The sequence below is a fragment of the Adiantum capillus-veneris genome, chromosome 11 (genome assembly GCF_014529385.1).
Source record: "Adiantum capillus-veneris isolate H3 chromosome 11, ASM1452938v2, whole genome shotgun sequence".
Lineage (NCBI taxonomy): Eukaryota > Viridiplantae > Streptophyta > Polypodiopsida > Polypodiales > Pteridaceae > Adiantum > Adiantum capillus-veneris.
The window spans coordinates 159,161,446-159,233,534 of record NC_140941.1 but is presented as its reverse complement, the minus strand read 5'-3'; the positions used below and the strand labels follow the sequence as shown (position 1 = coordinate 159,233,534).

Below are 72,089 nucleotides of genomic sequence, written 5' to 3'. Positions count from 1 at the left end.
GCAGAGAAGGAATGTTTGGGGATCCTTGGCATATAGATGCTATCAAGACGATGAGCGCACCAATTTGGTGGAAAGAGTATGGTGGAGAAAAAGTGAAACTTCAACATGTGGTTGTGAGAGTATTGTTTGTTGCCGCCTTAAATGGTAGCTATGAAAGAAATTGGTCTTCGTTTGCTTTCGTGCATACTAAAAAACAAAACCGATTAAGTCCTAAACAAACTGCGGACTTGGTGTATGTATTTTGTAACACGCAACTTATGCACAAGCTAGCAAAGTTAGCCACACAAAGAAAGCTCCGGACGCTTTCAAACCCCGGGGAGGTCACCTAATAAAAATGTAACCTATCACGTGAGTTCAACAGAAGGGTATTTAAAGTTCTTGAAACTTACAGAAATATATATACAAAAGGGCATTATATTTCCAAATTGGCAAAAAACTTACAGATTTTAAAAGAAAAGGGTATATTATATTCCTAACAAAATTCACAGATAAGGGGTTTTACAAACATGTCTTGAACGCACGTGATATGGTAGTTTTACACATAGTGAACCCCCCGAGTTTCAAACACACAAAGCAATTGCAAATGAGCTCAACTTCAATGATGAAATGGAATGGAATCTGGAAGACATTGATCCGGAATGTCCAGATGTGGAAGAAATTGATGACATAGTGCATATGATTGAGGGGATAGATGAGCTATAAAGTTTGTAGTATATACACAATTAATTTTGTAATGCAAAATCTGTGTGGAGTTTAGATTCTCTCTCTCTCTCTCTCTCTCATTGTCTCTCTTTCTCTCCATCTTCTTTTTATCATTGTTGGAGAGAGGAAGGGAGAGAGAATAAGACTTACACAATTGCAACAACATCCAACATGTTCATTTGTTCCAACAAATAGAGATTTACAAATCAAAAAGAATTTTTAGTTACAAATATTGAGATGTAAGATACAAAAATAGCTCATTACTACTTGGGAGATTTAATTTAGATCATGGACTGACTCCCCTAGAAGATCAAATACGCAAAATTTTGAATTGTCGAATAAATCACTTGGACTAACATTTCCTATCTCTTCTTCGATTACAGGCCCATATCTTGCCTCATACCATGCCAACTTTCTTTCCAGTTGTGCTATACGAGAGCGCAACATGCTTGGGGTCTCTCCTTGACTTGCAAGCTTACTGCAAAATGAATTTTTGGGAATTTCCACAAATCTCAGGCATATTTTGGCTCTAGGTTTTGGTGTGGTGTATCACTTACTTTGCCTCATCACTAATTGACACTATTGCATAACCCTAGCCATGGGTACCGGTTCCTCTCTTATGACACAAATCTATGGGAAACCCTTCTAGTCTACTAGATACCCATGTGGCATAAACCCATGTGATTATCCATGTGACTCCATGTGATACTTTACACCTAGTGAAAATGACTAACATGATGATGTTATCATTGATTACCTATCCCATGACATAAGTGCCCAATGAGCCTATAAATTCAACATTGTATCACTCATTCTAAAACTTAACTATCAAGAGCGTTTCAAGCCTACACTGCACTATTCTCTCTACTCCATTGTACATACACATACACCATGAATGCTTCACTTTTTTATCCACCCTAATCTTCACATATGGTATCAGAGCCTTTCCTTAGACTAGTTTGCATTTCCTAGTCTAGCCATAAAATCCTAGGCATCAATAATTTTTAGTCTATTGCTAGATCAAGTGATCCCCTCTCTCATTACTTGATTAGAATAATCAATGTTGTGCATTTTCATTTAGAGTATGTGATAGTTCTTCTTTCTCTCCCTAGCCTTTAAAACCCCCAAAGGAAATTTCTTTAATGGCTCCAAGCCATTTTTAGTGAAAAAATGAAGCATCAAAGTCAACATTGCCAAATCTAGTAGTCTCAAACTGCGACTCCATTGAACGTGGACAATGTTGTACAAAGCTAGCCCTAACCTACTCATGGACATGGCTGAAGGGGGAGTAACATAAACTTCAAAACATAACTTGCCCACTACTGCTCACACTTAGCCTCATCACCTCCAAGTCACCACCCTCAACCTACCGTAGCTGCTACGCCCATGTCAACACCCTGTAGTATGGTATCTTTGTGGTCACCTTGCCTTGCGCTCTCCCCCATCTAGGCCAACTTGGATGCTACAAATTTTATCCCAATCATGCTACTCTGCCTTTCCGGCCTTGGCACAACCCTAGCTACACACGGCTATCGCTACATCTATACCCGTCGATGACCTCAACTTGCGAGCTACATACCTAGATAGTCACATCATTGCTTGTTACCATTCACGCCCTGCAACCATATCAAGTTATTTGTTTGTTTAGCTATCTAGCATCGACCCTGCAAGCAAAATCAAAACCAAAAGAAAATTTTGAGTTCATTTGGCCCTTAACAAGTCTCCCCTTCCCACAACACAACATCCTCAAGTCTTGCATCGTAAGTCCTTTACTAAGGATCTTTTCCCATGCTATAGAGCAGAAAGCTATTTTGGTCTCACCTTAAAGTCGTTTGCATAAGAGGAAATCCCTATGCTACTAAAGACTTTGATTTTCAAGGTTTCATTGAACACTCAAAGTAAAGATTAGCTACATATAAAGAAGCAATGAGCAAAAGGAAGAAATGAAGCAATGACACATGAACAAGAAGATGACATTGACTACTACAAATGAAGGACATACTCCCAATGAATGGACAAATGGTGTACTACTCTAAAATAGAACCTAGGTGACGATGTAAATGGCCACCTTTGTGGATCATGAGCTAATGAATCCACTGAGAATCGCAATGATGTATCCAATTGAGAATCGTGAGGTGTTAAATTGAGTGAGAACTAGCCATGATCTATTGATGGACCATAGGAAGCCCAGATAGATCATCAAAGAGTACCATGACTAGTCTTAAGAGGGAGATTGTAGGGTAACCCTAGCCATAGGTACCAATTCCTCTCTTATGACACAAATCTATGAGAAAACCCCCTAGTCTACTAGATGCCCATGTGCTATAAACCCATGTGATTATCCATTTGACTCCATGTGAAACACCTAAGATGAATGACATCCATGATGATGTTATCTCTGATTACCTATCCCATGACATAAGCCCCCAATGAGCCTAAAAATTCAGCCTTGTAATCACTCATTCTAAGCTTAACTATCATAGCATTTCAAGTCTACATTGTGCTATTCTCTCTACTCCATTTACACACACACACACACACACACACACACACACACACACACACACACACCATGAATGCTCCACTTATCTATCCACTCTAATCTCCACAGACGCCTGCCTTGGGAGGTGGGATCATTGCCCCCCATTAGGCACTGCGAGGTGAGAGCAATATGGGCTGTCGGATCACATTTTTTGTGAACTAAGTGTTTGTGAACTCAGTGTGAACTTAATGTAAACAAGGTGTAAACTGAGTGTGCACCAGTGTGAACTTGGGACGGTATGTGTACTACACCAAAATTAGTGTGAACTCGATGTGAATTAGCTATGAACTTATCCACGACGATTCAGTCTATAAACTTAAATCACGCACATTCCTTTCATCAAGTACGTGATAGCTTAGTAGTTAGAGTCAAACTCAAGGGGGAGAGAGTGCTTGGGTCGGAGCCTTGAATTTGGAACCTTGGAAAATCTTTTACATTCCCTAGACAATCCAACAATCATGATCAACTCACGCTGGTGAGCCGTTGGTCCTACATCCCAAACAGTGTTCGGAAAAAAATCATTTTTCCAAACATACAAAATTCCTTTCCTTGAATTTTCCAAGAGGAAATTTTAGAAAATAAGGTTTATTTTTTCGGATTTTACACTATTTTTCTATTTTGGGATGGAATTTCTCCTTTTCCCCTTGCCCTCAACCTGGCATTTTTGAAATTGAAAACGACACGATATTAGGGTAAAGGAGCCAAAAGGTGGATGGGGTCCAACAATGAGACATTTTTTAGAGACTACCAAAGGTGTGTTAAAAACAATTTTATTCCCAAAACGTGAACAACTTTACAACGTGGAAAAATGAAAACATTTGAAAAAGTCTTTTCTCCTAATTGGCGCATAACCCAAGCACCTTACGAGTTGCTTTGGCTGCTATCTAGCTCACGACCATCATTGCACTGGGCCAGCTTTTCCCTCCAAGACGTCCACAATCTGGAGAATAATGCCCACGACCTGTAAATAACTCCCACTATCAGTAATCATGAAAACACGGACAAAGAGACACGTGAACAAATACAGAACGCATTTTCACCTTCCTACATACCCACTTCCCTTCATTGTCAGATTCAAGTTAACAACATCCCTCACAACAATCTTGCATCCAAACACACACAAACAGTTCAATAATGCTACACTCAGCTTGGTAAAAACTTCATTCTTCACAACCTGCACATTCACATTCATCCACAACCACAAAGAAACTGCTAAATAAAGCTTACACCCAAAGACTTTCCGCCACAGAGATGCAACTTGTGACAGCTCATGGCTAGCCTTGCTCCCTGTGAATGTAAAGCTTGCTTGATATAAAGACATCCTCAGCTGGAAGGTCTTCTATGTACATCTCTACTATTGCACAAGCATGGCGGCAGAGTTTGTTGCTGTGGTAAAGTGCATGTAATTTCCATTTTCATGTGCAAAATCCCACGCAAAAAGCCTCCTTTCATTTCTCCAAAGATCCAAACTCCATCCATACAACCTCAAAAGCAAGAATATACTCCAGAGAATAGCCCTTCGAAACCAACACCCAAAAGAAAGTTCTCAGTGAGGGAGTACTCAAAACTTCTTGAAGATATTGCACATTAGTGGCTGATTGTCTAATCCAGAGATAAACGAATCTTTTTTCTCACAATCAAAATGTTTACAATAGTTTATTTGTCAAACCCAATGCAAACAGTTTTTTCCACATTTCAACATTGTTATAATCTTCTATTTATATAATCCACACATTTCAGTGCACAGCTATGCCAACCAGGTTTAATTTCATGACTACATCTTACATCCAGGTATAAAATGGCCAAGAAAATTCAAGATAAAAAAGCGAGCAAGAAAAGAGCAAAGAGCAGCAGGGTAACTGGCTTCACAGTTTCTAGCAAAAGAGCAAATCCATCATTATCAAATCAGCCTAGAAACACCTGCAAAAAGAAGTAAGATTCACACCCTTGAAGCAATGCATAAATGTAGCTTCTTCATTGATGGAGCTAGCAAACAACAATGAAGAGAGATTGTTATCATCAAAACCAAAACCTTCTTCAAAGTGCAAAAGAGTAGTAAGAAGAAATCCTCCACTTGCCATGCAAGCTAAACCCACTTTCCCGCAGTCAAAACCTTAAAAGAATCCCAACACACCAATTATAAATGCATTAGTCCTTGAAGGTGAAGAAGTCTCACCACCAACACCAAGAAAGAGCAAGAAAAGCATAGAACGATCATGGACAAAAGAAGACATGGTGAAGGCGCTTCAAGATCAAGAAAATGGCCTCTCGTTGCATAAATGCTCCCTACAATTTGGCATCAATAGAGCAACAATTTTCAATTGTGAGGAAGGAAGAACCAAAAAGAAGAAGAAGGGGCCCCCAACACAGCTCGAACCCAAAGAGGAAGAAGCTTTACTGAATTGGATTTTCCTAACATGCGATGTGGGTCATGGTGTTTCTGTTTTAGATGTCAAACTCAAGGTCACCGAACTTTTTCAAATGAGGCATACATTATTTTCCAACGAAATCCCGGGAAAAAGTTGGTGGGATTGTTTTCGCAAGCGACATCCAAATCTTGTGTTCAAAGTTTCGGAGGGCTTGCACTAGTCAAGAGCAACAAGGTTCATACCAGAAATTGTCAAATCACTTCATGACAACCTACAAAAGATGTATATGCAGCATAATTATCCATCCTCTAATATTTGGAATGCAGACAAAACGGGCTTTCAAGGTTCCCGAGACAAGGGAATGAAAGTGCTTGCAAAGAAGGGATCTAAGGTTGTCTATGGCATTACATGTGATTCCCGTGAGTGGATGACAATGTTATGTTGTGTTAATGCAATTGGTGAAGCCATTCTATCCTACTACATCTTCAAGGGTGTTAACCCTCACGGCTCACGGACACCCTATCACCTACGACGGACGTTGTATTATTTACTTGTAGAGTCAGGTACCGGGCTTGTCGGTCCAATAAGAAAAGGGTAAGAGTGATCGTCGATGAGAGACGCGCTCTAACTAGAACATTCAAGGGATTAGTTGGCTAAGCATGGGCGCCCAAGTGTGAATGGGGAGAGCTCATATAAAAGTCAACTAAACCTAAAATTCACTCATTCTCTCATTTGTGCAATTGAAGAGTGCTCTTGCTCCATCTCCGTCTTCTTCTTCTTCATCTCCTTGTGTGTGTGTGTGTGTGTGTGTGTGTGTGTGCGTGAGAGAGAGAGAGTGTGTGTGTGCGATCGAGCATTGCCGCGGCACGACGACGGTGAGGCGGTTGAGCGTGGCATAGCGGCGTCTCCCTCTTCTTCGCGGCGAGGAATCCTCCACGAAAGCAAGCGTAGAGCGGTGAGTGACACACCATCGCCTTCTTTGAGCTTACTAGTTTAGGCTTGTTGTGTGCTTGGAGCCATTTGTGGCTCGCACACAGTGTATCGGCAAGTTCCTTGCATTGACACGTGCGACATACGCGCACATTTTTTGCGCCGTTGCCGGGGAATGCCAGACACTAAGCTTGAATGGAACTCTGTGATTCTTTTGTGGTGCAATTTCAATTGTAGGAAAGGTAAGGAAGGAGGGTGTGTGTGTTGAGAAGAAGGATTTTGTGTTACTACTGTGTATTTTTTTTGTTAATGGAGTTTTCAAACGTACTGTGTTTTTTTCTCTGTGTAAGGTGTTAGTATTAAGGTTGTTAGTTCTGTGTAATGTAATGTACAGTAAGTAAGAGTAGTAGATCTGTGAGAGCTAATAGAGTGTGTTAGTGTGTAACAGCAGGTGTATTAATTGGAAGTAGGTAGATAGAGTGTGTGTGTGTACTCTCGCGCAGGCCACGGCGACCTTATCCTTTTTTTAAAAAAAATTAAAAAAAAATTAAAGGTAGGACCGGGATCGGAAATATCTCCCAGACCCAAGCCCAAGCTCACGCTCAACCTTAGGCCTCAGTCGCCTTTTTAAAATTACGACTTTTAGCTTCACACGTAGCTAAAAATCGATTTTTTGAGGACCAACGGAGCTTTAGGTGACCTAACGTTGTGCTGTAAAGCACACCACGACCCTCTGAGTGATACGCTCGTTTTAAGCTATCATACACTTTAATCAAAAAAATCGATCATTCAAAAAACATTAAAAAATATTAAAAAAACGAGTGAAACGGACGCCTATAAAAGTAAGCGGTTAACCTTCGAGGTTATTCGCCAACGCTTGTAGGGTGCCAAAGGCACATGCATCTACGCTCTGGTTGTGTGCTAGTGACGGAGCAACTAGAGAGAATTTTGACTTACGCGAGTTCTCAATATCCACCTACCTTAGGTTCCAGGCCCTCGGCGGGGACCCAAGGTAGTACAAACCAAGACCCGAACATAGCCGCTAGTGACTCTTCCTCTGACTACAACGTCATGGAGGGTTTCCCAATGCCTAATCCCGATAGCTCAAGCCAAGACATGCATGCCATGGGCCCACGGTTTGGGCCGAGCGTGCTTAGCCGCTTGAAGGAAACTTTTAGTAGAGCCACTCGCTCCGAACATGGAGCTAATGAGTTAAATGAGGGGGGTGGAGAAGTAAATTCTCCATTCATGACCAATGTAGACCCTATGCCCTTAGAGAATGTGCATGTGAATACTTCATTCACTGCACCTCCTGACTCTTCAGAGCTATTCCCCTCCGAGGTCATATTATCCGATGGTAGAAGCCTTGCCGAAGTGCAAAAGGTTGAGCGATATATCCTTGCAGCGAGGGAAAAGGAAATTGAGAGCTTACCCAAGGCGGAGCAACGAAGAGAGTTAAAAGCAAAAGCCCCTATGTCAATATCCTTGCTAAGAGAGAAATCGAGTGCTCCTGACTTAGCAACTGCTAAGGACCAACCCCTAGAAAGCAACATTGCATCTAGCTCAAGGACACCCCTAGCACCTCAATCCTAGATGGAGTGTTCTTAAATGAGAACTGGGAGTACGAACTACAAATGAAAACTTTGACCGACCTATACACAGGTCACACCTATCACGTGGGTTGGTTAGATGTCCTACAATCCACAATGGGTGCTACTAATGTGGAGGATCAACAACAAAGAGTTTGTGAGGTCATCCATAGGGTGATTGAGTTAGAGAGACAGAACAAGGGGATCAACATGCCTTCAATGGGTCTCATGAGATTCTTGGATACAGGAAAGACTAAACAACCGACCTTATCGCAAATGGAGACTCCCTCGGTAAGTCCGATGGATCCTCCATATGTTGTTTCTCCAGGGGTCTCGGTGCAATCTGAGTCCACAAGTGATAGCTTCACCTTTCCAAGTCTAGCTCATCTTTCCCTTGATGACACCACAGCTACCATGCCTACCCCAATGATGGGCATGCCGAGAAACACGCCATGGACCTCATTTGTTAGTAAAGCACCGCTACATGGTAGCTCAATGCCTGCAACAATACCTACAAGTGTGTACCAATTGTATACACCTATGGGTCATCGCACTCATGTAGTCCCTACCCCTCCCATTGTTTCTTTCAACTACCTATGCTCCACAACCACAACACCCAAGCTCTTATTTTCATGGGACTATACCGACTAGCATTAGCATGTCACATCCGACGTCTACTATGCCTAGGGCCACCCATATGAACTATGGACCACCACATGGCACAACACCGTACCAAACGTGGAACCCAAGGGCTTCCTATGCGCCAAGCCCAATGCCAATACCTACTCCACATGTTGTCTTTGGAGCACCTTCACCCACGGTGCCTGCTCACTTAGGTGACTTGGCAACATTTGCTCAAGCTATTGGTCGATCTATTGCTGAGAATATGCGTAACATGCCTGATAGAGAGCCTAGAAGTAAGGCAGTAAAAATAGCCAAGCTCACACAAAAATTTAGTGGAGACGGGGATGTGAGAAAGCATATCGAAGTGTTTGAACAACTATGCGATTCTCTAGGAGAACATAATGACCTACATAAGAGTAATGCTTTAAGCCTAACCTTAAGTGGGAAGGAAGGGGATTGGTATAGAACCCTAAGGGTGGAAGAAAAAACGATTTACCCTACTCTTAGGAGACTGTTCTTGAAAGAATACATACGAGAGGGAGTGCTTTGGGGTGTAGCCTCTCAGCTCCAGAAAGCCCAACGAGAGGAAGGAGAGTCGGTGAGAGACTTTATTAGTCGCTTGAAGCATTTGAATTCTCGTTGTAATCCAAATGAGCGCTTCAATAATAATCAACTGCTTGATAGATTCATTAGGGGATTATATCTACAATGGCCTAGTCATTAGAGGTATCACCACTTGGGAAGCTGTCACCACCAATGCGATCCAATTGGAGGATAATTTAATGATTCAAGGAGAAAGAGTGTCTGTTGAGCCTAAATCTATTAGCTCTCAAGAATCAGGGCATCAACCAATGACCTTAAAGCCTATTGCTAAGGAGCCAAAGATATATGAGATGACTTTAGCAGATCTCACCAAGGCTATTCAAGAGAGTCTTAAGACAATCGTGCTCCGCAAAACAATCATATGTATCCAAGAAGGGAGCAACAATGGTGCTCAGTATGCTATGGACCGCATAGTACCAGTGAATGCCCTACTTTTAGAGTAAAATTCAATGGGAATTGCAATGCCTGTGGAAGGTATGGTCATCAAGCTAAGGACTACATAGTATTTAAGCGCGCGATGGCCAATAGACCAACCTTAGCATGGACAGACACACCTCGAGTGCCTGCATTGATGTCGGCCCCACCTCTTGAACAAACAGCACAACACATGGTCCCTAGGGCCCAAAATATTGTTCAAACAACACCTTTACCACCTCTAGTGCTAGGATTGCAACCACCACATCCGAGAATCACTTCAGTGAATCAAGTGGGTTGTGAGTCATCTATTGCTTGTTTGGAAGGCTGTGAGGAAGATATAGATCCTAATATTGCCTATGGGATGGATGTGCTTGAAGAAAGTCCACAATACTACATGGAGGACTATTGGGGACAAGTTAGACCTGTATATCAAGTAGCTGCTCTTGCGGCAAGAGGCCAAAATATCAATTACACTGCTAAGAGACCACCTCTTCAATGCTATGAGTGTGGAGGTCCACATCGTGTAGCCGAGTGTCCTATTAGGCTACAAAAGAACGCCACACTAATGCAAACCAATCAAGCGAGCACGTCTACAATGCCGATACTCATGTGTAATCGATGTGGCATAGATCATTTGATTGCCCAATGTCCAAATAATCCAAATGCACCGAAGATCACGCCATTAAACTCGATTGAAGTTACCGAGGAGCCATCACAAAGTACACCTGTGGTACCAGTAAATGTACTCACACGATCGATGCTCCAAAAACAAAATTTTATTCTTGAGGAAAGAGACACAGCATCAATTGCCCAATCTCATAAAAAGAAGAAAACACGAAGGAAGAGATCGCAAAAAGCAGAAGTCAGACCCCAGTTCAAAGACCAACATAGGGACTGGTGACGACCCTGTATATATGAACGACGCTGAAGAGGATTCTGATTCAGGTGAAACCATGGAGACCAAAATGACCAGTAAGATAGAAACCAACAAAGAAGATCTTCATGAGCCACAATGGCCAGGATCCAAGAAGAAGATAGGAACTTATCCAAAACCCTACAGAGGAGATTGAGCGAGTCAAGCAATTAAGGATTTTGGTAGAAGATACCCAACGGGATCTAGAACCAACACCTAGGCAGATCCAGATTACAAACACCGCGTTCCGTACGCAACAACAACCTCACCAAGTCCATAGACCCTTAGCCATACCTAGTTTCATCCAAGAAGAAAGTGACTTAAAGTCATGGGAAAGTGGGCGTACTCACTTCTTGATGGAAAGAATGTTTACAGAGGGACTACTTGATCCTATCGAAAAATGGAGATCCCATCTTCCCCACGTCAAGGGACTCAAGGCCAAAAGGTGCCGTTAAACATTGCCAAATTGATGGATTTCATGTCTTCAGAAGTTAGAACCACCATCGTGTCCAAACTATATAAAGACCCTAAGCTAGTATCAGCTCTTCGAGCCTTCCTCAATGGTGAACTAAAGTTTGGGCTACCACAATTTGCACAAATGGATGGAGCTGGGGAGATGCCAATAGAGGAGGAACACTTAGATCCACAACCCAACCTAGATGACAATCTTGTTATAGAAATACCTGTTAACAACTTGGGACAATACTTTGAGTGTGATGAATGGAGAACTAAAGTTTGGGCTGCACAATTTGCACAAATGGATGGAGCTGGGGAGATGCCAATAGAGGAGGAACACTTAGATCCACAACCCAACCTAGATGACAACCTTGTTATAGAAATACTTGTTAACAACTTGGGACAATACTTTGAGGGTGATGAATCCAATGCAACCATACCAATCACTAGTAAGGGATTAAGTGTGAAGGGAATCCTTGATGGTGGCGTTGGGGTTAGCATTATGACTAAAAATTGCTAGGAAACTATGGGAAGACCTCACCTTGCGACCACAACCATAGTAGTGAAGATGGCCATTGGGTCTATTGTTAAACCTATTGGGATGCTAGAAGATCTCAAGATCAAGGTCTTTGGACATAAAATAAGGATTACCTTCATTGTTATGGATTTCTCCAAACACACTATGGCCTCATAGATGATCTTAAGAAGTCCTTTCATGAGGGAAGCAAAAATGGTGCATGACTGGTCTAAAAACCATCTCTACTTGCAGTTCCAAGATTCTGTCATTCGAGTGGATCTTGTTACTGGTCGAGCACATCCTCTAGAAAATAGGTTTATAATTGATCATAGATCTGACACCACAATTCACTCGGCCCTATGCAGTATTGTTACACGTGTAAAGCGGACACCGATGTTGGGGAAGATTCTCCTTATATGGATGTACTACCTGGGATGACTGAGTCGGACAATGTGGATTGGGTCCACCTAGCAACAACCATAGACACTTGGGGAAACAGGGGGACAACCTGGGTAACACCTGAGGGCGATGAAATGCCACCACTCGTACCTTTAAATATGCTAGAAGCAATGTATATAGCTTCTGACAAGACTCATCCTCATATAACAAAGAAAACATACAAGTGGGTCCCTAAATCTTCTTTAGCAACCATGGCTGATGATAAAAAATAGAAGCCTTCTAAGAAACGTCCCACTCGCCCCGAGAAATGTAAGGAAACATGGCGTTGGATTCCTAAACGACTATTGGAAGCCCAAGGCTACTATCAGGGAAATGATCAAATATGGGTACCAAAACGTAGATTGTGTTCTTACCTGTCACCTGACCTATGTGAGTCAAACCCTGTGATGACAAAGCCGATGAAAGATCATGGGAAAGGAAAAATCACAGAACGCTATACACCGGATCCGGAGCTAGTATGGATTCCCAAGCGAGACAGGCTTGTTTTGCTCAACTCAACCATAGAAAAAACGAATAAAGCTTCTAGCTCCTCATGTATGCATCCATAGAGGTAAAAGCTTCTCCACAACGTGAACCTCCATGATGCTACAAAGGAATCCACACCTCCCAGTGTTCAAGAATCACCTGATGAACCACTTCAAGTTCGATCCTGGGAGAGTACCTTACCACCCTTGCAACTCGACGAGGCACCTAAGGTAATAGAAAACTAATGGCAAAAATCCTCACCTAGTACCAACTGGAACAATTGGTTTCAAAGGGTGACAAGCACATTTCAAACGGTATGATCTACCCAAGGAAGGGGGGAATGTTTGCTGACAGTCATCATTCACTTAGTCTCCTCTCAACCTTCCTCCCTAACCTCTCAATCACCAATCTTAGGGAATGTATATATAAAGCCTTATATTCACAAAAAACAAAAATAATAAAGAGCAAGAGCAATTAGCAAACGAGTATGCACAATAAAAGTCAAAACATTGACCCAGACCTACACGTTCACATCCGGTACACTGAAACAAAGACCTATGTCATTAAACACCTTTGATCCTCATCACTCGAGTGATGGAGGGTAGGTAAGATTAGTACGATAGGAGTGTTTTTGTTTTAGAGTTTAGTGATTACAAAGTCCTTTTTCCCACTGATATGCCTCCTAGAGGTATTCTTTGTGTTTCCTAGTGTGTACAGGAACGTGTTGCTGTGGTTAGGATTTGGACCTTCATGGGATCTTTCTCTCATTCACACTTCAAATCAAGCGCAACCATCAACACAAACAGGTGTTTCTTGTCCATTAACATTGCCCCTTATCTTTTTGCATCCATGTTTGTCTGCTTTAATTGTGATTGGTAGCATAATATTCAGTGCATTTGCTTAGTATCAAACATTAAATTCAATGTAATTTTTTGTCATAATCACTTGTCTAGGTTTAAAAATCAAGCAGTCCGACTAAGCTAGTTTGACCAAGCTAAGCGTTAGAGATCTTCTCTTAATACCATGGGGAATGCCTTCCTAATAATTAATGGTTACTTAGGTTCTTAATCCGATTTATGCAGCATTGTGTGAAATGTACTAGGGTTTTCTAGTGGGCTTAGTCCCTATTGACCTTTAGCTTAAGTATTATAAAGGGAGTTTACTAGTGTGATGAGCCTGGGGAGGGTAACAATGTTATATGACCCCCCAAAATCACAAAATTAAAATGCTGAAAAACGAACAAACAAAAAATCAAAGTGCCACAATGTAAAATCTTAACTTGGAAGAGAAATATCAGCTTGATTTGGTACTTCACTCACATGTATCGCCTATGGTACTAGAGCCCTAGAGGTTCCTAGTGTGGGCGCTTTTCCTTGAAAAGCAAAAAACCCAAGGCATACAAAATAAGCACACACATCAAAATTGAATCATTGTGAAAAGACTTTGGGGGGTCAAAGAAAAGGTAATCAGTCAGGCGATGATTTCATGAGAAATTTCTTTTATCATGGCTTAGCTATAAGGTCTTCTAGTTATAGCCTCTAGTCAGCCCTCGAACATGAAATACTTGGCTCTCGCGATTAAACAACTTAATTGACCAGAGAAAATTAAGAAGCTTACCCATGGTATTAATAGTCGATCTCTAGTGCCTTTAGACCGTTAAATTAGCGACCCCAGACTTGTTTAATTTTTTACCTTTACATCTGTTTATGCATTTGATTATATTGCAATTTAATCTTTATTGCTGACAAATGGTTTAAAATTCTGTTACCAATCACATTGTCTGCCTACAACTGCATATGCTCTTTAATTCTATATGAGAATACAATTACTGTGCCAATGTTGTTTGATTTTGCAGTGACTGAAGAAGGCTAAGGACATTCATATCAAATGCTCTTCCACCTCGACGAACGAGCTTCAACTCAATAGCTTCCGAGGACAGAATCTACATCAGGAAGGGGGGCACGTTAACCCTCACGGACACCCTATCACCTACGACGGACGTTGTATTGTTTACTTGTAGAGTCAGGTATCGGGCTTGTCGGTCCAATAAGAAAAGGGTAAGAGTGATCGTCGATGAGAGGCGCACTCTAACTAGAACATTCAAGGGATTAGTTGGCTAAGCATGGGCACCCAAGTGTGAATGGGGCGAGCTCATATAAAAGTCAACTAAACCTAAAATTCACTCATTCTCTCATTTGTGCAATTGAAGAGTGCTCTTGCTCCATCTCCATCTCCATCTTCTTCTTCTTCATCTCCTTGTGTGTGTGTGTGTGTGTGTGTATGCGTGAGAGAGAGAGAGAGAGAGAGAGAGAGAGAGAGAGAGAGAGAGTGCGATCGAGCATTGCGGCAGCACAACGGCGGCGAGGCGGTTGAGCGCGGCGTAGCGGCGTCTCCCTCTTCTTCGTGGCGAGGAATCCTCCACGAAAGCAAGCGTAGAGCGGTGAGTGACACACCATCGCCTTCTTTGAGCTTACTAGTTTAGGCTTGTTGTGTGCTTGGAGCCATTTGTGGCTCACACACAGTGTATCGGCAAGTTCCTTGCATTGACACGTGCGACATACGCGCACAAAGGGCAGTTGTATCACAAGCAATTATATTCAACAACGTGAGCCAGGAGCGCCAATGGCCATGCAAAAGAAAGCATGGATGACGAGTGAATTGTTTAAAGCATGGCTTGCGCATTTTGATAACGATATTACAAGGAATACGGGCAAGGATAATAGACACCTTCTTATTCTTGATGGACATGGAAGCCATGTGTCTCTCTACGTTGTGGCCAAAGCACATGATGCAAGGATTGACATTATCACTCTACCTGCCCACACTTCCCACAAGATTCAACCATTGGATGTGTTAGTATTCAAGTCATTAAGGTTCAATGCAGAAAAGAACGAGACATATGACAACGACAAGATGTCTCAAGACAAGCAACCAAAATTGAGCTAGCTTCAATTGTGACAAGGTCTATACAAAGTTCTTTTACGGAGTCAAACATAAAGGCTAGCTTTTGGGCAACGGGCATATGGCCACTAGATTCATCCGCCGTCAAATTTGACAAAATGCCATGCAATCGCATTAACCTCACAAAGGATCCAACTGTGGTCATTGAAGAGGACCAATCTCAGGTGCCCATCATACCCATGCAAGACGACTTTGAAGATGAGGCAATTTTCACATTGAACTATGTGGCAACTCAAGGAGATGCAGACAACATGTTTGCATTTCAAGGATAGATGGAGCATGCACAAGGTGAAGGAATCTTTGCAGCCCAAGGACAAACGGAGAATGCAATGAGCTTTACACAACTATTGGTAGAGGAGGAAGTTTCCACTGTTGAAAGGAGCAAATTTAGAGGGGCATGCAATTCAACCTATTGATGCAAGTACTCGATTAAAGAAGGCAGATATTCCAACGTCATTGGGGAGAAAGACTTTTGCTCCATCCAAAAGAAAGAGGATGCTACATCAAAATCAGTTAGCGGATATAACTCACAATCAACTTTCTGATGAAAATCAGAATCAGTTTGCAAATATAAACTACAATCAGTTTTCAGATGAAAATCAAAATCAATTTGCAGATGAAAACACCAACTCACAACCAACCAACTTCACATGTGGTACAGATGAGACATCACATCATTGATCTTTTGCAGGTTCCACCAATAGAGGTGTGCATTCAACAATCAATCATGAAGCATTTGTCGACTATACCAATAGTTTGATTCTCACTTCAAGTCAATACATGGAGAGTATGAAAGCCAAAAATGCAAAGAAAGAACAGATAACAAAAGCAAAGGAAGAGGAGAGATTGGAGAAGGAGAAGAAAAGAACACAAGTAATGGCCGAAAAGGATGCAGCACGACAACGAAAGATAGATGCACAAGAAGCAAAGCTTGCAAAGAAGAATTGGGGATTACAACAACAGATTTTTGAAGAAAAGTTATGTTCGGTATTATGGGAGGGAGGTTCTCTACAAGGTTTTCTCTTACATCCACTACACATAGACCAACCGTATCATGCATATGCTCGGATGCGTCGAATGGAGAAGCTACGTCTTGTGCAAAAAACACAGCTACAAATATGAGCCTAAGAATATTCTCACCCCCTTTTTGTAAGGTATATACACATACCAACTCTTGTTTTAGCTAAATACTCGGTCGTGTAGTCTTTCCTTAGGAGCACATAACCAACCACTTTTTGTAAGCCCACAACTTTAATATCTTTTTGATTCCCATTATCATTTGGATATCAGTTTATTTTTGCCTTTTGCGAACTTAATCATTTCTGAGCTACACAATACAAAGAAGAGGAGACAACTTTTTACAATCTTTCGATTTCAGTAACTTTCAATTCATTTTGTACTGGATTTACAATTTCAATTTGTGTATTTTTGTTTATCAGATGTTTTAATCAATTTTCAGAATTACCTATGTCTTGCATAATACACAAGACATCAAGCTGTCATGAGACTTGGTTTGAGACCTAATATTTTACACACCCCCTAAATCAACAAAGACATGATTACTGAGTCAGGCAAAAACCTCACCTAGTAGCTTTAGTTTTGATGGTACTCTTTAACATTAGGCATAGCAGTAACTCACCTACAAGCAACCAAAGAAGAACAGAACGTGAGATGAAAAAAAAAAACCAACATTCATCGTACAGAAAGAGCTCACATCAAAGCTACAAGTTCTCACATATGGCTGCCTCCAGCATCTTTGGTGAATTGAGCAACAATAGAAAAATCCAAGCAGAGCCTTGATAAGTTGTGCACCGGTAGCTTGTCTGTTTCCTCCTTTCTTATAGCAACTACCTTCATGGCGATGCATATACTGCCTCTCTTTGAGTAGTGGGGCCATGGTCTTGAATCTGATAACATACAAAAATCTTTCAAGCCAGAAGAAACCATTACAAATTTAAAATATTCAAGTCAAAATATAAACAAGTATGTGCATCAAGAGCTACCTGAACAATGGGATGAGTCGGACCATTTCCTATTGCAATGCCATCCAGTTTTAACCAAGCCCCTTGCTCCTTCTACTCTTGAAGAATGTAGGTCACAATGGAAGGGACACATTCCCCTAAGTAGCTCTCCGTGGTCACATAAAAGGGGCACTTGTGGAGGGCAGGGAAGAGGTCATAGAAACCTTCAGAGCTGTATAGACATCTTTCACAATGCCATCTTTGTTGGTCGGCAAGTCCTCAAGGAGAGGGGCAATGCTAATCCCTGAACCAACAGGGTACTTGAGAGACAAAAATTTGATTCTCGAGGCAAGTTTGTGATGCAAGCACAGTGATCTTCCCCGACACACCATGGGCCAAGGGGCAAGATTGCGATGCAAGCATTGCTCTTCCCTGACACGCCAATTGGTGGTGCTCTGATGATTGGGTGCACAACAGATCTTTGATGACATAGGCCGCAATAGTAAACTTTGAGCAGAGCAAGGAGAAGCATCAGGGCAAACGATGCCTTGTAGGTGTGATGACTGCTATGGCCGCAATAGCAAACTCTGAGGAGCGCAAGGAGAAGCAGAAGGCCAAATGATTCCCTACATGTGTCCACACTTTGAATGTTATGGCCCAACGGGATTCTCACTTCAATAGGTTATGGCGGACTCAATTAAATGGCGGCCATGTTGCCTTTGCAACTCATGGGGGACTTAGATAAAATGGGGGCCATGGTGCCCTTGCAACTCATGGAGGCTCCGAAAGAGGGGGTAAACTGTGGCGGGTGCCAACCTGCTCGACAGATTAGCGCAACCAGTAGGTGTAGCGACCAGGAGGTGTAAGAAGCTCGCATACAAAGCGTAGCCATAGCTGAGTACGAGTATTTAACAGGGATGTGATAAGGTAGAGTTAGGTAATGAAGCGACAGATGTCTAACGTTGGATGGACACATAAAAGACGCCAGTGAGATCATGAGTGGTGACAACTCAGTATAGCATTGGGTAGTTTAATACCAAGAATGGACTACCACTGCACACCTTAGGGGGGAGCTATCGGGTCTCTTCTCACTCCCATTTTTTTCACAAAGAAATTATTGATTGCAAAAATTACCCCATCTATCCTCACAACAACCTTATCATCTCACCCCTCCATGTGCAATGACACATGGCAGTGCTAGCCAATACCTTGAATTTAAAAAAAACTGGTTTTGACCCTTAAACCTCCCTCTGTGCTTAGGTGGCCAACTATTGGCCCCTTTACCCTAAGGTGAGACACATTTTTCCCGAACACTGCTCCCAAAGGAACTTGTAACATGGCTTTGCCAAGTCAAAAACTTTGGCCTTTGGAAAAAGATGTAGAAACCATGCGACCACGTTGCAACTCTAGGATAGGCAGCTCACAACTTCACAAGACTTTCAGCGCCGCAGGAAGCTGGAGCGGATGGCGAGCTATCATGTTTTGCATCCTGGCGTGCCTCACTCTGCCTTCTCCTCTACTCTTTCATGCGCTTCGCTCCAACCGGTGCGGTGTGGAAGAGGGATGCTTGCTTTCAGTTATCGAGCTCAACAGCAGCAGCCTTCTGAGACGCCGTCGGTAACTCTCTCTCTCTCTCTCTCTCTCTCTCTCTCTGCGTATTTTAGTAAAGCAGCGAGGGATGGGACTTAGGTTGGCTGTGGGACTAGTATTTCTCGGGATAAAGCTCAGAAGCCACTGCGTTCAAAAGAATGGAAGCTAGTCTGTACGCCCCATTTTCTATTGACTGATGTATATGTATAGGCACAATCATGTTAGTGCTTGAGCTCTTAGGAATGCCCTTACACATGGCCTTTTAAACATGCGTGCCAAAATTAATGGCTTTCTAGACGGATGAACAAGACACTATGGCTAATCGGATCCATCGCCCAGCATGTGCATTGGTGACACACAATAGGTTAGAGGCCATAGATGCTTTCATGGATGGAAAAGCAATGCCAACTTGGTTGGATACAAGGTGTGGGTGAGGATCAAGATCATTGCATTTTGGCTACGTGATGTTTCATACCGAGTCTTTATGTAATTAATTTGGTTTGAATGAGCCTATTACTAAAACATGCAATGGCTAAGCCTACATCCTACATTCTGCTTCTCTTATGTCTTCTATTCAGATTTTGACCACAGAGGATACTAGTTCACTGTATCCTCTCTGTTGTTAAGAGAGCAAGCAAGGGCACATAGATACTACTTCGTTCAAAGTACTTGTATCTGTGTGCTCATGCGACGCATAGAGATGGGGAGAGAACATCACAATAGAAGAAGAAGAAGAAGAAGAAAAAGAAGAAGAAGAAAAAGAAGAAGAAGAGAAGGGATGTCTAATTCCCGGAGAAATAATTCCAAGAGACCTCATAGACCTTTCTAAATAAACAAAAGGAAAGTTTGTTTTTTTTTTGTAAAATTATCCACGTGAGAATGGAATTTAGAAATTTTCAATAAAAAAATACCAACCTATCCCTAAACTTTGTGGAAATTACCAAAATACCCCTCAAATCTAATTTTTTCTTGAAATACCTTTGTGTTAATTTTGGATAAATTACTTAAAATTTTTATCTTTTTGACAATCTATCTTCAAGTGTTTTTGGACAAAATTTTTTACCACTGACCTCACAATTAGAGACATATGTGTCTAAAAATAATAGACGAGTTCATGTTGAGAGCCCACAATACCATCTAAATCCTAGTTCTATCATCTTCAATGCAGAGAGAACTAACCTTTCTTTGAAGAGTTGCAAACAAATGTGTCTCCATTGCTCATTGGTTTTTGATATTTGTTTCTTTTGAGGCCGCCGGCGTTGCCCCCTTTTTGTATTGCACTGCCATATGAGTGATTGAGTCTTGACATGTCACCTGGTGACTCTTAAAGTTGTTATTTAGCACTCTAGCTTCTACATGTCTTTTTGTAGCGCCTTGGTTGACCTTGTAAACCATCTTTAACATCTATGATCTATCATCTTTTTGCTCCAAGCATTTGTGTGGAGTCTGAACTCTATTCTTCAACTTTGAGTTAATGTTCTTTCTATGAAGAATCAAGATGCTTTTGTAAAGGATGATCCCAATTCATGTATTGTGTATTGCGCAATCGCGTGTAAGCCTTAAGACTGAAGCATCATTGCAGAGCATGCCTTAACTTGGACTAATGGGTGTGTATGGCTCTCTACTAACCAACCTAATTTAAGCATATTTTAAACTTACTGCTCCGGCTCTCGTTCCCGTTCTGCCTTTTTTGGGGGAGGGGGGGCGTTTCCAGAAACGTTCCAAAGGCCCCTGTTCTGGGTAACTTTGGTTTTTATAATACCCCCCGAACGCACGTTAAATAGGGGGATACTGAACAGTGAACCCCTCGAGGGGCTCGAGCGCATGTGGCCATGAGGGCTTGGACATGCGTTTAGAAGACTCCAAGATTATGATATGATTGGAGCAAAACAATGGTTCTAGGTTGATATCATTGTTGGAGCTAATGACCTAACCCGTTGTTATTTATCATCTGTCGATTGTTAGTTGTCGAGTTGACCATACCTTGTACTGGTTATTTCTTTTTTTGATAATATACTTCTCATTCGGGTCTATATTGGCTTCATCTCTCTGCTTCTGCTTTTTTCTCTCTACCACCTCTCACAGCCATAGGCCCCGTGCCTTCGTGGTCCACCTTGCGAACACATATCCCCCAACATCGGGTGTTCTCCCTTCAGAGAGGGATGTGGAGTGAGCTTGGAAGTTAGTTTTCGGGACTACTTCCATACAGTTCTTGTGGTTCCATGTGGATTGATAGTCTATTTGGTGGCTTTCTAGAGCACCTTGTTCTTCTCTTGCAGAGCTTGGGAGTAGGGTCGCTTGATCTTGCCGTGTTAGCTGCAGTCTTAGTATTGATGTATGTTCCTTTGTGCTGGATATTTGTTCCCGATTCTCTTTGAGAGTGGGGTGATACTCCTTCCGGACAATTGCAGATGAGACGCAATTTCACTTTGAGTTTTGATGAAGTTCCTTGAGATATAGTTTGCAGCTCATCATTGTATATGGTGGTTGGTGCAGTCCTTTGGTTCTTTGTCATTGGATATATAATTCCTCAGCCTCGTTTCCTTGGACTTCCCGTAGTAGGTTGGAGTTTCTGACATGTAGTATAAGATCGGACGTGTAGATTTCCGACTCTTTGCTCGAGGGTGGAGCACTTCAGAGTTGGGAAATGATCCGAATACCAGTATTTTATGCCTTATCCTCAGTATTGATGCATTCTCTTGGAGCGGTCACAACAGTACCTTCTACAGATGCTGGTTGTGCGACTTGTGAGTCGGTTGGCTTGAGGAGCTTCTTGTTAGAGCTAGATTTACTTTCAGGGGACAACATTGTACTTCCTGGACGTCTTTTGGGGGTAGTTAGTGGTTGGATGATATGATGGCCACATATTATTCGACCTGGAAGTAGAGTAGCAGATACCTTCGTCCACGAAACCCTCTCTTTACAGTTGCGGATTGCTGACTCCAGCTTCCTGGTTCGATTTTCTTTCCAAGGTTAGGCATCTCTCTTGGTTTGTCCGGTCGGTCCCAATTTCTCGCAGGGACAGGTATTAGGGAGTGAGGGATGCTTTGTGGCTGTGCCCGGCCAGTGTCAGGTAAGTTTCTCATGCTGGGTTGAGTCTAGCCATGTTTAGCTCGGGTTTTTGCTTGGTTCCATGACCACGTAGCCTTCTGCACCCCCTAGGCATTTTTCCCCTTCTTTCCCAGGACCCTACGGGCCACTTTCTCTATTTTCTCCATTTTGGGATATTCACGAGGTCGTGGAGATATAGGGCTGGGTTGGGCAGGGCTGAGGTAGGCCATATATATGCAGGGGCGGGGGGGGGGGGGGGGGGGGGGGGCGCCTATGAAAGGCATGCAGTTCAGCCCCAGTGGGCAGCCCTTTCAGGCAGCACAGCGGGTGGGCAGGAGGGGGGTCAGCCCAGCGTTTTTGGGTAGCCTCCCATACCTGCGTTATTGGACAGCAGGCAGCCATCCATTTTTGGCGGGCGTTTTTGGCCTATGAATAGGGCAGCAGATGCAACACTTGGCGATCACCTCTATGGTGCAGTGCTTTCTCACGGCGGCCTCCTGCAGGCCTTCTGATCATGCAGTGGCAGGGATTCTCATCCGAGATCCAGATCATCATCTAGATCTTGCTAGAGGAGGTGCACCAGATTTATGCTCTTGGAGCATGTAGGAGGTGATACCCATGTCGAGACCGAGTCAGTGGTCTCGTGTGCAGGAGTAGTTGGCAATGCCAGTAGCAATCATAGTTGTGTGTACCTCGGTTGTATCCAATTGGCATGTTAGCTCTATGCTTGACCACCCTTGGTCACTTGCATAAGTAGATTGTTATCAGCATGGAGAGCCTTTCCCAGTTCTCTCTCTCTCTCTCTCTCTCTCTCTCATTCTCAGAAGTCCCATCTCTTTCTGTAAGGTGCAGCGGAAGTGAATGTTAGAAGTCCCATCTCTTTCTGTAAGGTGCAGCGGAAGTGAATGTTGAACTTTGCTCAAGATGAGTGCTCCGAAATGTGCTCAAGGTTCCTTTTACTTACGGAAGGGAGAGCCTTCCGTTTCTTTAATGAGAGAGTGCAAGTGATTACAAACAAATTGGATAAACAATGTGAATGAAGGTGCTGAGACTGAGAGATAGAGAGAGAAGAATACGACACCAGACAAGTTGTCAGACCCTCCTCCAAGGGCCCTTCTCTTGATGGCGAGAGAAGTCTATGCTATTGATTGCACAAATCTCTACAATGCTTTGGATTTGCCGACGATGTCGACAACGATGAGGACGACGAGGAGACGGGCTGAAATATGAAAACACGAATGGCTGAAATCTGCAGATCTTTATCTGCTGAATTTTGACTCTATGTCGATGACGACGATGCAACGACGACACGTTTAAAACGCAGATGCTAAAATCTGCGTTTTCCGGGCTGAATCTGTAAACTACATTGGATCTGACCGTGTGGCAAGGATTTGCTGCGGGAAGGTGAGATCTGCGAGGTTTGGGGCTCTATTGCGGTGTGTCTATGCTGAAAACTGAAAATGCTGGTGCATATGTTGAAGTTGTTGCGCGGAGAATCTGCAAAACGCTAGGGTTGCTGCATGATCCAAAAATGCCAGGGCTGAATCTGTCTGGCTGCTCGCCAGATTGTCTTGCAAATGCAAAACGCTAGGCCGGTTGCTGGAACCTACTAGGGTAAAGGGGCCAACTTAAGGCCACCTAAGAAGAAACACACACTGCGGAAAGCACGCTAAACAGAATCAAGTGCTTAGACGCTCAAAATGAAGATCGAGATCGTCTCAACCAACAACAAAAATCTAGAATCAAGTTGCATTTATACAGGCGAAGAACGTCCGCACAACATTTTTTATGTGTATAAAAAATGGGTGTAAATAGAAAACCAGAATGGAGGGGCATTTAGAGCCATTGTGCCAACAAGGCTTGAACCCAAGATCTAATGGCCACGATTGCAAGTTGGCTACATTGTCCACCCCAACTCTCACCCATTTGTGTCTCACAATGGGTCCGAAAGTGCACAAAAAAAGTGGCCCCGACAGTCCTCCTTAAGGGGGGTGGTTTTTTATTGGCCCCTTTACCCTACTGCCGGGCTGATCTGCTATCCAAAAACGCTAGGGCTTTGCTGTTGATGAAAACGTTGGCTAATCTTGGCAAAAACTCTAGGCTGGTCTTGGGGGGGGGGGGAATCTTGCTGAGAAGGTGCCCGATGAACAAAGTATTCTTGCTGCCTCTTCTGCCAGAAAGTGCTAGCGTTGGGTTTTCTTATATACTTGCTTGTCAAATTGCCCTACCCAGTTTCCCAACAAAAGTCACTTAAAAATAATAAGTGAAAAATGGCTAAAATAGAGAAAATAGGTTTTTAGCACTGTAAAATGCTCCTGATGGAATCTGACTGGAATTTGATGGTCATGCTGTGTGCAACCAGAGGATATGCATCTACTCTAAGTACCTGGACATTCACGGTCTGCTAACAGACTCACAAAAGTGCCAGAACACTTCCTAAGCTAGGCTAACTGAACCGAACTGAACCCTAGTCATGAAGTAGCTTGTCCACGTACGTCGTACACGCAGGGTTAGATGTGCACGTGACACTTTCCACCTCAGTGATCTCTCTTCTCCACGAATTCATGTGTTTGGCATGTTCTAGATTGGAGTCGAAGTGCCCACCGGATCACGAGCCAGTTCTTGTCTTCATTGTATCTTCCACTGCCACTTTTGACATGTATCAGAGCCCTATGGTGATACGATTACCTGGATGCTTGCTTTTGTTTCTTCCTAGATGGAATCATGTTACCGTGTCTTCCCGCAAGGGGAACTAGCATGTGGTTGTTGGACTAAAAAAGGGACGTATTCATTTCTAGCTTCTTCTTCAGAGAGAAGTGCTTGGACAACAATAGGTTCTTCTTCAACACTTCTGGAGGAGGTTTTTGTGGCCGTGTTTTCTTCGAGGAGATGGATTGGTAGATTTTGTGTGCCTTTTGCAAATGCACATCTTTCTTGGATTTGTCGACGGAGCTACCTATTTGATGGGTAGTAGGTTGATGATTCAACTGCACTTTTGTACCAGTTTGTGGATTGTGGATTACAGAGAGGGATCTCTTTCCTTCTTGAAGTAGAGGATGTTCTGCAACAGTTGAGGTGCATGTGTTGGAGTTGGCTTTGATAAGTAGAGGGGGATTCCTACATCTCCAAAGCCACTTCTTGCCCTTTCGTGAGCTTGTCAGTATTAGTTGTGGGATAGTTTACGATCCTTGTGAGCTAGTCTACACCAGTCTTGGGACAGGTTTGTAACCTTCTATGGGCAATTTTCTTGATGATCGACAACAGATTTTTCGAGATCCTTCGAATGACAAGTTTGTACGTAGTGTCGATACTCCCGTAGCATAGTGACATAAAAACCCGTTTTAGCCCTCTGAAACAGCGAAACGGCCGAAACGTTTCGAAGAATTGTTTTTGTTTTTTTTTTGGCCCCCTTTTGAGCAACTACCTCAAACCACCCATTTGGGGATTTTTAAGCCATGCACAAAGGCCGCCCCAAAAAATTGATAGATTTTTTGACTCTTACGCACATCGAATAATTTCTCTGTGTGTGTGTGTGTGAACCTTACACGTTAGCCTCGCCCCCTCGTCTTTACCTGTACGTTGTCGATGCTGGCTGCCGACGACTTACCTTGTTCACTCATGACTCAAGTCTCACATCTAGATTTTGGTATTTCACATGTCTTGATAGGCGAATTTGTATATATATTTAATGTATAATTATGCGAACATACATATAAAACAAAACTTGTGTTTCTCTTTCTTTGAGCTCCAAAACGAAACGTTTCAAAAACCTCGAAACCCCGACACGCACGAAACCTCGAAACGTTTCATGTCACACTGTCCCTCAATAAGCAACATTTGGATGCTTCTTTCATACATCCCTTTGGAGAGCTTCAACCTTGGGACAGCCCTTCGGGTGCAGGTTTGGCCATGACTAGCTAGTATAGCAGGCTCTTCGCTTGCAGTCTTTTGCCTAGCTTTCTGGCATGTTACAATTAGTCCGAGCGTTTCTCTTGGGCTTGCTCCCCGAGCCGGGTATTTGCTCTTTCCTTGAGTATTGGAGTCATGTTGTATATTGGATATTGATTGCACAATTGAGTTGTGGGTATGCTTTCTTCAACGCCAGTACAAAGGACAGTTTTATTGAAGGTTTTAAGGAAGCAAGATTACAAGAGTGGGAGTATATGTGCTCTTTGGAGTCTTTATGTAGTTTGCCATATTGTATTGGATTGTACCTACAGGCTTGATCTGGGTAGATCCAGAGAAGTGGCGGACATTTGGTTTGATCTTAGGGAGTTAGCTTGAGTAGCTAGGTTTTCTTTTGGACCCCGACGTCTTCTTTGGCAAACACGATCCTCAGATGACGACCTTTTAGGTCTTGCTATTGTTCGCGGTCCGAGTTCACCGATGGTGCGATTCTCTTTGAGTCTCGAGTTCTATGAGATTTAGGTTTTGCTATTTAGTTATAGAGAAAGCAATTTTACTCTAGGTTATCTCAAATTTCTTTATGGTGGTACTAATTCTTTTTTCCTAGGATTGAGCGAGAGGGGGACTTCCTGTCTTTGGGGGAGCTCTCAGCTTAAGCTCTAGAGCTTTCAGTGACAGTGTTTGCTTTGTTCCGACATGGGATTGAGTCAGTTGTTACCTCAGAGCGTACTTTTGAGGATCCTTCTCTTTCAGAGGGTGCTTCCAGGTTATTATCTTTAGTCGACTTTCAGTGCTCCATTCAATGGAGTACCATGTACGGTGTCTTCTAGTCCTTGGTCTCCCTTGCCCATTTCTTGCGGTCTTGGATGATGTGCTTCAGCCCACAGTGCAATTAGTATCTTGGCGGATGTTCTTCTTTAGCCATTTCGGTGGCTACCTCGTCTTTCGGATTTGTGGTGTGACAATTGCTCTTCCCAGTGCATCCGAGCAGTAGTTTTAAGCCTCGTCTTTTAGATTAATCCCTGGAGGTTGTACCATTTAGGACACACCTGCTTCCCTCCTTAAGAGTGGCATGTTATCTCCTACAGGTGGATAGTGGTCTTTTTTGGACTAGGAACCAATTACAATTAGTCGACATTCTTCTTAATGGGGAGACAGTCTTATTGGTTATCCCAGATTTTGTTCTATGTTCCACAGGTTTATTTATTCCTCTTGAATTCACCTATCCCGGGTGATCCAATTATAGAGGCAGAGACTGTTGGAGAGTAATGACAGTTTTCCATGGTTCGTGTGTTCTCCCTTCACAGGGGGATGTGGAGCTAGCTTGGGATTTCGTTTTCGAGACTTCTTCAATACAGTTCTTGTGGTTCCATGTGGATTAATAGTCTATTTGGTGGCTTTCTATAGCACCTTGTTCTTCACTCGTAGAGCTTGGGAGCAGGGTCTCTTGATCTTGCTGTGCTAGCTGCAGTCTCAGTATTGATGTATGTTCCTTTCTGCTGGATGTTTGTTCCTGATTCTCTTGGGGAGTGGGGTGATACTCCTTTGGGATGTGTTCTAGATAGTTGCAGCTGAGTCGCAGTTTCACTCTCAGTTTCGATGAAGCTCTCATATTCAGTTTGCAACTCATCATTGTATATGGTGGTTGGTGCAGTTCTTTGGTTCTTTGTCATTGGACATATAATTCCTCAGCCTCAGTTGTTTCTTTCCTTGGACTTTCCGTAGCAAGTTGGAGTTTCTGACATGTGGTATAAGACCGAAGGTGCAGATTTTTGACTCTATGCTCGAGGGTGTAGCACTTTAGAGTTGGGAAATGATCCGAATACTAGTATTTTATGCCTTACCCTCAATATTGATGCATTCTCTTGGAGCGGTCACGACAGTATCTTCTACAGATGCTGGTTGTGTGACTTATGAGTCCGTTGGCTTGAGGAGCTTCTTGTTAGAGCTGCATTTACTTTCAGGGGATAACATTGTACTTCTCGGACGTCTTTCGGGGGTAGCTAGTGGTTGGATGGTATGATGGCCACATATTATTCGATCTCGAAGTTCAGTAGCAGATACCCTCGTCCACGAAACCCTCTCTTTACAGTTGCAGATTGCTGACTCCAGCTTTCTGGTCCGACTTCCATTCCAAGGTTGAGAGGGGGTGTTAAGAGTCCAGGCATTCCTCTTGGTTTGTCCAATCAGTCCCAGTTTCTCCCAGGGACAAGTGTTAGGGAGTGAGGGCTGCTTTGTGGCTGTGCCCGACCAATGTAAGGTAGGTTTCTCATGTTGGGTTGAGTCAAGCCATGTCTAGCTCGCGTTTTTGCTTGGTTCCATGGCCACGTAGCCTTCTGCACCCCCTAGGCATTTTTTCCCTACTTTCCCAGGACCCTATGAGCCACTTTCTCTATTTTCCCCATTTTGGGATATTTACTAGGTGGTGGAGATATAGGGCTGGCTTGGGCAGGCCATAGAGGACGGGGGGGAGGGGGGGGGGGGGGGGGGGGGGCGGGGGGGGCCGGCTATCAGAGGCATGCAGTTCAGCCCCAACGGGCAGCCCTTTGAGGCCAGCAATGGGTGGGCAGGAAGGGGGGTTGCCCAGCATTTTTGGGTAGCCTTCTATACCTGCGTTTTTGGGCTGCCGTTTTTGGCGTTTTTGGCCAGCAGATGGAGCGCTTAGCGATCACCTCTATGGTGCAGTGCTTTCTCACGACGGCCTTCCGCGAGCCTTGTGATCATGCAATGGCAGGGATCATTCGAGATCCAAATCCTCATGTAGATTTGCCAGAGGAGGTGCACCAGGTCTATGTTGTCGGAGCATGTAGGAGGTTATACCCATGTCTAGACCATGTTAATGGTCTAAGTGTGCAGGAGCAATTGGCATTGTCAGTAGTAGTCGCATTTGTGTGTACCTCGGGTCCATCCAGTTGGCATGTTAGTTCTATGCTGGACCACTGTTGGTCACTTGTATGAGCAGATTGTTATCAGCATGGAGAGCCTTTCCAGATCTCTCTCTCTCTCTCTCTCTCTCTCTCTCTCTCATTCTCATATGTCCCGTCTCTTTCTACCTCAATGATCTCTCTTCTCCACAGGTCTGCCTTGTTCATGTGTTTGGCTTTGTATGTGTTCTAGATTAGAGTCGAGGTGCCCACAGGATGAAGAGCCAGTCCTTGTCTTCATTGCATCTTCCTACTATTCCTTGAGTAGATTTTTCATTAGGTGTCAACTTAGGGGTTGCTTGAGTTTTACCCTTTTCTTTATTATCACTGTTAGGTGAAGAGTTCCGTGTAGTTGGAAGATTGAGAGGGAGAGTTACTGTGGTCCTTATCATTTTGTTGGTTTTGAGGGTTCTAAGGGGCACTTGACTTGTTCTCTTAGGCTTATCTTTGTGGTGCTTCATTTCTTGCGCTCGCGAGAGCAATCCCGATGGCGTTATTGTAGTCTTGAGGGTTGAAAATGTGTAAGTCGTATTTGATGCACTTGTCAACACCAAAGAGAAAAGCCTCCTTGCGATTCTCATTAGACTTATGCAATTGAACACCAAATTGCAAAATACGGTTAGAAAAAGATGTAACGGGAGTCCCATTTTGCTTGAGAGCTTGCCAATCCTCTTTCAATCGATCAAGGTACTGGTGGTGGTATAGAGTGGTCCTTTTTGACTTAGAAGTTAAGCCAATTGTAAGAGAGTGGCTCGCCATCCGTTGCATGCCCAAGGTGCGCGGCCAACTGTACCTCTTGCCAGGCTTGATACCAATTACATGGCATCGCCCATGAATACATGGCAACAATTAAAACTTTACTGTTAGTGCTTTTCATGTTAGTAGCAAAGGAAGTGTTAAATTGATGCAACCAAGAATAAATCACAGATGCAACCATCTTACCATCATACTTACACTTCTCAATGAGTGGATTGTTGGAGTCGTCGTCTCTATCTGGTCAACTGAGGACTTGCTGGCCTCTTTAGGTGGCTGGCCCTTCGAAGAGAGAACTTGGAAAACAAGCTCTTGCATGTGGGGCTTTATCTGTACCTCCTCTTTTCTTATGCATTGAGTTTTGCATTCCATTTCGATTGTGGCCCATTGACCTTCCCTTCCCCTTTCAATTTCGGCCTGTTGAGCCTCCTGATGTAGCATCATCTCCATCATGCACTTCATCAAAGCCTCCATAGAGCCTAGTGCAATCCGTGGCAAGGATGGGGATGGAGGAGGAGGATGAAATGATGAAAAGAACTTGAGTGTCGCAGCCAAATTTCACAAAATGCCTGCCAAAATAACCTAGTCATTTTGGGTAGAGGATGCTACGGTTAGCTTTTTATCTGCCTACAATTTTGCAAGCCATCATTGATGCTTGCGGGGTTCGTGACCTTTAGTCAATTTTGGCGAGATAGTAGACTCTGTTTGCCAAAGGAAGACATGTTCAAACGAGATGAAAGATTCATGATCTGGTATGCCCGATACGAGAGGGCACAAGAGGTTTGAGATCCTCAATACTACCTGCACAAGATTACGTGCAAGCACAGATACCTAGATTGATTTCTAGGAAAATTATTCTTCTCGAGGTTGGGAAGATGGAATTGAGTTAACAGATTCTTAGATAAGGAAACTTCCGATCTGTTGGAAATACATGAATGACGAGTTGCCTACATGACTCTAAGATTGGTGAGTTTCTTAAAACTTTAATACAGTCCGATGAAAGATATCCTCAAGGAATTTGAGGAAAGACAAAAATTTCTCCTAATGGAGTTGAGTACTCCATCTATTTTTGAACCGGTAAGGTAAGTATTGTGTAACAGACTTGGACACTCCAAGTCAAGAATCAACCGCTACAGCACCAAATAACCACTTCAAAACAATTCACAGATCACAATAGATTTGCACTGGCCTGGCGGAGTTCCGTGCCTAGAGATATTGGCCCCAAAGACTGGCGCCCCTTTCGGTATTTCTTTTTATATTAATCAATCATCAAAGTACAAAAGAGCGGTTAGGGTTTCACTCTCAGACTCTGCGTCGAGATGCTCTGAGAAGTGAGGCCCTCACCACTAATTTAAAGGTTACAAGGGATGCCCAAAAGCAGAGCCCCAAAAGCTTCAAATCAAAAGCAATTGCTCTCTCTCTCACAGAGAGTCAAAACATGAAAGCAAAAGCATTCTCTCTCTCTTTCTCATTTAAGTAGAGAAAAAGCGAAATTTGCGTCGCTCATCATTTTCCCTTTTTTAAAAAAATAAAAAAATAAAAAAATAATCCGCCTCCGCGATTTCCGGAAATTAGGGTTTTTGGCAAAAATTAGGGTTTGCAGGAATTTTAGGGTTTTTGGCAGAAATTAGGGTTTCTGCTGTCCGCCACGTCATCACTTTGTGACATACCCCCCTCTTGAAAGCATTGTAATCGACCGCGATTACGCCTGCAAAACCGACAAAAGCCATAAACTGTCTTAGCAGACACTGACTGTTAGTACCTACGTACTAGGAACACACATCTAGCACATGTACAAAATCGACAGTCACATCACACGACATCACAGGACATCACCAGACATCACAAGACATCACATGACATTCAACATTCATTCGGATCTTAGACCATGATTTATCGGCAATGTAGCTAGCAATCACATCTAGGTCCAATCGGGACCTCATCGATGTCCGATTGACTAACCCCTATTGCAACCATGTCTATTCGAGATCAATCAGACCAAAATGTTGCAGTCATTTCGGCTATCAGTTCCTGCACTCACAAGAAGTCAAGAACAAATCAGTATCATAATCAGGAATTCCATTTCATAAAGTCATCCAGCAGAATACTGTCAGCTCTCAGTATCCCTGAAGCTCAAAGAGACATCAGTGACTTTAGTATCAAAATCGAGGCATCTGTTGACAAAGGAGTGGAGTGACTCCCCTCTTGTGCATCCCACTGCACCAGATCTTTGGCCAAGCTGAGTTTCTGGGTTCCGTTTGGAGTAGACTATGCTAAACCAAAACATCGAGGTAAAGTTTCACAATCCGAGGAGTATCTGCTAGGTCCTCCTCCTCCATCCACTTCGCATCAAATGCAGGAAAGTTCTTGAACTAAACCAAGAACCGCCTTCGGACTTTACCTTTCTTCGTATCGTTATGTGCCAAAATCTGTTTAGGAACAAGGATCTCCTCGTTTTCTTCCACTTCGGGTTGCTCATCAGGCTCCCCATCATCAGGCACATCACCCTTAACAGGGTTCAAGAGACTCACATGCAATGCATTATGAATCCTCCAAGTATCTGGCAGTTCCAATCGGAAGGAGACATCATTTATCTTGTCAGTAATCTGGAAAGGTCCGTAGTATCACATACTAAGCTTTGGAAAAAGCCTCTCCTTTCCCTTTTTCTTTCTTAGGCGTGCCTTCTCAAAAGTAAGAGCACCCAATCATCCTCCTTCAGTTTCCAGTCGCGACGATGGCGATCCGCTGCCTTTTTCTGTCGTTCTTGAGACTTCTGTAAAGTCTCGCGAACCTTGGCAAAAGTCGTATCCAAATCTCGCGAATATTCATCCGCTTCAAATTTCTAATCTTTCGTGCTCAGGAAGGATGGAACCTTCGCAGCAGTTTCAACAATCTCTCATGGCGTCTTCCCCGTCGAAGAGTGTATCGTGTTATTGTAGGCAAATTCCACTAAAGGTAAGTTCTTTTCCCATTGAGTCTTCTGATGCGAGATACAAGATTCAATAAATCTAAAATCACTGAATTGGCAATCTCAAATTGCCTGTCAGTCTGCAAGTGGAACGATGACGAGAACTGCAACCGCGTGCCAATGTTCTCCCAAATTGCCTTCCAAAACAAACTCATAAATCTGGGGTCTCTGTCGGAGACAATCGTCTCAAGCGTGCCATGTAATCGGAAAATCATCGTGATCATTCTGTATTCTCGGGAGATAAAAAAAAAAGAAATCCATTTCAATATTTTCCCAGGGGCGGGTGGGTATGGGTAAAGGCTGTAACAATCCCTTTGCCTTATGCGTGTCAAACTTGACCTTCTGGCATACCAAGCAACTGCGCACAAACTCTTCCACATCCTTCTTCAGTCTCCGCCAAAAGAAATCTCTCTCTACCCCTTTCATGGTGGTAGCAATGCCGCGGTGACCCGTAAAAGGTGGACAGTGGCAATCAGTCATAACCTTTTCCCTCAACGGCTGTGTAACTCACAACATAGTCTTTTTCATCAAAACATATTCAACCTTTATCCATCGTTCAGTTCTCCCAAAAGAATGAGTAAGAAAACTGAAGTTCATCAAGTACAATCTCTAAGCCCTTCATTTATCAAAGTCGCTTTCTCGGCCCGGTAGTCAACCACGACGTAGTTCTTGTGGTACCAAGGGATCCCGAGTAGAACGTCACTCACGTGTCCTGAACACCCTTGTCATTGCAAACAAAGTTTGCCAATGCTCGGTGTAATGGCAACATCCCATCCGGGTGCCAGTCGAACTACCTCCGCCTGTGGCGTCAGTCTGTCGGGCGTAGTTCCAAATCGAGCCGCCAATTCCAAGTGAAAAGAAGTTGGCCTTGGCTCCTTCAAAAGAGCTTCCTGATCCTTCGCTTTGCCCCGAAAGCGGCAAAGTTTGTACTTTCATTCATTAGATTTGGTGCAGGTCCTACGCCATGTGGTACCAGTTTTGCTTTTCTATCTGCCTTTTCTGCCACATTCCTCATCTGCTCTCGAACTCTCAGACCTGTCGTCGTTTTTATCATGCTGTTCTTTCTGTGCCGTATCAAGGCACTTCGCGGAAATATGTCCATGTTCCTCGCATCCAAAGCACTTCCCCTCTCTGATGAAGCGAGCTCTCTCCTCAGGAGTAAGCTTGGGTCGTGCATCCTTTTTTTTTTTCTCTGGGTTGCTCTTTTTCATTCTACTTTCATTCCCAGAAGTTTGTTCGGCTCGTTGTGTCATGGCCTCATCTGTGGGGTAGGTCAGATTGCCAGAGTGAATGGCAAAGCTCCGCTTCGCATGACTCATCAACTCCTGAATAGAAGCCGACTTCTGTTCCAAGCAGTGATCTCGGATCTCTGTAGGTAGACCCAAGGTAAACCGCTCAATCTGTTCTCTGAACGAGATCTTCTTGAATGAAGAGGCGGGTAGAAAAGAGCTCCAGAATCTTTCACAATAAGAATTCACTGTATTGCTCTTAGTCATCCGGAGATGGTTCCAAGCAACTCGTATATCTCGCTCAAACTCTTGAGTCAACCAAGAAGAAATAAAAAGCCTCTTGAATTAGCCATGTAACTGGCACAGTCTTGCTTAATAGAAGCGTGGACCACCAAGTACGAGCATTCCCCTTAAAGTAAGAGGCAGCTCTCCGAATCTTGGAGTGCTCTGAATAGCGTCCTCCCGCGAAAGAGATGTCAAACTGCTGTATAAAAGACAAAGCCTTCGAAGCATGTGAGTATCCTGAAAAGTATCAAACTTGATCGAGTGGCCACCTTCCTTAAACTCTCGGACTTTCTTGCTTTTATCTTCGAGAAAGTCATACTGGTTGGCTTTGTAAAAATTCTTCTTGTTCGCATAAAACTTTCCGTCATCGGAATCTGAGCTGTCTGTAGACGAGTCCTCAGTAGAACTGTCAGTCTCTGGGCGAGATGTAGCCTTCTTTGCCTTTTTCTTGCCCGTTCCGAAGCTTTGTGTCTTGCTTCGCTTTTTGCTTTTTTTTGTCTTCTTCGCTCTAATCTGAGGAGCTAGAAGAACTCTCAGAAGAAGAAGAAGAAGAAGAACTGGTTACTCCTTCAAATCGAACACGCTTCTTCCGTTTCTTTGCCTTGTCAAATGTCAACCGACGACCCAAATATCCCGGGAAGTTAGTGCCTTTCTTCTGCTTTTTGCCGTGCTTTTTGGCTTTCTTTTGCGTGTTAAAAAGCTGAGCAATCCGTGCATCAACCACGTTCTCCAGTTCCTTCTCCGTATATTTCTTGGAGGCAGAAGGTTTCTTGAGAGCGGGTTTCGGGAGTGGTGTTGTGGTTCTCTGCCACTCCATCTGTACCTCTTTCAAAGAGGTCCTGCTCATATATTTTGCCATCTTCGGGTCCTTGGCAAAATTGAGCATCATCTTTGTTGCATCGCTGATCAACTGGCGACGCTCTATCTCTCGCCGCTCCGCCTAAGTAGGCCAAGGCGGGCCATACTCTCTGCCTTAATCTTCGTTGTGATCCCAGCCCGCATCTCCAGATGCAGAGGGAGTCGATTGAACATTGCCTGAAGCCATAGGTGCCGCGGAAAAAAAAATTCGGGGATCGGATTTCCCGTAGAAGAGAAATCGGCCGTGCTCTGATACCACTGTAACAGACTTGGACACTCCAAGTCAAGAATCAACTGTGACAGCACCAAATAACCACTTCAAAACAATTCACAGATCACAATAGATTTGCACTGGCCCGGCGGAGTTCCGTGCCTAGAGATATTGGCCCCAAAGACTGGCGCCCCTTTCGATATTTCTTTTTATATTAATCAATCATCAAAGTACAAAAGAGCGGTTAGGGTTTCACTCTCAGACTCTGCGTCCAGATGCTCTGAGAAGTGAGGCCCTCACCACTAATTTAAAGGTTACAAGGGATGCCCAAAAGCAGAGCCCCAAAAGCTTCAAATCAAAAGCAATTGCTCTCTCTCTCTCTCACAGAGAGTCAAAACATGAAAGCAAAAGCATTCTCTCTCTTTCTCATTTAAGTAGAGAAAAAAGCGAAATTTGCGTCGCTCATCATTTTCCCAATTTTTTTTTAAATTTTATTATTATTTAATAATAATCCGCCTCCGCGATTTCCGGAAATTAGGGTTTCTGGCAGAAATTAGGGTTTGCAGGAATTTTAGGGTTTCTGGCAGAAATTAGGGTTTCTGCTGTCCGCCACGTCATCACTTTGTGACATATTGCATTATCAAATTTTTGTTTAATTGAGTCTTGAAGTTTTCTCTTGAGAGAGGACTAGGATTGTTTTTCTTCGGGCAGTTCAATTGGACCACTAGATTAGAGGACAACCATTTATAAGTGAGAGGGATGTTGCTAAATTAGTCTCATTTGAAGGAAATATAATTGTAAATGAATTATTGCATTTATAAGTGAGAGGGTTTTCTTGCTTGAGACTCCAGGAAAAATAATTCTAAATGAGTCATTGGAATTATAAGTGAGAGGGTTTTTCTCGCTGCAAACATCCAAGTACAAATATTTCATAGTAATTACCGGAGCACTGTAAACATGAATATCTATAGGGCCACCAAGAACGGGTACTTCTGATGCGTCACATCGGATGGGTGACTCAGAGCATCGGGAGAAGTATTCGACCATCCGAAATGGACATCCCTGATGCGGCATGGAATGGGCAACATAGAGCATCACGAGAGAGATTGTGTCATAAGGTCGCTGAGAAAGGACTAGGTGATGGGTATTCTTGATGCGTCACAAGGTGGGTGACGGGAGCATCAAAGAGGGAATATTCCATAGTCAAGAGGTATTCCGAACGGAGTTAGAATTGTCCACAATAAATGAGCAAGCGCTTCAATGAGGATGGGTTCAAAGGAAACTTTGAGGAAATGCAGTTGCTTTCTGAGAAAGCGAGTTGCTTTTGAGGCAAGGAGATGCTTTCCTGTAAAGGAGTCTATGTTCGTATGGCATCTATGCATGAGATTGTATCTAGGGACGCCTGGGTTGTGATTGTGTAAGCATGGTTTTCAGCTTATAAGTTTTTTCAGAGTTTTTAGCAAGTTCAGACCATTTTTAAAAGTGGCCGGCCACCCACTTAATAAGTGGGCAGCCACAGATAAAGAGAGCTGCAAAAATCAAGCGCCCCATTCTCTTTTTCTAGGAGGCTCTCTCTAGCTTGGGCACCCCTTTCGTTGCCCTCTGCCGAGTTGCTGGCTGCCAGAGGCTATAAAAACGCCCCCTCTCACTCTCAAGCACCAAAAAGGTCAGCGCGAGAGTTCAACCCTGCTGCTGCAGATTTCAGCCAGGATGATGATGTCACAGGAGTAAGAAAAGCAAGGTGCGAATGATGTTTCTTGCATGCCGCGGCAAATTTCAGCCGCTAAGATGATGATGCCAATGACTCCCATGGCTGCCCTAAGTGCGCCAGATTTGCCACGACCAAGTAGGCGAGTTCCATCGCAAAGAAATGCCTACGGAGATTGTTTCCATCAAAGAAAGTTGCTGTTTTTATCTGTTTTCAGCATACGAGCGTCATTATCACATGCGCATTGCACTCGCGCCATGTGAACAAGCTTCTGCTACAGTCTAGGGTCAGTTTAGCATAGGATCTAGCGTGACACTTTGTGAGCCTCTAGCAGGATGTGTAAATTTAGGCAGGTCATAGTCGTAGTTGCATAACCCTCTCTTGCACAGTACAGTCAGTCAGCATGTGAATCACCTCTTATTAGTAGATCTTCAATTTATTATTAAGTGACATTTAGGCATTTATTTGCTAAGGATCGTGGGTTGCAAAGATTGTTGCTCGACCCACCAATCTGTTGGTATATATGTAGCCCGTGGGGGGCGCTAGGTGCCAGAGGAGGCGGAAAGAGGACCAACACCAAGCAGTACCCTCAGCACCTGCAGTACCAAGTATCCGCAGCTCAATCAGTGATTCAACGTTTCATCCTCAGCAGCGTGTTTAGCCACCTCAGATCAGCGTTATTGACCTCAATAAACCAGCGTTTCCAGCTCAGCGTTCTCAGCAGCACTATCATCACAAGATCAAGACCATCAGACCAGCGTTTTAAGCCATGAAGATATCAGCCTTGTCGCCATCAAGCCAGCAGATATCAGCCTCCAACACCTCTAGCGTTTTCAGCATTCAGCCCCATAGCCTCGCAGTACCATCAGTATTATGCACCTTCAGTACCCAATAGTACACGCAGTACTAAGCACCTTCATTACCTAGCAGTACCCACAATACCAAGCACTAGGTACCTGCAATACCCAGCACTTAGCCTCTCACGTACCAAGCGTCCACCATAGTACCCCTTAGTATCTACCGCAGTACCCTTCAGTACCAAGCCTTTGCATCAAGTTTCCATCAGCATCTTAGCATCTAGGATCATTGTATCAGCATTTGTGCAAGAAATAAAGAAAGTACTTGCTTTGGCAATAGAGCAAGGGGGCCCTTGGGGGTGGTTATGACCCGACATGCCGTGTTGTCTCTCTTTCTCCCTCTCTCTGCGTCTCTCTCGTTCATTGTGTTCAATTCAATTTCTCTTTTCAAGTGAAAGAAAGTAACCTTGTGTTTGTGCGGAGTACTAGATCCGAGCCAAATCCTTAAACACTTCCGTTGCACATGAGAGTCATGGACGGGGCTGATTTACGAGAAGGAACCTAAGAGCACACCTCTTCTGTGTATAGTATGTAGGGTTACGGCGGAAACACAAGCGAGCCATATGATTGAGAAGTGCATAATGTAGCTTCTTAATCATAAAATGAGTACAAATGAGCTCCTTGCAAAGGAGAAGGAAGAGGTATCTTGCTTACATCATCCGTGAGGTGTAATCCAAATCAGCCGAAATGGAGAGAATCAAGTGTAAACTCGTATTTACCTTTTAAGGGCTGTTTTTGACCTGCTAAATGTGCTCATATGCAAGTGTACTATGTCTAGAGTCATCCATGGGCTATGTACTAATGTATGGGTATCGTTTGGATGTGTGATCATGCATGTGGACTTCAGGAGAGTCTCCATACCAAGGCCATAAGCTAGGCTTACCCCAACAATCGCCCTCCTAAGCCTAGATTATTCCAATGATCAAATCATAATGCCTAGGTCTCTTGTTGGATGCTTCTACAAGGTTCTTGTAATACATCATGGCGGGTTCTCAATTAGATACATTGTGGCCAGTCTCAGCGGATTCAACGTCCATGGTTCAATCGGATACAACATGTAGGTTCTCATGAGATCCTAAGGTTTCTACAAAATTTCATAACAAAACAAATTCATGTGAAGAGGGAAGTGTCTCCTCTTCTCATATGTCGTTGATGATGCCCTTCGTGTCGTAGTTGTCTTTATCTGTGGTCTTGAAGTCTTAATTCAAATCTTTGTGGTCGTCTCCTTGGTTGATGTCTTGTTGATTATCCATATCGATATCTTCATGTCGGTAATCTTCATGGTTGACAATCTTCATGTACTCCTTGTGTTGGTTGTGTTCATCTTCTTCTTTGATTTTCTGTGTAGTCAATATTTGTTGATGTCTTTTGATAATACCTCTTCTTGCTTGAAGTGCCAAGGAGCTCGAAGTGTTTTTGAGTGTATGACTCTGTGCAAATGCCTTAATCAGCATTACATACATTTCATGTGAGATCATCGATCTCATGCACATAATGTTCTTGTGTAAGGGGGTCTTACCAATAAGGCAGTGTCTCCCTTTGGTATGTCAAAAGTGCAAGATCATCTCTAAAAGAGAGAATGATGGCATTCATTTCGTGCTTATGTGCATACACATTAAAAATATTGTGGTTGGGTGTGCTCATTCTTAAGCATTGGGGCATGAGTATGAAAGGTGCTCGCATTTAAGGTGGGCTATAGTCGTGGAAAGCGGTTACATGAAAATCTTTAACTTAAATGCATCTCGTCAAAAGCTGCCAGCATAAATTCCGTACAACTACCACGTCAGCAATTGTCAGCGCAAAACGCGGAATCTGGTATAGTGCTACGTCATCACTTGTCAGTGCATAAACTGGAATCTGCCACGTCAACCAGTCAATGAAAAATCCGGGTCAGCTGTACAATAGTCACGTCATCAATTGGTTACATAAGTCCTTTTTTGTGTGTGTGGGTGTTGCTTTAATTTATTATAGGCCCCATTAGAGGGGGTCCTATAAGTTGGTAACTCTTTAATTTATTTGCACCATTCGACGAGGATTTGTAAGTTGGTGAGAACTTCTGCTTCTTCTATTGCTTATAGGGTTTGGGCTCCTCGGCGGGATCTGCAAGTTGGCTAGGATCTTCCATATCTCGTTGACGCTTTGTCAAACGAGGCCTTTGAGGTTGATTTTCACGAGATTCTCGGGGATTTTTTCGTTGTTGTTGGGGAGTTCTGACTATTTGCTATAGTGGCTTATGTAGTAAACTCTAGCTTCCCTTTTATAAGTTTGTAGCTGACCGAAGCATGATCCATAAGCTCTTGCATTGTCGATACCTATGTAGACAAACAATATTCCTGTAAAGATGATGGCTGTCCAATGGTATATCGCTCGCATTGGTCCTCCTAGACGGGAAGGTAGACATCGAGAAACCTTCGGTTGTACTCTTCCATGGTCTCCGTGGCAAGCATTTTCAAGTTGCCCCATTCTAACAAAATTTGGACTTTAAAGAGAGAGGTCATATAACTGCGTGCATAAATTGTCTTGAAAGCTTGCCATGTCCTTGGAACATGCAGTTGTGTCGTGATTGAACTCCACCACTGCATATCATTATCCTTAAGAAATTACGTTGCTCGAGAAATCTTTGATTCTTCTGTATAATTTCCAAAGTATAGATGTTGTTGAATTGTTGTAGAAGCTATAAGGGTTCTTTCGATCTTTCACTCCAGAAAAAGTGAAAAATTTTACGGTCATGCCTCGGATATGGATAGTAAGGATATCCATACTTCCATGATGCTCTGTCTATTCCTAGTAGGACCGGTATGCTTTGAGAAAAGCACACGACTGGAGCTCTGATACCACTGTGACGGGAGGAGACCTCATGCCAACAGAAAAGAACAGACGAACCAAACTTTTAAGCACTTTACTAACAACTAAACTGAAAGAGAGAGACACGACACGAGAGACGCAGAGTGGTGGAGTTCCACCCCAAGAGAGCACTAGGCTACTAGCCCCAGACCCTAGTGCCCCTTTCATTATTTCTTTAAATTGCTTCAACTTAGTACAAGGCCGGTACTCCTTACTCTGCACTTCCACGCGGGAACATTCCAGAGAAAGAGCCCTTCACACATACCCTTGGCCATGACAAGTAGTTACATGAAAATCTTTGAACTTAAAAGCATCTGATCAATAGCATCTTATCAACAGCATCTGGTCTTCAAAAGCTGCCAGCTTAAATTCCATACAACTGCCACATCAGCAATTGTCACCTCAGCCAATCAGTGAAAAATTTGGGTCAGCCGTACAACAGTCACGTCATCAATTGGCTATGCAAGTCCTGTTTAGTGTGTGTGGGTCCTGCTTAATTTATTATAGGGGCCTATAATAAATTAAAGAGCTACCAACCTATAGGACGGGGTCCTATAGGCTGGTAGCTCTTTAATTTATTTGCCTTATTCAGCAAGGATCTGTAAGTTGGTGAGAACTTGTGCTGCTTCTACTGCTTCTAGGGTTTAGGCCCCTCGGCCGGGATCTGCTAGTTGGCCAAGATCTTCAGTGACTTGACACGTTAGCAGTTTGTGACAGTGGCACGTAACACTGAAAAGAAGGGCTTGCCTCCCCTTGTTCCTCTTTTCCGCTCATCGAGAGCGGACCTTGCACATTGCGGCAAGCCAATCACCGTGAGGTAGGAAAAAGAAACCACCCTTGGTGTGAGTCCAAGGCCACAAAGGGGTGCACCTGCAGAAAGGAGTGAGCTTGGGTACGAGAAAAGCCTTCTTAAGCTAGATTGCAAGCAATACCAAGGATCCAATGTCCCAAGTACCCAAGAACCCCAAATATCCCAAGTACTCCCAAGTACCCCATACCCCACCACTCAGTGCATGGTCATCACTAGGAACGGAATGGATACTTTGCATAAAGGTGATGAGAGTGATGTTGGAGAAGATGTCCCTGCACCATGAGGACCAGTCATGATCAGTTAGAGAATGCCAATTCAGTGATTTTGGACTAGTTTGTCCTCTCTTGTGAAAATCTCATTGGAGCAGGAATTATGACATGTAGACTCGTGACTAGTATTGACACAAGCGACAGAAATCCTTGCCTTATTTGAGCTGCTGGTGAGGTACGTAGAACGTACATGCTTCAGCATCCCCAGTCACTGTATGCCCCGTTGGCTTTGTTAGCAGAACATTGGGATAGTCTTCATGTCCAGGAGCCCACAAGTTTAGGTACCTTATAGGTTCTTTTTATGGTGATGTCATCTACTAGAAACAGTTCTCTTGTTAATCAGTGTAGTTGTAATAAACTTTGACTTGTATTTTCAAAAGCTGTTATAAAGGGCAGCTAATGCAGTGCATTTTTCCTCAGGTTTCAACTCGTGTTGATGAAGAGAAAGAGCAGCTAGCTGCCAAAGTAAGTGACTGTAAGCTTTCACATTTTGGTGTCACAATTTCATTCTTCTGGCCTCTAATGTTTTTAATCAGTTGGCAGCTGCAGAAGCCGAGGCAGAGTCTTTGAAGAAGGAGCTCGCAGCAAGGAGGTCAGCTAGAGATGTGGATCTTGCAAGATTGAAGCCTGCAACCCCAGAGAAAAGAATCGATGGAATGGGTTTTAGGGAAACTTTGTTCACAGGAACAGGAAAGGAATCTGGTAAGATATCGCTAAGCTTACCCCAATGAAACTTTTTTGCAATTCCGCGCGCGCTTTTTCTTAAAGCAAGCAGGCCAAGTTTATTTGCCGCACATTTCTTTTGCAAGACTGAAGTTTATATGTTACCATGAAACTGTTTCAGATGGGGAGCCAAATTCATGGGGCCTTCTGGAAGCAGAATTATTCCTTTCCAAGGGCGCTCCAACAGAGGGCTCATCTTTAGGAGGTTCAGCGTTGGAAGATAACTCCGACGAAATAGTGAAACGTCGTTTGTTCATTGGCTTGGGCATAACTGTTGTTGCTGTGGGGCTGTCATTTGTGAGTTTCATTCCTTTATTGGTTGATGAACTAAACAGCTGTCAGACGAACATAGAAACTTGTTGAATCGTATGACAGTCTGAGTTTATATACAACTATATTTTAAGGTGTTTTAGTTGAAGCTGCCACAAGGGTTTGTGAAGCCTTCCAAGCCTCTTTTTTTCTATCTTGGCCCCATTGTCCGCCTCCGCGAAAAGCTGAAGCTGATTGAGGATTCTAGCTCAGGTTCTCATCTTTCTCCTGCTCCCAGATGTTATTGTCAAGACCTGGAAAGAATTAGTAATTGGGGCTCTGTTATTTACCAGATGTTGAATCTGTACGGCAACGGTTACAACAAGCTTTAGATCCTACAGATGTTTCTAAGGATACGTTCTTAAGGTTGGGAACTTAGCTTCTTTAGGTATGAGTACAGTAAAATGTTTGTCAACAAACTGTTTGGCTCAGTGCTACAGGGTGGCTTGAGGGAGCTGATGCAGATAAGGCTGTCTCTTTGACGTTCACAATCTTTGACTATTTGAATCAGGCAAGATCTAGTATAAGATGTTCCATATTGGTGTTGACAGTATAAAAACAGCCATTAGTTTGTACTAAGGTTTAGTATAAGATGTTCCATATTGGTGATGACAATATAAAACAGCCATCAGTTTGTACTAAGCTGGTCCAATGCTCCAGTGGTTGACAAACTTTTTCTTTTGTTTGGCACAGGCAGACTATAACAAGTACTTTGAAGCCCTTGGCAAACCATCAACTGAACAACGGTAATTCCATTGCATCCATTTCTTACATTTCCTCACTTTTGGGCTACAAAGGTAAGTGTCTCCTGCTGATGTAGTTATAGGCATTGGGAAAATGAGAAAAATATTGATCAAAATAGAAGAAGGATGCCTCCTACGTGTTTTCATGGACACAAACATAAGGAGCATGCATGTTTTGGAATTTATCAGGGCTGTGCCAGGATCCAACCTGCCATTTGCTGCAGGAGAAGCCTTACAACACATAGACCAAACATAAGAATCCAGCCTGACTTTCTAAGACAGTCGAAGATAGATCCCATCTATGATGCTCTAGTCTTCTATCTAATGATACATCCACAGTATTTACTTCTAGTTCCTGTGGTTTCTCGTTTATCGGGCATCAATGCCCCATCAAAGTACCACACTCCTAGTTGTAGTTGGGTGTTATGTCCATGTTATAGGAGAGGAGACTAAGTCTAGGACGCTTGTTGGATGGGTGTCTAGTGTCTCGGCAGATGTTGTGTGAACTTGGGTAAATGTGACCGGGAATTATAAAAGAAGGCCAAGGCCTCATTTGTAGAAATCGACTTCCACTGGCCAAGGCCTCATTTGTGTGTTGATTTCCATTGGCAAAGTGCCAGTGATCAACCCGAGAGGCCAGGCATGCGTGAGGTCACCTTGATGAAAATTAAGCGATCAGCTGGGTGTCCAGTGTCCGAGCCTTGAGGACACATAGTCTGAATGTGACCAAGTGTGGCAGGGAACTTAAAAAATGAGGCCTAGGCCTCATTTTTAGTCATCAACTTCCATTGGCAAAGTGCCAGTGGGTAGCTCGTGAGGCTAGGCATGGGTGAGGGCACCTTGAGTTAAGGCTGGGTGTATGGACGCTTGGTCTTACAGTTGTGCTCGGATGCTGGTGCCTTTGATAGGGTTACTCGTCTGATGATTGTCCATAGGTGGTATAGGTAGCCTGAAGATCCTCCCTTTGATTATGCTTCACTGGGCATGACAGGTTGGACTTTGTCATGCAAGGTGATAAATGGAATACATAAACAGCATTACCACATACAGAAAAAGTCTGGCAAGTGTGGGAATCCAATCTGATAGATTCCATGTGTACAATTGTATATATATTATACGTCAAACATAGGTAAGGGAATTGAGGAAATGGGAACAAGAATGGAAACAGAAATAGAAACGGAATTGCAGCATGGGATGCTACCGTGGATTTGACTGCGCGGGTCCTTAGACAAGTCTAATACAACCGAGACTCCAAGCTTTTACCTTATTTTGTTTGATCTCATTAATGATTGGAATAGGACATATTGTCAGGTTGACAACAAGGTCACATGTATGTTTGAGGGTTGTGTATCAAGCCTCGTCAAGTCTCGTCAAGTGGAAAGCATTAATATCAGGAAATAGAGACTGTTTAACGCTATTTGACCCAGCACCTAAGATCAGGAATGACTAAGTCAGAGAGTGGATATTGAAAAAGAAGAGCACTTAGTGTGCCCTTGTTTATGTAACAAGGTTATTAAAATGACAACCTGAGTCTTCATTATGCCCATGCCCAAACAAGACGATTGTCTTTGTATAGATTCTCGAAGGTGTGCAACTTGATTGCCACGTAAAATGACGGAGAGTTCTTGATGGCAAAAACTGAGTCATAATGCAAGTTGTGGCTACTGAATCACATAATTGTGACTAAATTCTATTCTTGCTGTGTTTGAGGAGGAATAGGGATGTGAAGCACAAACAAACCAGGCTGGTGTAACAACTGCTTAAATTGTTTTCGAGCAGGCTTTCAAATAATCACATCTGTCACTTTCTGTTTCACTTTTTTCGTCTGTCGTGTTTTTGCACATGATTTCTGCATTCCATGCTGTAGTTTTGTTTGGAACTGGTCTGTTGTTATCTCAATAAGCAATAAGATGCGCGTTTCTTGTTTGCCAAGCTCTTTTGACGTTTGTTTTTTTGATGTAGGTTGGAGTTTTTGAGATTCAGCTTGAAGGCACTACAGGTCTCTCTCTCTCTCTCTCTCTCTCTCTCTCTCTCTCTCAATTTTGTGCCTAAGCCCACACCATGGAGCTCTCCTCGTAGCACACTTGACCAGATTCATTGTATTTTCTTACTGGACTTGCCTACCACATTTAGTAGATTCTTGCATTGAATTTCCAAGATACACACACCCACACACGCAGCCATGGAGAAGCATGAACGGCTAAGAAGCCATTTGGGTTGATCTCTACTCAGTTCATCGTCCATGATGTCACCCAAAGCCCCCACTACATACCTGTATAATGGTTCACAATGTACTTGCTTTGCTAGTTCAGTGCCATTTCCATTGTGTATTGAGTCTCCTAGTTGTACTTAGCTTGGCTGCACACAATGCTCTTGCTATCATCAAGAATGCAAGCTTAATCTATCCTCCTTAATCTCTCTACTTAACATGTGGTATTAGAGCCTAAAGCTAGATTATTCCCATTAATCTAGGTTTGGATCTCGAATGTTCATTGCATGTGCATACACTCCCAATGCTAGATCACCTCTTACGTCGGTCTAGCAATGGTAATTGCTTTGCTACTGCGTATAGAGAGGATGCATACTGTGTCCATGTCTCTATAGAAGTAATGACTTGAGAGGGTGAGTACTCTCTAAAGAGTCGCGAAGCCTCCCTAGAGTGGTATATGATAAATATCTCTCTCAAGCTGAGCTAAGAGAGATACTTATCATATACTACTCTCGGGAGGCTTGGCAACTCTTTAGAGAGTACTCACCCTCTCCAGTTATTACTTCTATGAAGGCATGGACAGAGTAGTATTTGATAAATATCTCTCTCAAGCTGAGCTAAGAGAGATATTTATCAGATACTACTCTAGGGAGGCTTCACAACTCTTCAGAGAGTACTCACCCTCTCCAGTCATTACTTGTAAGGAGACATGGACACAATATGCATCCTCTCTATACACAATAGCAGAGCAATTACCATTGCCAGGCCCATCGAAGCTGTGTCTGAGCACTTCTACTTTCTTCAAAGAAAAGATGTTGCAGCAAGCCATTGACAAATAGCACATAGGGAGGGCACAAGATCATGATGGTATAGTGGCAGAACATTTCATACATGCTAGGGATCAACATTGATGGTTTGTTGGCCTTCATGTTCATCAGGGCCACGTGTGAGGGGTTTCCTGAGACTTCGAGTACATCTATGATTGTACCACTACGCAAGTTTGAAGATACAACCCTGCCAACTAACTATCGCACTATCATGATTGGCCACTCATTGGCCAAGCTATATGCATCTATACTTGAGCATGAGTTGAGCAGATGGGCAGTGTACGAGCTGCAAAAGTGGTATCTTGGATGGCGATGTGCTGCATGATGAAAGCCACCAATAGTGTAAGTAAAATCTACCGCAAAAGATATTTGAGCATGATCTACAGCCATCCCAAGAGGTCTGGACAAGACTGATAAGTCCTGAATGCGTGGTGTAAGTGATGTGGGATCCAAAACATAATCCACTTTGCTAGCACCATGTCTATGAGGGAAGCAAGTGAAGTTTCTTGAACTGGAGTATGTATCAAGGCCATTCAAAATAGCCAATCCATGTGCTGTGCCCATATGGATCAGATATCTCTCATACTCTGTAAATCCCTCAGCGTCCTCTGAGGTCCTTGAAAGCCCTATCTCTCTGGAGTCCAGCTCTCTCAACATCTCCTCGTACATGCTGTCCTAGCTTTGAAATCCCCAAATAGAATGACATCTCCATCCCTCGAGAACTCCCAAACATCGTCATCTAGTATCATGTATGGTGACTGTCCCTTAGGCGAAGCATAATGAGATGTGGTAGGAGGGAAGTAACATATGGCAATGTAGAGAGCTCTCCCTTCCTCCGCTCTAACTCACATATAGCGGGCACTCTTCTCATCTTTGCAAACCACCTGAATGATGGTGTAACTCCTCCCTAAATAACACAGCTAATCCGAGAGAGAGAGAAGAAGAAGAAGAGAGTTTTAACGCGTAGGAAACTATCCCAAGAGACCTTGAAGATCTAGCCGATGAGGAGAGTTGAAGAGGGAAATGAAAGAGAGAGAGAGAGAGAGAGAGAGAGAGAGAGAGAGAGAGAGAGAGAGAGAGAGAGAGAGAGATGAGATGAGATGAAATGCTATATTAAATGTCTTCAAAAGGCCAAAATGACCTTTGAGACCAAACTGATACAATCTTGGTGGATCTAATACAATGTTTGGGCGTCGTGCATGTCGGGCCAAAGTGATCCGAATCTTTTGTTGCAGCCTCCGTTGATGCTGTGTAGTCCTCCGCAGTCGTGGGCTTCTAGATCTCCCTAGCTCAGTCTCTTGATCGATCAACGTGCCTCTGGTGTGAGGAGAATGTGAGCTCTGTTGTGGTAGTTGCTCCTCCGGCTGCCTAGTGTCTGCTCTAAAGAAGTCTGTGATCCGTCTCTGAGATTGGCTAGCCTCTCCTCTCATCAGGCTCTCTCTGTGTCTGCGCAGCTCTAGCAAAAACAGTCCCAGACATCTCTGGTGGTCCAAAGCCCTCTCTGAACAGGCAGTGAAACTGGCCTCGTATCTCTTAGTAAACTGGGCAGTGACATGTGTAATGCAACTCTCTCTCAGGCTCCATATATATATATGTGTGTGTGTGTGTGTGTATATATATATATATATATATATATATATATATATAGAGAGAGAGAGAGAGAGAGAGAGAGAGGCCCTATCAGGTTGAGCATGTTTGGCCTAAACCTCAATTTTTAATGCTTGGTTTTTTCGCATCTGTACAGGCTGCACGGGAAAATATCGATTTATTCTTGTCCATCATGCCAGTAGAAGCTCTACAGGCAGCTACGAACAACTTGAAGGTATAAAGAGCAAGCAGATTTTTACGCCAGTTATGTTCGAGCTCTCTTTCTGATTAAATTGACTTCTACATCTGACTTAACAGCTGGTAGATAAACCAATTTTGCGCCAATATTTGGATTCGGGCTTGGAGTGACTTCTCTCTCCAAGCTGCCTTCACAGGTTCATCAATCGAGCCTGCGACTTCAATTGTAATATGCATCATGGGGGGTGAAAATTTTCCGGTGGCACAATTTTTCTGGTAATTGGTCTGTGTTTCAGCATAGCCACCAGGTGATTGGCACGCTGAAGTTCCAATTGCTACTTGTACAATTTCCTGTTTGCTTTCCTTTATATATTCCAAGATTTTTCAAGAAGACCTCTTCCTATATGAAGAAGTGTGGATATGTTTCTTAGCTCTACAAAAGCTGAATGCAGTGCCTTGGGGATCTCTCTCATTTTTTGGTCTGGCCTCAAAGGTTTGGAAGATAACTGTTCTATGATAATCTCTAATTGTACACCTTTTCCCAGGAACTTGTAAAAATAGTAGTACCCTAGGAAATGTTTGTGGCTACATTAAATCAAATCAAAGCAATGATCTCTACAATTTCATAGATTGCATTGCAGTAATTCTTACCCTTTTGCAGTAATTGTGTCTCGCTTGTCTCTTGATCCCCGAGTTGTATGCCATATACTTACTCTGATTGTTTAATGCAATCTTTCACGGTTGGTTGTCTAATCTGTTATTCACATGTCTGTCGAGAAGCTTGGCAACGGGCAAAGCTAACAGAGACGATCAAATTCACCAAACTCCTTTTGCACTTTTCCAGTATGCTCGATTGTAATATCTACTACTAAGTAGTTGTCCTAATACACGTGAATTAAAAGCAAGGATCGTAACTTGTGGAATTGAACAAGCCTCCTAAATGGTATGCTTATGGATTGATTGGCTCTTGATCTTCCCAAGCCCGTTACTTTGGTTGTGGTTTGCTTAATAGTAGATAGGGACATTGGGAGCTTATGAATTCAATCATGTTAAGAAGGCCTCACAAATGGTAGTTTATCTATCGAAGACTACTAAGTTTTGCACCGTTTGATGAGGGCGATTCTATCTAATTAGTAGGTTCTTCTCCAAGCCTTGTTTGGTACTTCATTATGTGTAATTGCTATAGGGACTCAAGGTTTGTTTCAAGAAGATTTAGGCATTCGCTATGTTGGTTGGAGCATGTCCTTTGATTCCATCAAGGTGATGGAGCAAACTTGCTTCCTTGTCACCAAACCAGGTCCCCAACCTTTCAGAAAAATGAAATTTCCTAGAAAACACCCGAAGTGCTTGAGTGAGTGATGGTGTAGGTGATGAACAGCCTTTAGGTAGTGGAAAGTACAAAGACTCACATTCTCTATAGAAAGAAGTTGGGTGCCAATGTGCGTCCCTCCATTGTCTTTTCTTTTTCAAGGTTTCTTCATCTTTCCTAGTCATTCTACTCCTTAGAAGATAAGAATTTCATTGCACTGTGTATGTTGGCCTACCAAATTTATTTATTTTCCCTTTGTACCCAATCTTTGTGATCTTCCATAGGAACATATGAACGATACCCCTCCACGTAGTCAATGTACACGGCTTGCCAAAAACTTTTTCCTAGCTAGAGAGAAAAAGAACACTATAAACTCTTGTTAAGTTAGGTCTAGATTTGATGGAATTTTCGAGCTTGTGTACCAGTTTTCTTCAAAGTTATGCATTGAAATATATGTAGGATCTTGCAGATTTAGCTAGTTGAAAGTGCACTAAAGATTGTCTTATTTTGGTGGACATTATGACTAGATGCTGGGCAATGAGTAGCTCGCTGATAAAGCATCACAACTTAGCTTTTCTAACCTTGACTTCTTGTACAACTCTTTTGAAGCACCATGCAAATATTTGGTATTACAATCCCTGTAGAATATACCTATTACCAGAAGATAAATTGGACTAAATTGTCTTGAACGTCTTAATAGGTAGTGCTCATCTTCTATCAATTTGCTAATGTCATCATCAATGAGCACCTCTCTCAAGCAAGGTAGTGGCTTGGAAATATTTGCAATCCTCGAGTCTATAGCCATTGATGGCTTGCAACTTCGTCCAAAGTCGTCGTATATGGTTCCTTAGTTTGCTCAATAGTACTTATGGTGGCACCAAAGTCTTTATCTTAGGATGTGGTCATGCATGCATTAGTTATTAGTAATATGATGTTGATGTCAAGATTGCAGCTCATGTCAACAAAGGTTGCATGTCCAAGTTATGTTATTGATACAACTATGCCAAATTCGGTATATTTACAAAAAGACTTGTGTAGATGCATATAAAACAAACAATGGGTGCACATGTGACCATGCATGAGGCATGTTATTTCAAGAAAGACTTGAATAGTTGCATATCAAACAAACAATAGGTGCACATGTGACCATGCATGAGGCATAGTTATTTCAAAAGTAAATGATAACTATGCATCATGTGACCACTGACAAACACTCCACTATACATTGTATCGTAATCATTTTTCAAAATTTTTTTGAGCTTGATTTTCTAAACAAGATTTTCGAGTAATACAATTTGAATATGTGTCCTTCACATAGATTTTCAAAAAGCTAGAAGAAGATTTTTCAAATGTGAAGTTTGGGCCATTTTAAAGTGCTTATTACATTTCAATGATTTCTTGATTGTATCAAGGATTAAAAAGAAACTTTTCAATCAATATCAAGGTCTTGAATGAGGGGAAACTTTTAGATACTTCAAGTGCTCCATTCTGCATTGGTTCAAGGGGATCCTTGAACCCTTTTTGGAGGGAAGGTATATGAAAGGTGAGCAACAAAGGGATCTCCAAACTGTCACATCTTTGGGACGACAGAAAACTCTATTGGAAGGAAGTGGGGCATTTAGTAATGCAACATAAATTGAGTATCTATGGAAGACGTTTGATCAGTAGAGTCTTGGAAGTTTTGTCCTCCAGACCTATGCCTGTGACTAGGTAAGGCTAGATTGGAAAGCTTGGCATTGGCCAAAGGACATAGTGTTTGTACTCCCAAAGACCTAAGAAACCTATAACAAGATGGTATACAAAGCAGACTGATTTTCTCCACTCGTCAAGATATGGAAGGAAAATTGGTTACAAGAGTGATAACAGAAGAGTTAATGTTATCTGGGAGATCAAATGGCCACACTTCATGAATATGCTTATATGGAAAGTTCTCTGGGGAGCCATCCCAAATGGAAACAAGATTTGCACTACAGGGATTGGCATTGATACTTGCTCTAGTTGCAAGGTAGCTCCAGAGAATCCCCTATATTTGTTCAAAAACTGCCCTGTTACGTAGAGTTTGGCCACAAAAATTCTACAAATGGGTGCAAAAGACCCGGAAGATGATCTTGTTTACGAAAAACCTAATCTTGGGAGGGAGTAGATTGCAAAACCAAGCCATTTGGCTTTGCATCCAAATCACTAGATGTTGTTATCTGAAACACATATGGAAATTCTAGGAACCTTTTCATCTTTGAGGGATAATATATTGTGGCTTGATTTGAGGATATTGTGTGTGAGAGTGTTGGAATTAGGGTTGCATGAAAACACACACAGCTTGGAGAAGATGAAGGAAGCTCAAGGCACACTATAGAGAGTGTATTACTTAGTGTGCAATGGGAAGATAAGTTAGCCCTAGAGTGATGGGCGTATATACAATGCACGAGGGAAAAAACCTCCTAGTGAGGGAAAAAATGCCCCGGCGGTCCTAAGTGTGTTCACACACATCACTACCATATGTGTATGGTAAAAACTCCCCCATGTGAGTGATGCAGTGAACGAGAGCTAGCACATAGAGTATAAGGAAGTGCCATGCATGATTAGTACACAAAGGAGTAAGCCCAAAGCTTTGCGGAAAGCTTCGAACTTCTCACGAGACAATGCCTTTGTGAAAAGATATGCAAGGTTGTCTTGTGTTGGCACATAAGCTAAGCTGACCTCTCCTGCTGAGAGCCTCTCCCTGACATAGTGGTAATGCACCTCAATGTGCTTTGTGAAAGCATGAAAAACTGAGTTCCTCGCAACTTCTAATGCGCTCTGACTGTTAATGTGGATAGTGTTGGCAGTGTCATTAAATCTAATATCTAACCAACCCAAATGATTTTCTCATATTAAATTGATCATTTAATGTGGGATAATAAACGGGAACAAGAGTTAGAATATAGACATGTGCTTACGGATCTATCTCAACACGGGGCCAATGGTAAAAGGGTCCAAATGAGAGATGGTCTGTCAAAGAGCAAGGTTAACTAATGGAGCTTAAAATACATGAGGGTTATCTTCATTAAAGACCTCCAATGGTTAGTGTCAAAAGTCCTTCGACCTTAGGCAAGCTAAGAGGTGGGAACTCAACCTAAGCTTGCGGTGCTTGTCGTGCTTGATGACTAAGGTGCTTGAGGTGCTTATCATGCTTGATGACTAAGGTACTTGAGGTGCTTGTCATACTTAATGAGGAAGGTGCTTGAGAAGCTTCCCATGCATGGGGGGGTAAGGTGCTTGAGTAAAAAAGAGACCCTACAAACTTAATGAGGAAGGTGCTTGAGAAGCTTTCCATGCATGGGGGGGTAAGGTGCTTGAGTCAAAAAGAGACCCTACAAACTTAATGAGGAAGATGCTTGAGAAGATTCCTATGCATGAAAGTCCCAAAGTTAAGGGAATTTTTGACTTAACCTTCCACTCACCCAAAGGGCACCCCTTTTCTCAAAGGGCACATGTGACACATGTCAGACTCTCCCTATGCTTAACCACATGGTGTGCTTGATTGCTATTGGTTGGGCTAAAGAGGGGTCCAATGAGCTTCTAGTTCCATCCAACAAATATCTAGATATTTTCAAGCTCTCTCTCTCTAAGGGGTAAGGAGGACACTTGTCCAAAGACTACCCATGTACTTGAATGCATGCTGCATGTTATTGGCTAGGGGGGAGAGGGGTCCAATGAGCTTGAAACATGTGTAAAAGCTACAACTTGCCCCAAGAAAGTAAGGAGGGTGCTGGGGGGATATAAACCACACACACACACACACACACACACACACACACACACACACTCATTTTGTGGATTCATTCTCACTTGGTGAAAGTTGAGGAACTCCACCTCCTTCTCCAAGCTTGTGAGAAGTGAGAGCCTACACCAACACTCTTGGCTATGGAATGCAAATGCAACCAAGGGCCATGCTTCAATGCTTAAGCTTGCCATCTTCTCCATCTTCATTACTATGCTATTATGTATGCTAGCAAGAAGAGTGATGATAAGTGAGGAATTATTTCTTTCTCCTATGGAATGTTTCTTCTTCCTCTTCCCTATCCTCATTCCCCGTAGCTCTCTTCACCTTCGAAGGTGTTTGAGTCCTTTGGACTGAGGCTTGGGATACTAGTTAATTCTTTCTACAAAGTTATGTTATGCTTGTGATGCATGAAGCTTTCCATCTTCATTGCATCACCTAGGTCACAAGGAACACAAAGATTGTATTGTACCAAGTCTCTCTTGATGGGAGAAACTATAATATAAATGCCTATTGGAGGGGAGACCGGCTCCGTATGAATCCGGTCCTCAACTGTTCTCTAAACTCTCTCTCTCTCTCTTGCAAAAGTATTGTTCATGCCAAGTTAACTAAGTACCATGTTTATGTTGCTACCATCAATTAAGTTCACCCGCTATGCTCACAAAGTAACTGCTTCACCTAATTTCCTAATTCTGATACTCTCAAAGTTCATGGGCCATTTCCATTACATTGGTATCAGAGCATTTGGTTTCTCTTTTCTTGCTTAAGAAGAGAGGTCCTTAAGTAGCCTATTAATGGTTGTTTTTGTTAATTATATTAGGGTAAGTGGGATTGGGATCTATTATCAGTTTTGTTGAGCGCACTATGTGGGATATGGTGCACACCTCGGGAGCTTTGATCTTAATAATGGAGTCTTTTTAGACTTGCCTATGGCTTTACCGTTATTGAGCCATAAGAAGTCCAAAAGAAGCTATCCCTTGGCAACTTCGCTATGTTAGACTCACTCCACTACTCTCTATAGTTAACCAATTCGAGCAGTGGGTGTACATACTTAAGTGCCTATTTTCAAAGGCTAAGAGGAGTAGCAACTAAGATTTTGAATTGCCAAAGGATACACTAAGTAAACACATAAGTTTAATTAACATGGCTGACAATAACTAAGAGAGTAGAATGAACATTGATAACTTTGATTTTGCACATGAAGATGCTAATGATGATATCCCCATGTTTGTTAATTATCTTGTCACTAGGTTGCAACAAGCTATGGGCAACCCCGCTTTGCAAGGCGAAGTTACTCAACAACTTTGTGCTTATGGGATTTCCTTTCCTCTCCAAGAGGAGAGAGAGCTTAGGAGGCCTCTTGATGAGACCCCCAAAAGAACACTCTCTCCCATACGAGAGGAGGAATCCAAAGATCAAGAAAGTAATGAATCCCTAAATTCCTTCGAAGATGTGGCTCCACAAAGTAGGTGGACTAAACGATCGCTAACTCCTCCCAGGAGGAAACGGTTAATCCATAGTCCTTCTCCTTGTCACTCCAAAAGGGAAGAGAGAAAACCAAGGAAGAAAAGGGCAAGAAGAGGTCACTCTCTTCTCCTTCTTCTTCACCTTCCTCCTCTACCGATGAAAGCTATGGCTATTCTCCTAGAGAATACAAGAGGGGAGGACATCGCAAATCTTACCCTGCATGGCGAAGGTCACAAAAGCTAAAGAAGTTCAAAGAGGGAGGAAAGACTATCTCTTGTCTCACCTATGATGGCACCTTCGGTGCTACCGACAGAGTATTGGCCTTCATCCAACAATTTGATGCGGCCTTTGGAGGCGAGGGCTTCACGGAGTCCTCCAAGCTACACCATGTAGCTATGCACTTCCAAAAATCGGCTCGTCAATGGTGGACTAGCCTTCATGGCAACGACGAAGCCCCAAAGACATGGAAATCTCTACGAGTTTCCATCATGAAGCAATTCCTTGCAAGCGATGCAAAGGACAAAGTACTCACCGAATGGTGAAGTTTGTCTCTCTCATGAGTCTATCCACAAATATGTGGACAAGTTTTGGGATTTACATCTCAAGACTACTGTCTTTCAAAAGATAGACTTTACTGAGCAAAAGCAACAATTTTGTGCGGGATTACCTGAAGAGATGGCCGAGTATGTCAACTCTCAACGGCCTGATTCTATCAGCGAAGTAATCCACCATACCATGGTTGCTTCACGCATCAATTTCCAACAAGGGGTTAGACGGAATGTCAAGCCCATGGAAAATAAAGACAAAAGTGATGCAAAGGAAAACATTAATGCCCAAATTTCTTCCCAAGGCCATTCCAACAACAACAACAACAATCGGTCCAAGGAGAAAGGAGTTTACAAAGGTAAAAATAAACTCTCTCCTAAAGAGCTTGAAACTTTTCGCAAGGATCACAAATGTTTTTAAGTGTGGGGAGAAAGGACTAGGTTATCGTTCTTGCCTCAAAAGAAATGCTCGCAATGAGACTCCTAGATCTTCCACTATCGAAGCTCCAAAAGAGGATGCTCATTGCAAAGGATCACCTCTCTCCTATGCTTGGGTAAAGGTAAGGGAGCATGATGCCTTCATCTTGTTTGACCCTGGTTCTACTCACAACTTCATATCAATGGACTTGGCCACCAAGTTGGGCATTCAAGCTTTTGAGATGAGAGATGCTGTAACTGCCGATGCCGCTTTCAAGGGACAACAAACCTCCGTTATTGCCTTGATTCGGAAGTTGAGGCTTCATGTCCAAAGCTATGTCGACAAAGAAGACTTCTTTATCTCTCCTCTCCAACATGAGGATGCTATCCGAGGGGTACCATGGTTCAACTGCATGGCGGCCAACATGAAGTTCCCTGAAAGGAGAATCTACTTCACCTATAGGGGAAAGAATATGTATATAGATGCTAATGAGTCCGGTCATACTATACCACTTGTAAATCCTCTTGCCCTTGATAAATCAATGAAGAGCTCAGTTTCTGTGTATATGATTTTTGTCAAAGAGTCCCTAAAAGGCCCTAATGTTTCATCAAAGGTGAATGGTAGGAATCAAGAAGAGTTAGACCTGTCTAACTTTCTAAAAGGATTTTCTAAAAGGATTCCAAGATGTGTTCATCGATGATATCCCTATGGACTTACCTCCAAAACGAGGAGGTGATGACCATCGAATTGAACTCCTATCAAGAATCTCACCAGGCTAACAAACCTCCTTATCGAGTTTCACAAGCTCAACAAGAGGAGATCATGAGGAAGTACAAGAATTGGTAGACAAAAGGATGCTGAGGCCTAGATCCTCTCCCTTTTGTTCTCCAGTCCTTTTAGTGCAAAAGAAAGATGGTACATACCGCATGTGTGTGGACTATCGCGCACTAAACCATATCACTATCAAAAACAGATTTCCCATACCTCGGGTAGAAGATCTGTTTGACAAGCTACAAGGCTCTACCTACTTCAGGAGGATTGACCTTAAAAGTGGCTACCATCAAATAAGGATAGTGAATGAAGATATCCTAAAGACCACGTTTCGTACAACATTTGGTCTTTATGAATATTTAGTCATGCCTTTTGGCTTGACTAATGCACCAGCTACATTCAATCGATTAATGGAGAAAATTATTAGACCTTATCGCAAATTCACTGTTGATGACATCATCATTTACTCCAACTCCTTAGAGGAACACGAGAAACATCTCCAAGTGATTTTTGAAGCATTAAGGGAGAATAAACTTTTTCTCAACCAAAAGAAAAGCGAATTTTTCCTTCAAGAGATTCAATACTTAGGTCATATTATCTCTCGAGATGGTATCCGTATGGATCCACCAAAGTTGGAGGTAATAAAAGCATGGCCTAATCCAAGGAATCTACATGAGCTAAGAAGCTTTATTGGTATGTGTGCATACTATAGACGCTTCATAGCAAAATTCTCTCAAATAGCAGGACCATTACATGACTTAACAAAGAAAAATGTTAAGTATTGATGGACTGCTAAGGAGAAAAGTTCTTTTGACAATCTCAAAGAGAAGCCCAACCAGTCCTTATGCTTCCGGATCTCTCAAAGCCATTTGAGGTCCAATGCGATGCTTGTGGTGATTGCCTTAGAGCAGTCTTGCTTCATGAAGGGCATGCCATAGCATATGAGAGCCGAAGGATCAACACGGATGAACGGGTCTTAGGCATTTATGAGAAAGAGCTATTAGCTGTTCTACATGCCCTAGACACATGGAAGCACTATCTATTAGGGACTCCATTCATTTTACGAGCAGACCATCAAATTCTCAAGTACTTTATGACTCAAACAAAGCTTTCTGACAAACAAATGAGGTGGGAAAATTTTCTTTCGCAATTTAATTTCCACATTGCTCACATTGCTGGTAAGCACAATCAAGTGGCTGATGCACTTTTACGACGACCAAAAGTTAATATTGTCCCAATAGAAACTCACAATGATCTATCTTCTATGATAGATGAGTATGCTACTGACCCTGACTTTAAAGACACAATGTTAGCCCTTGCTTTGAGGAAGAAAGAGGAACCATTCACCTTGCAGGATGGTTATCTTCTCCATGGAAATAGGCTATGTGTTACCCACTCCCTTCATGTGAAAGTCATGTATGAATCCCATGCTCCTCCCTATGTGGGGAGGAAAGTCATGTATGTGTTACCCACTCCCTTCATGTGAAAGTCATGTATGAATCCCATGCTCCTACCTATGCGGGGCATAAATTCATTCAACCTACTCTTCGAGGAGTAGAGACATACTTTTATTGGTCTACCATGAAAGTGGACATACAAGAGTATGTTTCAAAATGTGTGGCATGCCAAAAGACCAAATATGATAGAGGGAAGCAAGATGGATTACTCGAGCCATTGCCAATCCCTAATTCACCATGGGAAAGTATATCCATGGATTTTATCTTTGGATGACCTAAGTCTATCCATGGGAATATGGGAATATGGACAATAGTCGACAGGTTTAGCAAGCAAGCACACTTTATCCCTGTCAGGAAGACTATTAAGGCACACCAAATGGCAACTCTCTTCATATCCCAGATTTTCAAACACCATGGATTTCCAACATCCTTCGTGTCAGATAGAGATCGTAGAATGACCAGTAATTTCTGGAAAGGTCTCTTCAAGAATCTAAGTACAAGACTAAATTTCTCTTCAGCCTATCACCCGCAAACGGATGGCCAAAGTGAGATAGCCAATCTTATGATTCTTGATCTACTAAAGACCTATGTTACGGAAGTAGATCAACGTTCACAATGGGAAAAGTACTTACCTCTTGTAGAGTATGCGTATAATAATACTATCCATACTTCTATGGGAAAAGCACCTTTTGAAATCCTAGAGGGAAGACCGAAAGGTCCCTTGCTACTTAAAGTACATGGGAAGATCTTTGTTGCCGATGAGTATAGCCGAAGCATCTTTTCAAAAGGTTAAGGAGGCTATATCCATCTCCCAACTAAGGCAAAAATCTGCTGCTGACAAGCACAGAAGGGCCTTAACGTTCAAAGAAAATCATTGGGTCTTACTTACGTTTCTTAAGGCTCGATTGAGGCAAACAACGGGCAAACATCCTATGGCCATCAAAAGTATTATGCTAAACTAGCAAAAAGATACTATGGTCCTTTTCAAATTTTTAAGCCAATCAATGAGGTGGCTTATCAACTCAAGTTGCCTAACCATTGGCTCATACACAATGCTTTTCATGTGAGCCTACCTAAGCCCTACAAAGGAGAGCCTCCAAAAGAACCAATTATTGAAGACCCTCCCGAAATTGAAGACCAAGAAGAAGTGCTACAACCCGAAGCTATCCTTCCGCATGAAGACAAGGTACTATGACATGGTAAGATTATCCGATGGTATCTTATTAAGTTCAAAAATTATCCTTTTGAAGATGCTAGATGGATGCAAGGAATCCAGCTTAAGGATAGTATAAACCTTGTCAATGCTTACAATGCTACATTAGAGTAAGAAAATGTACACGTTTCTTTTAAATGATCAATATTTTTGTCTTATAAGACTAATTATCTCTTTATTGTGCACAAATTTAAGTAGTATGCATACTAAGAATCATGTTTGGGATGACGACGTCTCTCAAACACCATGTAGAATTTGTCACTCTACTTGGGAGGATGAAATGGACTAAAGAGCAGACATGCTTGCGGCAGCTATATCTCCCAAGCACCAAATGGATTAGTCATCCATCTTGGAATGATGTCGTAGGGTAAAAAGGGATCCTCTACCCGGTAAGACAAATTGACTAATGACTATGGATTTATCTCTTTTACCTCATAGTCGAGGACGACTATGATTTCAAGAGAGAGGTAATATCATTAAATCTAATATCTAACCAACCCAAATGATTTTCTCATATTAAATTGATCATTTAATGTGGGATATAAACGGGAACAAGGGTTAGAATATAGACATGTGCTTACGGATCTTCTCAACACGGGGCCAATGGTAAATTGGTCCAAATAAGAGATGGTATGTCAAAGAGCAAGGTTAACTAATGGAGCTTAAGATAACTTAGGGTTAGCTTCATTAAATACCTCCAATGGTTAGTGTTAAAATTCCTTTGACCTTAGGCAAGAGCTTGGGTGGGAACCCGACCTAAGCTTGAGGTGCTTGTTGTGCTTGATGACTAAGGTGCTTGTCATGCTTGATGACTAAGGTACTTGAGGTGCTTGTCATACTTAATGAGGAAGGTGCTTGAGAAGCTTCCCATGCATGGGGGGGTAAGGTGCTTGAGTAAAAAAGAGACCTACAAAATTAATGAGGAAGGTGCTTGAGAAGCTTCCCATGCATGGGGGGGTAAGGTGCTTGAGTCAAAAAGAGACACTACAAACTTAATGAGGAAGGTGCTTGAGAAGCTTCCTATGCATGAAAGTCCCAAAGTTAGGGGAATCTTTGCTTAACCTTCCACTCACCCAAAGGGCACCCCTTTTCTCAATGGGCACATGGGACACATGTCAGACTCTTCCTATGCTTAACCACATGGTGTGCTTGAATGCTATTGATTGGGCTAAAGAGGGGTCCAATGAGCTTCTAGTAAATATCTAGATATTTTCAAGCTCTCTCTCTCTAAGGGGTAAGGAGGACACTTGTCCAAAGACTACCCATGTACTTGAATGCATGCTGCATGTGATTGGCTAGGGGGAGAGGGGTCCATTGAGCTTAAAACATATGTAAAATCTACAACTCGCCCCAAGCAAGCAAGGGGGGTGATGGGGAGATACACACACACACACACACACACACACACACACACACACACACACACACACACACACACACACACACACACACACACACACACACACTCATTTTGTGGATTCATTCTCACTTGGTGAAAGTTGAGGAACTCCACCTCCTTTTCCAAGCTTGTGAGAAGTGAGAGCCTACACCAACACTCTTGGCTATGGAATGCAAATCCAACCAAGGGCCATGCTTCAATGCTTAAGCTTGCCATCTTCTCCATCTTCATTACTATGCTATTATGTATGCTAGCAAGAAGAGTGATGATAAGTGAGGAATTATTTCTTTCTCCTATGGATTTTTTCTTCTTCCTCTTCCCTATCCTCATTTCCCACTAGCTCTCTCCACCTTCGAAGGTGTTTGAGGCCTTGGGACTGAGGCTTGGGATAGTTAATGCTTTCTATAAAGTTTATGTTATTCTTGTGATGCATGAAGATTTCCATATTCATTGCATCACCTAGGTCACAAGGAACACAAAAATTGTATTGTACCAAGTCTCTCTTGATGGGAGAAACTATAATATAAATGCCTATTGGAGGGGGGACCGGCTTTGTATGAATCCGGTCCTCAACTATTGTCATGTTCTCTAAACTCTCTCTCTCTTGAAAAAGTATTGTTCATGCCAAGTTAACTAAGTACCATGTCTATGTTGCTACCATCAATTAAGTTCACCCGTGATGCTCACAAAGTAACCTCACAAAACTGATTCACCTAATTTCCTAATTCTGCTATTCTCAATGTTCATAGGCCATTTCCATTACAGAGAGTGTCCTGTCCAACACCCAAATCAACCATAAGGCATCTGAGACATACACACTCAACCGTAGCTGTGAAGACTGCCCTATACTTAGTCTCACAACTGGAAGTGGCCACAATAGGTTGCTCCTTGCTCAACGATGATATGCATGAGCTGCCAAGCATGAAACAAAAACCACTTGTGGTCACTCGTGTGTTAATAACCACAGCCCAATCCGAGTGCAAAAAAGCATGTAAATCTGGCGGTAATGATCCCCCCTTGGGATAAAACAAGCGAAGATGTAAAGTGCCACCAAGCAGAAAGAATCCTGTTGACAGCCTGCCAATGCTTAGACCCTGGGCTATGCATGAATCTGCTGACCTGTGAGACTGCAAACTGAATATCCGGCCTCGTGTTGTATTCATAATAAAGGCAACCAACAACAATTTGGTAAAGAGTGACATTGACAGGATCATCAACATCACGGAGACTCAATTTTAAACCTGTTTTCATGGGAGTGGCGATAGGTTTGCAATCCTCAAGTCCAAACTTACATAGCAACGTCTCTATGTAACTTTTCTGACACAACGCAATACCATCATCACACTTCTTAAACTGTATACCCAAGTAATGATGCAACAACCCCAAATATTTCATCTTGAAAGTAGCAATTTAAAGTGCTCAATAGAGGACTTCCATCATGCCATGCTTCATATGGAGTCCTAGACTGCAAAGCTTTCGTAGGACACCTGTTTAGTACATAAGTGGCACACATGATGGCCTCAAGACAAAACAAATGCAGAAAAGCTTGACTCTTGACCATACATCATGCCATTTCCATAAGTGACCTATTTTTCCTCTCAAATAGGTTACCATAGACTTCAAAGCTTTCGTAGGAAACCTATTTAGTACATAAGTAGCACACATGATGGCCTCAAGCCAAAACGAATGCGGTAAAGCTTGACTCTTGACCATACATCGTGCCATTTTCATAAGTGACCCATAACATCATTTTGCTAAGGTGTATAAGGCACTGTACATTGGTGTTTTGTCCCACGACTAGACAAAAATACATTAAACTCATGAGACATATACTCCCCCCCTCAATCGGAACGGAGGATGCCCATAGTACATTTCAAGACATTTTCAGCCACCATCGCCAGAAATTATTTAAAGCGTATAAATAATTCAAACTTTGCTTTAAGAGGATATACCCATGCATGCCTGGAATAATCATCAATGAAAGTCACAAAGTAAAGGTAATTTCCCAAGGACGGAGTTTGCATGGGCCCACAAACATCACTATGCACAAGCAACAAGCTGCATGTGGCCTAATTGAATCATCCTTTGGAGACTTCAAAGACTGCATCTTACCCAAAATACAGCCTTCACAAACATGTTTGATAGGTGCTTCAAGTGACAGCAAAGAAGCAACCATATCAGATTCTTGCAAATGTAGCAAACTAGCAAACTTCAAATGCTTAAAACGTGCATGCCAAAGTTTTGCATCTGAAATAGCCTTAGAATCCACAACTGTATTTGCAAAATTTTGCCCACACTTGTCATACAAAATGAGCTTATACAACCCATGGCATAAAATGCTAGATGCCTCAATTTCATCACCAAAATTGAGATCATGTATTGTACATCTGTCATCCACAAATTGACTACAAGGACGAGTCTAGCAAGTGCAAATACAAATAAAATATTCTTCTTGATCCAAGGTACATACAATGCATCAACAAGTGTGAAAGAATTTCCATTTGTAGCAGTAAGCACAATCTTTCCAACTCCCTTGACCGGATAAGAGGCATTGTTGGCACAAGTGACTGAATTCCCATGAGGGACATCCTCGAGAGAGGTAAATAAGTCACGATAAGAGGTAATGTGCTTTGTAGCACCACTATCAAAGTACCACACTTGAGAATCTGCAACAACTTGTAAACCCACTTCGTACCAATGGCCTTTTTGCCAGGAGGCAAATCACATAAAGTCCATGTGTCATTTTCTATAAGTGCATCATATTCTGATTGCATGGCAGCCATCCAATTTTCTGAATCTATGCTTCATCAAAAGACAGAGGCTCCTCAACATCATGTAAGCTAGACACAGCCAAAGCATAACAATCTGATGCATAAGATGCATGGCGAGAGCATGAACGAGTACGACTAGACAAAGGTGCATCCAATTTACTATGCACCAGCCATTTAGGCATACCTCTAGCCTGCTCATTTTCAGCCCTTTCCTCATCAAGTACATCATGTACATCTGCATCAGTAATAGGCTGATCTAAAACATTTTCAAAAACCCCCATAGGCTGTACATTTGACTCATTGGAACTTACATTCGTATTTCCATCACTGAAAAGAGGCAACAAAGTGTCATAAATGTCCTGTGAGCTTACATTATTGTCTCTAGTACATGACAACAAGGGCTGAACAGAATCTTCCACAAACACTACATCCCGAGAAACTAGAATACGTTTTGTTTGCAGATGATACAACCTGTAACTTTTTCTTTCAGCACTATAACCAACAAAAATACATTTGACAACCTTATCATCCAATTTTCTGTGCTGCACTTGTGGCACCAAAGAATATGCCAAACAGCCAAAAACACGCATGTGCTCAATAGAAGGCTTTCTATCATGCCATGCTTCATATGGAGTAATAGACTGCAAAGCTTTCGTAGGACACCTGTTAAGTACATAAGTGGCACACATGATGGCCTCAAGCCAAAAAGAATGCGGCAAAGCTTGAATTTTGACCATACATCGTGCCATTTCCGCCAGTGACCTGTTTTTCCTCTCAGCAACACCATTTTGCTGAGGTGTATAAGGCACTGTAAATTGGTGTTTTATCCCACGACTAGCCAAAAATGCATTAAATTCATGAGACATATACTCCCCCCCTCGATCAGAACGGAAGGTGCCCATAGTACATTTCGAGACATTTTCAGCCATAGCCAGAAATTGTTTGAAGCACATAAAAACTTCAGAATTCTCTTTAAGCGGAAATACCCATGCATGCCTGGAGTGATCATCAATGAAAGTCATGAAGTACACGTAATTGCCCAAGGACGGAGTTTGCATGGGCCCACAAACATCACTATGCACAAGCTGCAACCTGCATGTGGCCAGAACTGAACCATCCTTTGGAAATTTAGAACGCTGCATCTTACCCAAAATACAGCCTTCACAAACATGTTTGACAGGTGCTTCAAGAGGCGGCAAAGAAGCAGGCATATCAGATTTCTGCAAACGCAGCAAACTGGCAAAATTCTGATGACCAAAACGTGCATGCCAAAGTTTTGCATCTGAAATAGCCCTTGAATCTGCAATAGCATTTGCAAAATTTTTTCCACACTTGTCATCCAAAGTGAGCTTATACAGCCCACGACACAAAAACCCAGATGCAACAATTTCATCACCAAAACTGAGATCATGAACTGTACATCTGCCATCCACCAATTTGACTACAAGTCCAAGTCTAGCAAGTGCGGGTACATACAAGAGATTCTTCTTGATCCCAGGTACATAAAGTGCATCAACAAGTGTGAAGGAACTGCCATTAGCAGCAGTGAGCACAATCTTTCCAACTCCTTGAACTAGATAAGAGGTGTTGTTGGCACAAGTGATTGAATTCCCATGAGGGACAGACTCGAGAGAGGTAAACAATTCACGAGGTGAGGTAATGTACTTTGTAGCACCACTGTCGAAATACCACACATGTGAATCTGCAGCAACTGACAAGCATGCATCATGGACAGCAGGATTGTAAGTGCACTCTGTGCTAAAAGCCCATTTTACATCAACATCAGCAACACAGTCTCCTTTCACAGAAGACTCTCTTGTGATCTCGAGCATTGTTCAACATTGTATCTTCTCTGTAGGCCTTATGTTGGTCTAGCCACTGATGTCCAATAATGATGTCTACAATCATGTCTTTTGAAAAATTTACTTGAAATTTTATCTGCTCTTCATGCTTCTGGATGCTAAGAGTAGTAGCATTTTATTTTTCACTTGCAGCCTTACCTAGAATTTCTGGCTATCTTGTTTACCTAGTGTGATCTTGAGGATCCTTTGGATGTTGTCTGCAACCATATTATAATGTGCTTCTTTATCCAATAGAGCATTGCATCTGACACTTGCTCCATTTGCACTACTGAGGACTATAGCCATTCTCATTGGAGGTTCTATTGAAGATTCTGTTTTGCTTTTTCCATGGTATCATCTTGATCTAAATGTGTCTCTATGGAAGGTGACTTGAGAATTTGTTTTCGAATCTGACTTAAATCAGTTGATTCAGCAGGAAATGAGTGATTGATCTTTGGACTTTCTATTGCTTCCTGGTTTTTTGCAACCTTGTTCTTCTTTACTTCTGGCTTTGGTGGCATTCTCTATTGAATAGATTTCATGGTTTCTCTTTTCTCTGTTTGATGTGCATTTACTATTTCTTGATCTTCTTTAAGTTCTTTTGAGGCTCTGTTCAATGGAGATGATTCATCTTAATAATCTTTGCTTTGATATTAGTCTCCATTTTAATTGTGCTAGAGGACTTTGTGCTGTCGTCCATGGATGACCATTCTTGGTCTTCGTTCTTTGTTGTCTTTGAGGACTGCATTTTTGTTGAACTCCGTATCTCTAGGACCTTCTCGGCCATTGGCATTCCCACTATGATGTTGTTTGGTACATCTTTTGCTGCTACCACATGAACTTGAGTTGTGATGGTCTATGGACCTATTTGAATGGCAGTGGAGATAACTCCCCAGCATCCTGCTTGTTTTCTTCCAGATATGCCATTGAATTCAGGAGCATCTTTTAGATGTGGGTGGAAAGATGTGAGGTTCTTGTATAGATAAAAATCTAGCTTTACTTCACTTGACAGCTTTTCTTCGTTTCACTAGTAGTGTTGCACTTGATCTTCTTAGGATTTGTGCTTGAATTGATTGATTTTGCCGTGGTTGTGTCCTTGGGTTGAACTTTTTTTTTGCATCTTCTTTGCTTTGATTACCTACTTCAATTGATGTTGGCTCGTTTGGCTGTGATACTATACCTTTTGATTGCAATTGTTGAGCATTGTTTGCATGCATCTGAATAACCTTTGATCTTAGACAATCCACTATACTTTTCGACAAAATCTGTCTCTTCGGAGGAGATTTTGGTGGTGACCTTTGTGTAGCTTTTTTAAGCTTTAGCTTCTGTTGAATTTGACTTTTCCGTCACCTGTTTTGGCGCTTGAGACTTTGCACCATGTTCAAATAGTCTTTGACTTCAGTGGGCTGTGTGTATGAGTTTGTACACAAGGTCATGAACTTGCTGATATTCGTTGCCATCTGCATCTTGATATACATATATGAGCTTGATCACATGCAATTTCTTGAGCACTATTGAATTTGTCGGCTTTTTACTCTACCTTGTGGAGATCAGCTAAAACTTCTCCCCTCGATGATCTTCATAGAAGCATTTTTCATCAAATTCTGATGGAATTTGGGTCAATTGGAGACTTCCAATGACCATGTAATCTTTCAATGGTTTTTGCTTTGAAGGGGTCTACTAGATAAAAGTTCTAGGGCTTCTACTGATGTTGTGATTCTTGGTACAAGAGTTGATTTTGATGAATTTGCAGTTCCCCCCTTCCTAGGGTGATCACTAAAGCTTTCTCTATGAGCTGGGCTCAAGACTGTTTGGCTCTGGTTTGATCTCACCTTTTGGGAATGTCAAGGGATACTATGTGTAGCATCTGCAAATCTTCTGCATAGTTTTCTATGTACCTTCATGAAACATGACATATGATTCCCCAAGTCAAGCTATAGATAGCATTATCCTCATCTTGATATTGTCTATCCCATGGGTCTCCTATGATATGAGCTTCTGTGGTTTCAAGACCCAAGGCATCATAGATTTAGACTCTCTTCTATATCTATGGCTGTTTTGATCAAAGTATATGCTGGTCTTGTCACAATGCCGAAGCTTGATTTTCGATGGAGGAAGTTCGGTTCTGAACAAATTTTTGGGTTTATTGGGGTAATATCATGCAACTGTAGATCCGATGGGCTATAATAGATTCTATCCTCTGAAATGAACCATCCGTTTTGATCTATCACTGGGTACACTTCTATGAGCTTAGTATGTGGACCGTTCAAACACTGATTGATCCTTTTTGTTCAGTTGTCCTTTTTGGTCTACATAGTGTGCATATGAATTATGTGTGCCATACAATGCTAACATCATTTGGTTTGATGTGTCCCTTAGACTCATGAATGATTGCACACTAGTGGTAATGGATATAGAATCTTTGCAAACCTAACATTCTTGTCAACCTTCGATGATAACTGGACACTTTGACCAAATTCACACAATAATTTGTTGTTCAAAGAATCACTTTTAAGATTTTTAGGTGCATGTGCATCTTTATGCTGATTTTGAACTTGTCGTGCTTCTAATGGTGCTTCTAATGGTAATGTAGAATCATCTGATTACATAAAAAATGATCAATTAGATGCACTTACATTGGGATTCGCATTTCCAGTTTTCCTTATGCTTTGCTTTGTGTACCTATTGGCTGGATTTCTTGGACAATCCTCTGAAAAATGTCCACCTTTTCCTCCACAATCTAAGCAATACACCATGACTGGTGGTATTTCAATTGGTTCTTGCATATGCACCAACTATATGGTTTGTTGGCTTGTGCAGGTTTTCGGATAACCACTTGGATCAATCTTTTGCACTTCTACCTGCACTTCATCTTTGAGCTTGCAATACCTGGCTCCACTGAAATCTGTAAATATCTGGGAGTTTTTTGGATCCAACTTTACTCTAATCAATAGGATCTTGGCTCCCATGCTTCTTTTGTTGCTCATAAGATACCTATGGCCTTCCAAATCTACATACAAAACCTTATAGCCATAGAGCTATAAAACTTGCTTTGTTGCACTTGTGCTTGTGTTGATGCCGCTACTGGCTAGCTTCGCTGAACTCTCAGCTCGACTTAACTCCATGCTGACTCGGTCTGTAAGAATTGTCTTCTAGCAGATTTTGATGCTGCACCAACAAATTTATCCTACTTCGGCTTGACAAAACTGCTTGTGTCAAAGCACTTTTGCAGTTGAGTGCTATTTAGACTCACAAGAGTTGGGTAAACTCTAGCTTGAATGTATCACACTTGACTATGGTCTTTGACACAATGAAAACCTGTGCATTGTATAGCCTAATCTGCAATCCATCGTGATTTGTGTCCCTATTTGTCGAACAGGAAGCTCAATTTGCAGACAGTGAAATTACTTGCACTACCCAATTTTTGGCCGGCGCGATCACTTCTAGCTTGTTGCATTCTTTGGCTGAACTACGGGATCTATGTCCGAAACTAGGCTAGAACAATGATGTTCTTGGCCGAAATGATTAAATCCCGATTCCCAAAGGTTTTCCTTGATTCTAGGTCAAATTTTAGGCTTTGGCGAGACTTCGACTCAAATTTTACCAATTTTTGTCTAAATTCTGCTAGTTGCAGCCCCGATTGCAATTTCGATGTGTGAACAATGCCCTAACGACCAAATTCTACTCAAAAGTCAGTTTCAAATTGACTTTTCATGTGAATCTATCCTAGCCGGTCAATTTTCGACACAATTTTGATCTCTCGATTACACTTGGCTCGTTTTGACAAATAATAGAATTCGTCCACCGCTCACAACTCGCTTTGTTCAAGTTGATTTGATTATTTTTTTCCTTCTCGCTTTTCCCATTTGCTCTGCTTTCTTATCAGGCGTTTCTCCGACTCGCTCGCTTTGTTGTGTAAATTTTCGGCGGCTTTTGATTTTTTCCCTTTTTTTCCTTTTCCGACTCCTATCCTTTAATCAAAAAATACTTCAAGAAAACACAAAAAGACTGTAAGAACCTAGAAAATAAAAAACAATTAAAAAATATTTTTAAAAAGCACAAATATAATAAAAAATCAATAAAAATTTAGAAAAATGTTTTAAAAATCACCAAAAGTCATCAAAATTCACAAAACAAATAAATCATTAAGAAAATAGAAAATTCATAAAAACTTCAAAAAAATCCATAAAAATGAATTTTTTTAAAAAAAATAAAAAAAAATAAAAAATTCTCAAAAAATTTATAGAAAATTCACAAAAAAATAAAAAAAATAAAAAATTAAGATTTTTTATATTTATTTTTTTCTTTCTTAAAAAATTTAATATGAATTTTTTTCCTCTTTTTTTCTTGGGTCTTTTTTTTAAAAATATTTTTTCTTTTTTAATTAATTTTTAAATATTTTTTTGGGAGTTTTATTTAAATAAAACTAAAATCTGTAGAGAAAAGTAAAATTAAACTACTTGTTCTAACCAAATTAAACCAACTTCACTAACCTACTTTGAGGCTAACGGCGAGCAACACGCAGGGTGGGGTGGTTAGTGCTATTCGCAGGCGTGCAGGGCTCTTGTACATATGTTGACCGCTGGGTCAACAACACGACATAACTCAAGTTTCGTACCAAAGTCTTATCTTTTGCGAGTTATGAAATGCTGCGGATTATGGCTATAAACATCATTTGTAATGAGTAGTTATTCTAGTTTCAGAAGCCGGGGTGCAATGGCACTTCCAGATTGTAAATACAAAGCCATTTGACCCTTTCAACCCCATTTTTGGTTAAACCTAAGGTAGCCTTAGTATATAAGGTACCTAAGTCATTTTGTAAAGGGAGACTTTAATCATAATTAAAACTTTAGCGGTGTCGTCTACTGTGTGTGAGAGAGAAAGAGAGTGAGCATGAGCTTTATCCTCTCGCTACGCCCGGCTCGCTCAACACATTGGAGATCCGACTGCACCATTGCTGTAGGTTCGAGGAGAGCTACATGACAACGCCAAACATTCCACGCGAGACGAAGCGCACACGCCGACGCATCTACGAGCTATTTGTGGCCGTAAGTGTATCAAACGATGTCTGTTTTCTGCGTGCTAGTAGTCTATAGAATCGTGGCGACAAAAGCTATGCATAGGTACTCATAAATTTCAGTTTCGGGCACTTTCAAAATTTTGCTCTGTCATCCTACGCGTTTACCGCAGATGGGTTTAGAGTGGGGGTTTTGAGTGTAGAAGCTTAGGGACAGGTGTATCCTAGTGAGGGGATGGTGTTCCTTAAGTTTCGTACGAATCTGGCATGATTAGGTGAGTTACCTCCGTATGTGTGTATGTGGCTAGGTGGTGTAGTTAAGAGCAGTGAGGTTCTTGATTGTGGTTTTAGTTGGCCTTCCAGAGTGTTGTATGTGTAGGATGGTCTCAGCCTGACAAGCTAAAGAGATTTCCTCCGTGTGCCTATCGTGTCATCTGTGTCCTCGATTGACATTCTGTTGATCTAGGTAGTGTTTGCATGCACTTCATGGGTGTGTGAGTCGCTCCCGCAACATTGGCGCCGCTGGCGGGGACACAAGGACCTAAGTAAGTTTCCTACTAACACTCGTGTGATGGTTGCTTGATTTAGTTTCGGCTAAAGAAAGCGTTTTTCTTAAGTGGATCCGGAACAGGGTATTCCGCGATCAAGTGGATAGCCAGGAAGCGTGTGTCTTGCCGAGGGTCTACAACTAGACAGGTTTAGTTAGGATCTGTGGATTAGAGTAGTTGTTGGTGGTCGAGTGATTTGTGAGGTGATAAAAGCGTTTACTAGTCCGTGTGTGGCAGTGAAGCGTTTTTCTACTCATAGATGCAAAACCCCATATGATTTGTAGGAGTAGCTTTAGGTAAGTGATCTGATTCTAATCTAGAGCTATTCAGCACTGGTGCTTGATTGCATTTGAAATCACGGAAAAGTGTGCTTTTGAGGGTAAAAATGCATTAAACATGTTGAGGTATAAAGCCCAATGTGGTCGCCCAGGTAAGTGGGCGGGCCGCCAGGTATGTACACATATTCTTTTGTGAAAACCTAATAAGAACTCACTATGCTCTACACATTACAGTAGAGCGAGTTCACCATATCGTCGTGCTCTTCTTCTCGCACTCTCTCTCGTGTCGCACTTTCGCTCGTACTCCTTCAACTGGTATCAGAGCTCAGATCGAGGCTCGGGGCAGCACTGCAGAAGGCTAGAGTCACCAGCTCAAATTGGAGTGAAATTTGACAGACAAAGACACGGCCCCAAATCTTGTGGGTGAGCCCATAGGGCTTGGTGTGCTCAGAATTTCATTCTGAGGTCATCTCGGTCCCTGTTCGGCTTCGACAAAGTTCTGCGCAGGCCATTTGCGTCTACGTGGTCTTAGCGGGTGCAGATCCGACTCTGCAAATTTGGGGTTTTCGGCCTACGACTGCAGGTGCTGAGGATATCGACACTCCCAGAGTGTTGATTTGTGGCTGTCTACACATCGAAGGACGGCTAACAGTTCTTGGAGGCATGTCACATATGACACGGACGCATCTACACACAGACTGTAGGCGACATCGACTAGTTCATCAGGTAGATTGTGTTTGCTGCTTGATATTCCAGATTTCATCCTGACATTGCAGGTACTTCCACATGGGATGTATTTTCAGAGATGATGTATGTCTGTTGAGGGTTTGCAGGCTGTGAGTCACGCAGCAAACAACCGCCGCAGCGGTTACAGCATACAGTGGGAAATTTGTGGATGTATGACTTTGTGGGAAGTCTATGTACTGT

The 72,089-nt window shown here is 42.4% G+C and overlaps 2 protein-coding genes across 2 annotated transcripts; one reads left to right on the top strand and one right to left on the bottom strand.

The window, feature by feature from the left end:
- Window positions 1-17,400: 17,400 nt before the first annotated feature.
- LOC147448309 (serine carboxypeptidase-like 50) lies at window positions 17,401-17,900 on the bottom strand. Its single transcript, XM_086523785.1, has 3 exons — window positions 17,733-17,900; window positions 17,551-17,622; window positions 17,401-17,454 (listed from the first exon to the last, which is right to left on the bottom strand). Exons 1-3 carry the CDS (start codon window positions 17,898-17,900, stop codon window positions 17,401-17,403), a joined length of 294 nt encoding a protein of 97 aa, XP_086379911.1.
- Window positions 17,901-18,894: 994 nt separating this feature from the next.
- LOC147448308 (uncharacterized) lies at window positions 18,895-48,996 on the top strand. The gene is made up of 11 exons (XM_086524155.1): window positions 18,895-19,125; window positions 42,193-42,237; window positions 42,309-42,474; window positions 42,617-42,792; window positions 42,909-43,017; window positions 43,098-43,170; window positions 43,237-43,315; window positions 43,498-43,550; window positions 45,510-45,546; window positions 48,328-48,405; window positions 48,489-48,996. Exons 1-11 carry the CDS (start codon window positions 18,973-18,975, stop codon window positions 48,537-48,539), a joined length of 1,020 nt encoding a protein of 339 aa, XP_086380281.1. The 5' UTR covers window positions 18,895-18,972; the 3' UTR covers window positions 48,540-48,996.
- Window positions 48,997-72,089: the final 23,093 nt, after the last annotated feature.

Coding starts and splice junctions, on each gene's coding strand:
- LOC147448309 (XM_086523785.1), bottom strand. CDS start 17,900: ATGGTGTGTCGGGGAAGATCACTGTGCTTGCATCACAAACTTGCCTCG. Junction 17,623..17,732: donor ATGTCTATACAGCTCTGAAG/GTTTCTATGACC, acceptor CTTCAAGAGTAG/AAGGAGCAAGGGGCTTGGTT. Junction 17,455..17,550: donor CGACTCATCCCATTGTTCAG/GTAGCTCTTGAT, acceptor GTATGTTATCAG/ATTCAAGACCATGGCCCCAC.
- LOC147448308 (XM_086524155.1), top strand. CDS start 18,973: ATGGCGAGCTATCATGTTTTGCATCCTGGCGTGCCTCACTCTGCCTTC. Junction 42,238..42,308: donor AAGAGCAGCTAGCTGCCAAA/GTAAGTGACTGT, acceptor GTTTTTAATCAG/TTGGCAGCTGCAGAAGCCGA. Junction 43,551..45,509: donor AAACCATCAACTGAACAACG/GTAATTCCATTG, acceptor TTTTTGATGTAG/GTTGGAGTTTTTGAGATTCA.